The following is a 72,089-nucleotide window of genomic DNA, read 5'->3' as shown; positions in this document are numbered from 1 at the left end:
TTCATGCTAACTTTGCCACTTGGTAATTCCTAGGGTAGGATTCCGAATCCAATTCTCCAGTGATAAAGAATGTATGTCTCACTTATAGAGCCTTCAATCAATCAGTCAATCAATCAGGGGTTTATAAAGCGTGCAACTCACCCCTGAACAGACCCCCCAGGATATAACGGCATGGATTGGCAAATTTAGCGGCACAAAAATTAAAATTTAGTGGCACAAAAATGGAAATTTAGCAGCATTTAGCGGCATTTTATTTTTGTTATTTTTTTACAACAAACACAGATATCTTATTGTTTGAGTTATTTTAGAACATGGAGCTATGTACATTTTGTTTATTTACAATTCAGCCCATTTGTTTTGGTTAAAAGGCATGTTAATCTTGACCATGTACGTTCAGTTCTTCCGAGCACTCCAAATCTAGACCAGTATTGTGCTGCTGGTTATAATGTGAAAACAATAATGCCCGGATCGATTGCTCTGAAAGGGACCGTCGTCTGGATGAGAGAATAATTTTGTAGATGCTGTTGCTCCTTTCAGCATCTGCAGAACTGGTCACACAGTCCTTGTATACAGCTGCAAGTTGGGAAAGAGCTGGAATGCGGTCAGCCAGCCCACGCCAAAAGAGGTCAGTGTCAATCACTCCAGAAACAGATGCCTGCACTGCTTCTGGGCCTACATTTTCAAAGTAGAGGCGAAGCTCCTGATCGGGAACTTCGCTCAAACCAGGGATGGCTGAATAGGCACTCTTCTCATTAGGCAGGATGCAGAGTCGCGCAGGATTAAAAATGCCCACTTGTTTCAAGAATTGTATGCCTGGCTGGGCCTCCCCCATGTATTTGGCCACCTTTTCTAGTGAATGTTCAAAAGCGTCATTAAGCTGGGCGGTTATCCTTTTTTTCTGTGCCAGACTTAATTTTGCCCCTGCAGTGGTCTGTAGAAATGGCTGTAGTGACTCCACAGTGAGGACTGAATTGTTGGTTAGGTTCATGTGGAGGTCCTCCAAATAATCATATACCTTCATGGTCACTGGTGTCTGACTCTGGAATAACTCCATCAGGTTTAAAATGGTTTGGCATTTTTCTGCCACAATGTCCAATTGGACTTTGATGCACTCCCTTTAGTCGCTGTGAAAAATCTTCTGTTGATTTTCAAGGGAATCTGGGGGCGACTTGCTGAGTTGCATCTCAGACTCCACAAACCCAGCATAGGCCTCAAAGTGCTTGCAGTGGTACTGGACAGCTGCAAACCAAGAATTCCAGCGGGTACTGCAAGGGTCAGGTGCCACCCGTGCCTTCATCCCATGGTTCTCAGCAAGATGGTGCAGGTACCTTCTCTTTCTGCTACCGGCCATGTAAAAAATGCGGGAGAAGTACAGAAGGAAAGCATTTAGCTCCACAAAAGGCTTCCTAAATGCCTCTCCAACAAGATTCATGATGTGTGCCAAGCAGGTGATGTGTATGGAGTTTGTATACAGATTCCTCAACACCGTGTTGTAGGCCTTGAGCATGTATGCCGCGTTGTCAGTGTTAAAGGAAATAACGTTCTGGAAGTCTATGCTGTACTCTGTGAGCACCTTTACAACAGCTTGCGCTACAGTCCCATGGTTGCACTGTGATAGGAAGACTGTGTCCACCAGGTGGGTATGGATCTGACGGGCACCCTGCGGAGAGACTACTGCAACTAGCACATTCAAAACACACCGCCCTTCGACATCTGGTGTTTCATCAAAGATGACACTGAACTTCTGATCTTTCAATAGCTCTTTCAGCTCGTTCTTGGCACTTATATATCTCTCAGGGAGATAACGTTCTCGCAGCTGATGACTCGCTCGTGTAGGAACTTGCGCAACACAGGGCGATCGGTTTTGCTCAGCGGAATGTTCAAAGCGGTGCAGACGTTAACCCACTCACTTATCATTTCATGGTTTGCGGCACCGGCAGCAGTACTCTTTGTGAATAGCGAGTTCACGGTCATCTAGCGTGCACGTTTTGGCGAGGATTGAAGGTCAGGATCATCTGAACAGCGCTTCAAGTGTTTTTGGGACCACACATGCATATCCACAGTGTGTTTCCGGATGTGGTCCACCGCCACATTGCACACACTGCAAAACAGCACCCCACCGTCAGCGTGCATCACGGTGCTGTAGTCTCTGGCCCAATCTGCTGCTGTTATCTGGGTGGGCAGATGTGATCTGTGCTTCACACCCTTTGCAGCGTGCAGAAACTTCTCCATTCTGCTTTTCTTCTTGTGGCGCAGTCAGTTAACTCACCTACAAAGATAGTTGGTATTACTAATGCATCTCAAAGGGGGGAAAGGCAATTGTTGAATGGGAAGTTCAGAAAGCACCGGTGCTCAATGATAAGAAATGCATGCAACCGTGAAGCACAAGTAAAGTGACAAACTTGTTAGGCCATAACTGCAATGGTAAATGCCAGTCCCCGAACGGCGTTGAGCAAACAAACAGACATATTGGACCAAAACGTGCCCGGTCAGCCACGTCCAAAGAAAGTGAAAGAATTGCCCAGAACCAAAACAAACAATTATGAAATTCCCCACAGGTATTTATTTATTTAAGGTTTTTGTAGAGCGCGTAGTAACCCGTAAGCATCCCAGCGCTAGACCTAGTAAATCAAGAGGAAACGGAAGTCAAGGTTGTTCAAGAGATCAGGGGAAAAGAAGGGTTTTCAGAGATTTCCTGAAGTGGAGGAGGTTGGATTCTGTTCTCAATTTCCGAGGTAGTGAATTCCAATGCTTCGCCGTATTCACAGAAAAGCGTCGTCCCCCAGCACGGGCTTTTTTCATTCTGTGTACTACGATGAGATTCTCGTGGTCTGACCGGAGTGCTCTGGTAGGTTTATAGGGAGTGATACAGCTTATAAGGATGGGAGGGCCTTTATTATGGAGGAGTTTATGTGCCAGGCAGAGAGCCTTAAATACCACTCTTTCTCTGACTGGCAGCCAGTGAAGTTTCTTCAAGGCCGGCTTTGCTGATGTTCTGGCCGGGGTGTCAGTGAGCAGCCGGGCAGCGGCATTCTGGATTTTCTGTAGGGTGTTAAAAGTGGCTTCGGGGGCTCCTAGGTAAATAGCATTGCTGTAGTCCAACCTGGACATGATGAGGCCTTGGATCAACAGCTTCCGGGAGTTGAGAGGTAGCAAGGGGAGCACTTTCCTACATGACCTAAGGAGTCCAAAGCAGATACCCGCTGTTTTTTTTGCCTGGGTTCTGAAGGTTAGGTCTGTCTCCAGCCATATACCCAGGCTCTTGACCTCCGTCTTGGGGACCGGGGGTTCACCCAGACAGGCGGGCCAGATGTTGGGAGGCAGGGAGGGCCTTTTTTGTCCAAGAAGCAGAATTTCAGTCTTAGACCCATTAAGTTTGAGTCCTGAGTTGTTCATCCATCCATGTATTTTGGAGAGACAGCTGTGGAGGTTGGAGGGTTCTTGATTGGGGTGTGAGAGAGTTACCACCAGCTGGGTATCATCGGCGTAGCTGATGATCGTCACTCCAAACGGGGTGACCACCTCCTCCAGTGGGGACATGTACACGTTAAATAACGTGGGGCTTAGTGAAGAGCCCTGGGGCACGCCACACCGGACGGGGATAGCAGAGGAGCGGCTGTCATTCTCCCAGACTTGGAAGGAACGGTGGCTGAGAAATGATGAAAGCCATTTCAGAGCCTTGCCCTTCACTCCGATATTTCCCAGGCGCTGAATTAAAACCTGGTGATTGACAGTGTCGAAGGCCGCACTGAGATCTAGGAGGATCACTGACACTGATCCTCCTGTGTCTAGTATGTCTCTGGCCTTCTCCACTGCTGCCAGGAGGGCGGTGTCTGTGCCCTGACCTGGGCGGAAACCCGTCTGGGAGCTCCTGAGCAGGTTGTTGGATTCTAAAAATAGTGACAGCTTTTTGTTCACTAATTTCTCCGTAACTTTACTGTTCCCTGGGAGGAGGGAGATTGGCCTATAGTTTACTAGGTCCTTAGGGTCCAAGGAGGGTTTTTTAAGAAGCCCTTTAACGACAGCTGCTTTCCAGCTGGGGGGGACTTCTCCTTGGAGTAGAGAGGCGTTAATAAGAGCGGTAAGCGGAGGAACAATGGTGTGGGTGACTTTCTTGAGAAAGCGCATGGGGACCGGATCACTGGGGGAGCCCACAACCCCAAACTTACCAGTGCGCAGCGGCACCTGGCCCAATGGCAAGTAAAAATTCATGCCAAAGGGTCAAGATTCAGGACAAAAATTCAGTACAGTGACAGTAAAAATTCAGGCCAAAGGGTCAAGATTCAGGACAAAAATTCAGTACAGTGCAAGTAAAAATTCATGGCAAAGGGTCAAGATTCAGGACAAAAATTCAGTACAGTGCAGAGAACACAACAATTGCCCAGAACTAAAACAAACAATTATGAAATTCCCCACAGGTGCCCACAACCCCAAACTTACCAGTTCGCTGCGGCAGCTGGCCCAATTGGCTCTTGCAACAGCAGATTCTTCCCTGTGATGCTCTGCAAAAGAACGAAAATAAAGAGTTAGGAAACTCACCAGAGGGGCTCAGAACCCGAAACTTACCAGTGCGCAGCAGCACCTGGCCCAATGGCAAGTAAAAATTCATGCCAAAGGGTCAAGATTCAGGACAAAAATTCAGTACAGTGACAGTAAAAATTCAGGCCAAAGGGTCAAGATTCAGGACAATAATTCAGTACAGTGCAGAGAACACAATTGCCCAGAACCAAAACAAACAATTATGAAATTCCCCACAGGTGCCCACAACCCCAAACTTACCAGTGCGCTGCGGCAGCTGGCCCAATTGGCTCTTGCAACAGCAGATTCTTCCCTGTGATGCTCTGCAAAAGAACGAAAATAAAGAGTTAGGAAACTCACCAGAGGGGCTCAGAACCCCAAACTTACCAGTGCGCAGCGGCACCTGGCCCAATGGCAAGTAAAAATGCATGCCAAAGGGTCAAGATTCAGGACAAAAATTCAGTACAGTGACAGTAAAAATTCAGGCCAAAGGGTCAAGATTCAGGACAAAAATTCAGTACAGTGCAGAGAACACAATTGCCCAGGACCCAAACAAACAATTATGAAATTCCACACAGGTGCCCACAACCCCAAACTTACCAGTTCGCTGCGGCAGCTGGCCCAATTGGCTCTTGCAACAGCAGATTCTTCCCTGTGATGCTCTGCAAAAGAACGAAAATAAAGAGTTAGGAAACTCACCAGAGGGGCTCAGAACCCCAAACTTACCAGTGTGCAGCGGCACCTGGCCCAATGGCAAGTAAAAATTCATGCCAAAGGGTCAAGATTCAGGACAAAAATTCAGTACAGTGACAGTAAAAATTCAGGCCAGAGGGTCAAGATTCAGGACAAAAATTCAGTACAGTGCAGAGAACACAATTGCCCAGAACCAAAACAAACAATTATGAAATTCCCCACAGGTGCCCACAACCCCAAACTTACCAGTGTGCTGCAGCAGCTGGCCCAATTGGCTCTTGCAACAGCAGATTCTTCCCTGTCATGCTCTGCAAAAGAACGAAAATAAAGAGTTAGGAAACTCACCAGAGGGGCTCAGAACCCCAAACTTACCAGTGCGCAGCAGCACCTGGCCCAATGGCAAGTAAAAATTCATGCCAAAGGGTCAAGATTCAGGACAAAAATTCAGTACAGTGACAGTAAAAATTCAGGCCAAAGGGTCAAGATTCAGGACAAAAATTCAGTACAGTGCAAGTAAAAATTCATGGCAAAGGGTCAAGATTCAGGACAAAAATTCAGTACAGTGCAGAGAACACAACAATTGCCCAGAACTAAAACAAACAATTATGAAATACCCACAGGTGCCCACAACCCCAAACTTACCAGTTCGCTGCGGCAGCTGGCCCAATTGGCTCTTGCAACTGCAGATTCTTCCCTGTGATGCTCTGCAAAAGAACGAAAATAAAGAGTTAGGAAACTCACCAGAGGGGCCCAGAACCCCAAACTTACCAGTGCGCAGCAGCACCTGGCCCAATGGCAAGTAAAAATTCATGCCAAAGGGTCAACATTCAGGACAAAAATTCAGTACAGTGACAGTAAAAATTCAGGCCAAAGGGTCAAGATTCAGGACAAAAATTCAGTACAGTGCAGAGAACACAATTGCCCAGAACCAAAACAAACAATTATGAAATTCCCCACAGGTGCCCACAACCCCAAACTTACCAGTGCGCTGCGGCAGCTGGCCCAATTGGCTCTTGCAACAGCAGATTCTTCCCTGTGATGCTCTGCAAAAGAACGAAAATAAAGAGTTAGGAAACTCACCAGAGGGGCTCAGAACCCCAAACTTACCAGTGCGCAGCGGCACCTGGCCCAATGGAAAGTAAAAATTCATGCCAAAGGGTCAAGATTCAGGACAAAAATTCAGTACAGTGACAGTAAAAATTCAGGCCAAAGGGTCAAGATTCAGGACAAAAATTCAGTACAGTGCAGAGAACACAATTGCCCAGGACCCAAACAAACAATTATGAAATTCCCCACAGGTGCCCACAACCCCAAACTTACCAGTTCGCTGCGGCAGCTGGCCCAATTGGCTCTTGCAACAGCAGATTCTTCCCTGTGATGCTCTGCAAAAGAACGAAAATAAAGAGTTAGGAAACTCACCAGAGGGGCTCAGAACCCCAAACTTACCAGTGTGCCGCGGCACCTGGCCCAATGGCAAGTAAAAATTCATGCCAAAGGGTCAAGATTCAGGACAAAAATTCAGTACAGTGACAGTAAAAATTCAGGCCAAAGGGTCAAGATTCAGGACAAAAATTCAGTACAGTGCAGAGAACACAATTGCCCAGAACCAAAACAAACAATTATGAAATTCCCCACAGGTGCCCACAACCCCAAACTTACCAGTGTGCTGCGGCAGCTGGCCCAATTGGCTTTTGCAACAGCAGATTCTTCCCTGTCATGCTCTGCAAAAGAACGAAAATAAAGAGTTAGGAAACTCACCAGAGGGGCTCAGAACCCCAAACTTACCCGTGCGCAGCGGCACCTGGCCCAATGGCAAGTAAAAATTCATGCCAAAGGGTCAAGATTCCGGACAAAAATTCAGTACAGTGACAGTAAAAATTCAGGCCAAAGGGTCAAGATTCAGGACAAAAATTCAGTACAGTGCAGAGAACACAATTGCCAGAACCAAAACAAACAATTATGAAATTCCCCACAGGTGCCCACAACCCCAAACTTACCAGTGTGCTGCGGCAGCTGGCCCAATTGGCTCTTGCAACAGCAGATTCTTCCCTGTCATGCTCTGCAAAAGAACAAAAATAAAGAGTTAGGAAACTCACCAGAGGGGCTCAGAACCCCAAACTTACCAGTGCGCAGCGGCACCTGACCCAATGGCAAGTAAAAATTCATGCCAAAGGGTCAAGATTCAGGACAAAAATTCAGTACAGTGACAGTAAAAATTCAGGCCAAAGGGTCAAGATTCAGGACAATAATTCAGTACAGTGCAGAGAACACAATTGCCCAGAACCAAAACAAACAATTATGAAATTCCCCACAGGTGCCCACAACCCCAAAATTCATGCCAAAGGGTCAAGACTCATGACAAAAATTCAGTACAGTGACAGTAAAAAACTCAGGCCAAAGGGTCAAGATTCAGGACAAAAATTCAGTACAGTGACAGACAATAAAAATTCAGGCCAAAGGGTCAAGATTCAGGACAAAAATGTTGGCACAGCCTGCCCATCAGTTTACAATACAATTTCTTATGCAGGACCTAGAATATCAAGTCACATCTAATTTTGTCCGCCCGGGGCCCGCCGCGTGCCCCATGTGCGGCGGGCCCCCACAGAATGTGACCCCGGGCCCGCCGCACACAGGGCACACGGCGGGACCCGAGGCAAAACAATTTTTTTTTAATATGGCCCCCGGGGCCCGCCGCGTGCCCCATGTGCGGCGGGCCCCCACAGAATGTGGCCCCGGGCCCGCCGCACACAAGGCACGCAGCGGGACCCGAGGCAAATATATATATTTTTTTTAATATGGCCCCCGGGGCCCGCCGCGTGCCCCATGTGTGGCGGGCCCCCACAGAATGTGGCCCCGGGCCCGCCGCACACAAGGCACGCGGCGGGACCCGAGGCAAAGCAGTTTTTTTAAACAATATGGCCCCCGGGGCCCGCCGCGTGCCCCATGTGCGGCGGGCCCCCACAGAATGTGGCCCCGGGCCCGCCGCACACAAGGCACGCAGCGGGACCCGAGGCAAATATATATATTTTTTTTAATATGGCCCCCGGGGCCCGCCGCGTGCCCCATGTGTGGCGGGCCCCCACAGAATGTGGCCCCGGGCCCGCCGCACACAAGGCACGCGGCGGGACCCGAGGCAAAGCAGTTTTTTTAAACAATATGGCCCCCGGGGCCCGCCGCGTGCCCCATGTGCGGCGGGCCCCCACAGAATGTGGCCCCGGGCCCGCCGCACACAGGGCACGCGGCGGGACCCGAGGCAAAGATTTTTTTTTTTTAATATGGCCCCGGGCCCGCCGCGTGCCCCGTGTGCGGCGGGCCCTCACAGAATGTGGCCCCAGGCCCGCCGCACACAGGGCACGCGGCGGGACCCGAGGTAAAGCAGTTTTTTAAAAAGAAATATGGCCGCCGGGGCCCGCCGCGTGCCCCATGTGCGTCGGGCCCCCACAGAATGTGGCCCGGGCCTGCCGCACACAGGGCACGTGGCGGGACCCGAGGCAAAGCATTTTTTTTTTAATATGGCCCGGGGCCCGCCGCGTGCCCCATGTGCGGCGGGCCCCCACAGAATGTGGCCCCGGGCCCGCCGCACACAGGGCACGCAGCGGGACCCGAGGCAAAGCAGTTATTTTTTTTAAATATGGCCCCCAGGGCCCGCCGCGTGCCCCATGTGCGGCGGGCCCCCACAGAATGTGGCCCCGGCCCGCCGCACACTGGGCACGCTGCGGGACCCGAGGCAAAGCAGTTTTTTTTTTTTTAATATGGCCCCCGGGGCCCGCCGCGTGCCCCATGTGCGGCGGGCCCCCACAGAATGTGGCCCCGGGCCTGCCGCACACAAGGCACGCGGCGGGACCCGAGGCAAAGCAGTTTTTTAAAAAAAATATGGCCCCCGGGGCCCGCCGCGTGCCCCATGTGCGGCGGGCCCCCACAGAATGTGGCCCCGGGCCCGCCGCACACAGGGCACGCGGCGGGACCCGTGGCAAAGCATTTTTTTTTTTTAATATGGCCCCGGGGCCCGCCGCGTGCCCCATGTGCGGCGGGCCCCCACATCAAAACTTGCTTCACCCTGGCTTGATAATTCACCCACCCTGCTTACAGAGAGCCGAGCCGACGAGAGGAAGAGAGCCAGCCCCGCGATGCAAAATCCTGGAAGGGAGGCGAGGCAGCAGCCAGAGGAGCAGCAGGAGCAGCAGGTGAGAGGTGAGGGGGGGTAATGCAGACTGCAGGCGCACGGGATGAGACCCTTTGACCTGACCCCTGACCCTTTCTATTGGCTCCGTGGTGATGAGACCATGGAGCCAATAGAAAGTGCCGGATTTCGCAGGCAGTTTTGTCAAAATCGCGGCATTTTTACAAAACTGCCGATTTCGCGATTTTTTTTGCAAATCGCAAAATCGCGATATCCTGGAGGGTCTGCCTGAAGGTCTCAAGCCTTGCACTTCAATTCCTACCAAGTAAAACACAAACTGAAAGCGTCTAAAAACATAACCATAAGAAGTACTAGCTCACTTCTTAAACATTTACCATCATCAAAAGATGCTCGCTTGCGGTACTGGCCTTTCGGATCATTTCTCTGTGGACCCTTATACCTCTGTGGCTTTAGGTACTATCCAGCATCTCTTGTATAAAGCAGGACCCACCAGACTATGGAGCATATTTTCAAGTTAAGTGGTAAAGTGTGTTGTTAAGCCAAGAAGGCTAACGCTGCGCTCCATCACTTCAGAAACGCAGGGGTTAACCATATTTAAAAGAATTTGGTGCAGCCCTACATTTCCCCCTGCGCTGGCGCTAAATGTAACTATCTAGCACCAATGCAGGCAAACTTGAACCATAGTGCAAGGGTGTCTGCGTTGCAGGGGAAGATTGTTTATGTGCAGGAAGGTCACCCTTAACAATCTTTAAATGCTGTTTTGTAACTTCTATGGGAGATACTCACAAGAACATCTGATAAACATCGCAAATTTAGCTTAACGCGACTTTGCCTATCACATTCTATCACGACACAATAACACAGTCTTAATGTTCTACTCCTAACCCAGTGGCACCATGCGATAGTAGCAGGATAACGCGCCAAATGACCATGTAAAAATCAAGGCGATGCAAAAAAATCCGAATCACGAACACCACAAAAAATGCGATACCCCAAATCGCGATACAAAAATCAGCGACAAACAGCAACAGGCCTGCAATTCCCAATCGTCATGCAGGAAAATGCACTATAAAAGCAAAAAAAACACCCACCAAAACAAACTGCTTAGCACCATGGATGCACCCGGACCGAGTGCAGAGGACAACCCGAACACCACAAGCCCCACGGAGGACCAGCCAGGAACCCCATGTTCGGGGAAGGGCAAGGAGAAGAGGAAGACGGGGTTCTGTTCGTAGGAAGACCGGATCATCATCACAGAGGTGACAGAACACTACCAACAACTGTTCATCACCTCCACTGCATCATTGGCAACACAAACAGAAATATGGCAGTCCATCGTCAACAACCTTAATGCAGTCGGAGTGTCGAGGAGGTCAATGGAGGAAGTCAAGAGGCGCTGGCATGATGTGCAAAGCCAGACCAAACAGAAACTCACCGCCAACAGGAAGGCAGCAAAGGCGACTGGAGGTGGGAGTCCTGTGCCACAGGAGGAGCTGGATGAGCTGGAGGAAATGGTGGCCACAGTCATCATTGTAGAGACGGTGCAAGGAGTTGGGGGTCTGGACACAGTTCGATATGACCTGACCAAACAGCAACAGGGTGAGTAAAGACCGGGGACTGGGGGGACGGGGGGAGATGGGCACAATGGCACACATGCACAATCATTTGTAGCACACTGCACACACACAATGATAGTGGAACATGTCCCTGATACCGTTGGCACACTGCAGCACACATAGAAACACCAAGTAGGGCCCAATCCACAATGTGCACAAATGCCCCCCGCCATATCACCAATGCCACAACCTACCCATGCCCATGTGCAGAATCCAGAAAAGCAGCAGCTCTGTGAGCCACACTGACAATGCATGTGACACTGCATGACCGATAGCATGGCTGCAGTCAAAATAATTGACATGGTGCACGATTCAACATTGAGGTAGCCCAGTGTGGATCACATCCGTTAAGGAGCAGATCACACTCTGACACATCCATGTGCACCTACAACCCATGACGACAATAACACATCAGCAGACAAACAATGCACACGACCACAAAATCTGTCCAAGAGCACAGATGACCCAAGTTGCAAACATCCAAGCCCCTGAAAAGCACACATGTCAAAGGCACACCGCCTCAAAGGGATAAGGGTCTGCTAAATTAGAGCTGCAGAGGCGACTCTCCCACAATGCAGCACACACACACATAGTAATCACAGCACATCAACATTGACGGCAATGTGGTACAAACACCTACACTACAGGACAGAGGACACACAGGTTCCGCTTGTGCGTAGTAACTGGCCACTCACATCTGGCATTGCATGACACTGTGAGATGATAATGTACGAGTACAACCACACATCTGTCATGTAGTTGAAATTTCCACTGTCTGCCATCAAATAGCCAGCTAAACCAAAACAGTCACAATGTACATTGTCATGCAGTCTGTATGTAAACATCTACAAAGCGTCAACATACATGGGACACTCTGTTAACCTGCATCTCCCCATTACATTGCAGCAGGACAATCAATACCTTCCGCAGAGCACACCACAAATCTCATCAGAGATGATGAAGAGGATAACCTGCACATAACACAGACTCCCTCCAATGGCTAAAGGACAGCCTCCACACCCCACCCCCAGGAGCAGGGCAGCCCAGCTGCCTCAAGGTGACCCCACCCCCTGCGGAGACCACACAGCTGGAAACACACGCCAACACGGCAGTCTCCTAGGACCCCCCCGACCAACACATGGGTGGGGTTGCCAGGAGAAGATGGCTGATCAGCTGCGGGAGGCTTTTGAGCTTGTAGCTCAATGCCATACATGTGTGTCTGAGTCCCATCATGGCCCTCTTACAGTCCCTAACGGACACCCACTGTCCCCACCATGCTCTCCAACAATCCTTGGCTGACATCGCTGGGTCCATTACTCGGATGCAAGAACTGTTTAGTCAGACAGGCACCAGCGATGACAGCACAGAGTTGGCACAGATACACAGGACAATGGAGACCATGGAGCCGATGCAGGTCTGGAAGTAAGGCTGCCACGGCTGAACACCAGCGAGATGTAGCTGGGATCTTCGTTGCCTTGCAGTTCCTCGTCTTGCCATTGCTGCCCCTGAGCCTGTCCCAGATAACTGCAGCGGGAACTTAGACACACACATCTCCGACCCCTGATGTGTCAGTAGCTTACAGTGATGCAGCCCTATCACCTTCGCACCCTGATCCGTCAGTGGCACACTGTGATGCAGCCAAAACACCACCACACACACCGTACACCGAAGATGTATCAGAGGAGTAAGATGTGGATGGTAATGACTGTGTGAAGAAGGAGGTAGTAGCATCCATCCCTGCCATATGGCCTGTCCCTGCCTGGTTCCGCCCTATGCCTCATGTCCTGGGACAACACTTAGCACTGTCCCCCGGAACACTCTGCGACATTCACCTGGACCCCAACATGGACTGCCATATCTGCTCTGGTTACCAATGACACAGCAATCTGGCTGCAGACTTAACTCTCCCTCTTCCAATTCACTTTTCATTCCCCAAAGGACTCTGGTTGACCCACAACCAGGCTAACATGTAATGTGGGCTTGGCATGGCCATGTACAGCTCCAGCTCCACCATTCACCAGAATGTGAATAAAACATTTGAAATCCCACAGATGTTTCATGTCTATGTTCACTCAAGTATGAAAGGATGGATGCATGTAGGGACATTGATTGCACAAGAAGGTACATCCTGGTAAATGATATCAATGCACTTGTTTGACCGAATCACATGGCCAATTAGATGACTGTGAAGGTGTGAACTAGCTGTGGCCTCATTGCAAATGAACAACAATCTTGCAATCTCCCAATGTAGGCACACGTTCATGTATTAAATAGGGCTGTGTGTAGGAATGACAAAATTGGTAGCCGGCAGTGGTGTCCTCCATCACATGTGACAACAGAATGTCACTACGCATAACCACTCACACACATCTGTGTGGACACAGTCTGTTTTGATGTATAACAATGCTCTACATGGCCAGAAGTTGTACACCATACTCACATTGCTGAAGACACGTAAGTGCACAGGTCTGCCAGCAACTATCTCAAACACAATGTCTGGCTCACAGAGGCTGAGCTGTCAAAAGGGACCCGCCCCCATTGTACAGGTGTCAGTCAGTCCCTCCCTGTGTACGGACAATGCTCATTGAGGCTCACAAATTGTCATTCTAATCAACACTCATCACAGTTGAACACTAGTGAAGTTGCGTAGACTTTATTAGCATGTGCATGTCAGTACGGGCAAGGCAAGGGGCACAACATGCAGAGAAATGCTTAAGACACTCACAGGCAGCATGGGAACATGTTGAGGTGCAAGAAATGGGGAGGCAAAAATGAAACACAAATCATTACGGATGGCAATGCGATCAGCCAACTTTGCCTTGCTGGACGAGTCATGTGGTGTTTGGCGTCTGCTTATTTCCCTGTGTCAGGGAACACGACTCACAGTCCATGGGGTCTACATGGTGCTGTACCACCGGACTGCGCCGACTGTCTGCTCTGCTGACAGTGAGCAGGTGAAAGGGTCCTACAAGGTCACATGTCGTACTACATTGCCATGTGTGTACTCCCCCCAGCAGTATGCCCGAATTGGGAACGTTGCCAAACGACGCTGTGCAGCTCCGCCCATGGGACTGTATCGCCTTGAGAACAATCACACAAGAAGAGAAGACCAGGTCTGGAGTGGTGTGCTGTCCTAACTGGTGCAAATGGATCACACGGATATGTGTGTAGGAAAGTGTGTTTGCATTCCACAGGGCTAGAAAAGTCCCATCAGACCACCCTCGTGGCGGCATATCATCATGTGGGAGACGGGCAATTGCTCCATCTACTGCCCATGCCATCAAGAGGCAGTGCCTGTAGTCACAATTATGTGCGATCTACAGTTAGAAAGAGAGTGTGCAGTGCTTAAAGCAAAATGTGCATGATTAAAAATGACTACCTAAACTGGGAAATTTTCCTTAAAGCATTAGTGTAGGTGTCAAGATTAAAAACGCGCGCCTGGTATTCAAAAATGTAAGAGTACATTATGGCGCTGTGCAGTATGGTCGGTCGACTAGTTTCAGCTAGATAGAGAATTGCTCCAGCTTTCATCAGGACCTTGTCGATTGGTAAGCTACTGCAATACAGTGTGAAACATCATTCAAAAGTGGAAACACATTAGATTCACACAACAGCGTACAATATACTTAAAGAGGCAGAGACATTTGAACCTCATTATCCGATGTGGGCAGGAAGGAAATCTTCTTCCTGTGTAGAAAACAAAAGGGTATATACTATGTATCCAGTAACACACAACAATCAGCATAACCCAGATGAACACCATCAACACCAAACACACCTGCGAGAACAGTTGGCGTACCGCAATTTAAATAAGCATATTAGCTTAGTCACGAAGAGGCATTTCCTCTCTGTGATACTCACCCAGCTTTTTGTGGGTGAAGACCTCACCTCACCCGGCAACCGCTCGGGAAATGGAGGCCCCGCTCTGATGTGTAGAAAAAGAGGGACACAGTTAGTCCAAAGGTCAACCGTGTCCAGCCAAATCGCTCTACACCAAACGCCAATGTACGTGTGATAGACACCTCGCTGACTGACTTATCCTACGCCATTCCCGCCAGATCAGTACTGATTATGAGTTAGTAATACTCTATTTACATTCATTGTTATAAAAAGTAAGGGTAAAGAACCCTAGAACTTAGATGGTAAAGTAGACAGTAATGGCCATCTAATATCTCATCTCTGTTGCTGTGAATAATATTAAGAGTACTAAGATGAATGTCAGCACACTAGTGCTGTTGTTCAGAGAAATAGGGAATTGGAGCCCCGTTTTTACCCTAAATGACGCTACAATCCATAGGGTATGCTGCATGCTCAGCCAGGTAACATGCCCAAATCTGCTCAATTCAACAGCGGTGTGCGATGTCACAAAACATCATAGGACCCGCTACCTAGCAGCATTGCCTTTACTTATGCCAATGTTAAATGCTTGAAAATAGCCCTCGCGTGCTCCAAAGACCCACCTGTCCGTCGGTGCCCAACGCTCAGAGTCGAGCGGAAGGGGAGGCACCGACGGCTTTGGAGGATCGGTTTAAAAAGCGCGAGGAAGCGAAAACGTTTAGCCAATTGCGACACCCTTAGTGTCAATCCACCTATGGGTCTAGACCATCGCAGCCTGACCCACATGACAAGGAGAAATGGGCTCACCTGTATGTAACCGGGAACACGCCCGGTGGAGTTGGATCAGTTGCGCCTCACACTAGTCTCCTCGCGCATGCGTAGGGCTGTTAGAAGTTAAAAGCCACTATCCTATCGCGCATGCGTTGAGCTAGAGGGAAAATACCTGAGCACTCGCAACTAAAAACGGAGAAAGCGCATCCTCTCTCCTGCTCAGAAAAGCAAGGCTACACCTTTGTTCAGTATGGGGGCTAGATTGGACCTCTGTGCAGTGAACAATCACCGCAGATATATAAGACATGGAGGGGAAAACGCCCATGTCGTCATAGACCAAATAGGTCAATATATTGTGCATAAAGTGGATAGTAGAAGGCAAATACTGGAAATAGCAGTATCATAATGGTATGTGTACTGACCCAAGGTATACATGGAGAATTAGGCCATCCTAGTAAGAAACACCAGCGAAGGACAGTTCATCCAGATATTGGCCAAGAAATTTGTAAAATATAACCAAAGAGTGTTGAGGTAAGAAATGGTGGGGAGGGATGGCGAGGGGCCAGCCAGACATAAGGAGTCGCACTCAGTTACATTGGGTGAGCATATTGATGCAAACAACACCAATAAGTTTGCATCTATGAAAGACCCGCAACACAAAGTTGCTCTAGAGAATCAAAACACCCAAAAATTTTTGGAGGGTCAAAGGGGTAATAGTTTAACGACCTGTCTCCTCATGCCCCTGTACATGAGAACAATCACACAAGAAGAGAAGACCAGGTCTGGAGTGGTGTGCTGTCCTAACTGGTGCAAATGGATCACACGGATATGTGTGTAGGAAAGTGTGTTTGCATTACACAGTTAGAAAGAGAGTGTGCAGTGCTTAAAGCAAAATGTGCATGATTAAAAATGACTACCTAAACTGGGAAATTTTCCTTAAAGCATTAGTGTAGGTGTCAAGATTAAAAACGCGCGCCTGGTATTAAAAAATGTAAGAGTACATTATGGCGCTGTGCAGTATGGTCGGTCGACTAGTTTCAGCTAGATAGAGAATTGCTCCAGCTTTCATCAGGACCTTGTCGATTGGTAAGCTACTGCAATACAGTGTGAAACATCATTCAAAAGTGGAAACACATTAGATTCACACAACAGCGTACAATATACTTAAAGAGGCAGAGACATTTGAACCTCATTATCCGATGTGGGCAGGAAGGAAATCTTCTTCCTGTGTAGAAAACAAAAGGGTATATACTATGTATCCAGTAACACACAACAATCAGCATAACCCAGATGAACACCATCAACACCAAACTGTATCGCCTTGCACAGGTATGTGTACACACGCATAGTTCCACACACATGCATTCTGAGTCCAGGCGAAGGCAGACATGTCCAGTGTTGTGGTGGGAGTTGTGAGCATTACCCAAGATGCAACAAGGTGGGGGACCTGTGCTGTGGGTGACAATCAGATGTGGCTGCTGGAACGTAGTTACTCATCCATGAATGCGAGCGCAGCTTCATGGGCAATCTGTTCCAAGAGTACGTCATTGTCAAGTTCAAGGAACACCAGGGAAAGCCAATCCATTAACTGGTCCGGGCAGATGTGCTCAGTCCACGCCATTTCACCAATCCGCAACACAGACCAATAGAGGAGCACCTCGATGTGGTCACTGCACATGAGGAGTGGTGCAATATTCCATGCACAACTGCCAGCACATACGCCAAAGATCAAGGCATCCCATGTACAGGTGTCCTGGTGACACTCCTGTTTGTGGGCCAACAGGGGGTGCACTGTTAAGTCATAATCCAATTCAGCTACCGTTGTATTGGATAGGCAGACCTCCATGGGCCACTCGAATGTGCAAGATCGACAGTGGAACCAGAGCTGGACACAGGTGACGTAGGCAAGATGGAAACTCAGACGGAAACTGATTCGCTACACTGCCATTGGCAGTGATCCCAACAGATGCAGCATTTGTGCACGGCACAGTTGCACGTGACAGGGGTTGTGCATGTGCCCAGGATTGCGTATGTTGGTCTCATAGCACCGGCAATACTCAGACCGACGGCAGTTCGGTGGACGATACATCACAGCTCTGGGCAAGGAGTTGAATATGTGTGCAACGTTTAGATGTATGGGTTGTTTTTAACCAATGTGTCATGGGCATCCCTTGCAGGTGTAGCTTGAGCAGGGACAAGTGTGTGTGTGGGGTGTGGACACGTTGGTCTTTCATTAGCGCAGTTCGTGGTGTGGGAGTCATATGGGGCTGGTATGGTATCTCCTGCAGGGTGTGCCAGCCGCATTCATGACCAAGGTCAGAGGTTTGGTTGTACTTAATTTTAATCTGACTACTGCTTGCATTTCTTAAATGTGATGTGGCCTTTGCGCTGACTTTGATGCCAGGCCTTAGATTTGGGGTGCACCAATTGCAAAACACACGCAGCAGTTGGCATGTATGAATGAGCCATGGGCCCGATTGGCCTTGCGCTCCTTGTTCAGTCTCTCTCTTTCTCTCTCTTTCTTTCTCTCTCTCTCTCTTTGTCTCTCTCTGTCCTTTGATGAGTGCCTGACACACCTTCTTATCTTGGATATTGTCTTGCAGGCTGTGACTCACAGATTGTCCAGGGATGTCCCGCCATGACTCTTTAAAATAGTTGTTTGGAGACAAATTTGAATGTGATATTTTGTTTGGACTTTCAATGGTAAATGAATTAATCAGATTTTCTGTACTCACATGTATGTTGATTGTTGTAAAGGTGAGACATCAGGCGAATGCTTTTGTTCATGATTTTGTGACGTTGACGTGCAATATCTTGGTCCGGGGGAGGTGAGGGCTACCCGGGGTTTTTGCTTTTTTTTAATTTAAACTTTTTGTTTTTTACTCCCATGGGGGAGGGGTGGGAGTGGTCCTGGGGGTGGTGGTGGTGGGTGTTGTGGCCCTCTTGGGTGTCCGGCCTGCATGATCAGTGGCTCCATGGCATCTGTTGGCCTTCAGATGTGGCTCTGGCCAGGGCTCCCTTTTCTCTGCAGGCTGCCATCCGACTTTACACCAGGTCAGAGCAGGTGTTAATTTCCTGCTGCTAACGCGCCTTGGCGCATGTTTTGGGATCTTATCGCCAATCTGGGTGGTCGTTGAGAATGTTGCGGAGTGGTGTTGTCGCGGCTTTTGGCACGGGAATGCCTACTCTGCATCTCATTAGCGATAATTGCTGGGGTCATCTGTGGCGATGTTTTTGCGGCTGCTATCGCAGGTAAACTAGTGATATGGACTGTTAGAACCAGCTTGTGAATAGGGAGATAAATTTATCGCGACTTTTGCTGCGAAAAAGTGCTGATAACTCGGCGATAGTTCCTTGAGAATATGCCCCTATGTGTGCTGTTCAATGCATAACACAGAGAAATTTCAAAATGTTTAAAATGATTGCTTATGTGCAGGAAGGGACACCTTCCTACACATAAACAATAATTGGTGTTTTACTGTTTCCATGTGTGCTGCAGAATGGGGCAAATATGGAAACAGCAAAAACAAGGAGAAAATAAAAATGAATCCTCATTTCGCCAGGGTAACACCAGGTTTTCCCTGGTCTTAATTTTACCATTGCCCCATATTCACGCTGCACCTGTAAATATGGGGCAGCGTCAAATTCAATGGGTGCTACGATGGATCGCCCACAGCAACACCCATTGCTCTCGCCTTTCAGGCTAAGTCTAGCATAAAAGGTTGCCTTATTTAAAAGGCAGCGTTAACCCACATTAAGTGGCTTAACGCTGCTTTGTAAATAAGGGAAAGCCCCTATCGCCACCACAACGTCCTGAGAAGTGACACTGTGGTGGCGATAAGTCTTGTAAATATGCCCCTGTCTTCCTTGCTTCCAGTCAAAGTGCTATATGCTACCCAAGACAGATCAAAAAATGAGGGTTGGGGCCTTTGTGCTTCAATGCCGTCGAAAGGCAGAATAGAGCTTCAATAGGGGAGGGTGAAGAGAGTATTGAATCTTCGTCACAATAACACAATCCTCAGTGTTCGTTATGTTAGAGACCAGAGTTAGGGCTAAATATTCATCACAGCATTTAATCCTTTAGTCGTGGTAGGTTTTTTGGAAGAGTACAGAAGTTCAGTTGGCCAAAATGTTATTTGACTTATTCTTGGAGATTGATTGAAAACCTGTGTTTGAAGGTATTATTGGACATTCCATAGAAATATTGTGCTATTGGCTGTTTCTACTGCTTTTTATGTCAGGCATCTGATAAACAATAAAGTTGATTTACATTAGACTCCAGTATTTGGAGAATTTTCGGGCATTATTTGACTGAATCATCATCATGTGTTGATACTTGTTTTTGTTGCCCCTCCATGATTGAAAGTATCGTTTTAGGTGATTGGGTATTGGGCAACTTATCCATGTGAGCAGAAAAGGAGAAGAACTATTTGGTTAGATTGGATAAGAACTTAGGGGCATATCAACAAGGCGCCGCAATAAAATTATCGCCACTAAAGCATCTGTTTTCGGGCGAAAAGCGGCGATAATTTTATCGCATGATCAGCAAGGTCACGCTATTGCATGATTCCTTGCCTCAGTGCCTGTTTCCACAATACCCAGCATCTCACCGCTAATGAGATGCATAGTAGGCGTTCCGCAATAAAATAACCTTAGGAATGTCGCTAACACGAGCTACTCTTTTCAGCAAGCAGGGCGCAATCTCACCAGCTAGATTGGTAGTCATATTTCTGTTATGTATTTGAAATGTACTTTCCAGTGGACACTCTATGGGATATTGGTTCTTACTGATAAGATCACTTCTTACACTATTACCACAGGGCACAAGGGACCCTCCGCATTGCAGTATCACACCTTGTCCATTTGCTATTTGCATTGTAGCACAGAACATCAAAAAAGAGGGGCATGACAACAAAAATATTATGACCTATCTGAAAACAACTGATCATTACATGGGGAGCTGACAAGGTTTGCACTATTTTTTTATGGTAGGATAGGCCTTAATTGCTTGTTAATTGCATGGTGCCACTCGCATCATTGCTGCATCTGCACAGTGGAGCTACCTTCACCATTTCCCACAAAACCAAAAACATTTTGGAGACTTTAGGGCATATTTACAAGCCCCTATCACCACATGGACGTCACTTTTAGTGATGTTCTTGTGGCGATATGGGCTTCACCTTATTTTCAAGGCTGCGTTAGGCCACTTAACATGGTTTAACGCTGCCTTGTACATAAGGCTCCCTTTCACCAGGGTAAAACAGTTCTTAAACAGGCGCAATGAGGGGAAATGTTTAATTTCTCCTAGTTTTTGCTGTTTCCATGTGTGCTACGTTGTGCAGCACAGATAGAAACAGCAAATGGCCATTGATTGTTTATGTGCAGGAAGATGGCTCTTCTGGCACATTAACCATCAATTAAAAAAAGGACAATTTGCAACCTCTATATGTGCTGTGTTAAGCAGCAGACATTCAGAATGCCATTTCAGAATGTTTATGTGCAGGAAGTGGCACCTTCCTGCACGTTAACAATCCCCTACAACGCAGGCACCTTTGCACTATGTTGAAAGGGTGTGTGCCTTGGTGCTAGGCAGCTACAATTAGCGCTAGCTTAGGGTTAAACGCAGGGCTTCACTGTATCCTTGGAAATACGGTGCATCCTCGCGTTATGGAAGTGGCGGAGCACGGCGTTAAAACAAGGTGGCTAACGCCGTGCTCTGCAACTTCCTAGTAAATATGCCCCATAGTTTCTAGCATGGCTAGTTGAAAACATCATATGTTTGTGCTTTGTAGCTAAAATGCAAAAACTTCACACAAAGTGCAAACGTGGCAGATTTTATATTTTGAAACAATCATATACAGGCAACATTGGAAAACTCTGCTTTCTCAAAGCATTTTCAGAAATACATGGAATAACACCAAGGTCATCAGCATGCCTCTTCACGAAAACTGCTGGAGTTAACGCCTGCCAGTTAAATATGTCCATCTGCTTTAAATATACATCATTTCATCAAATAAAATATTGTATCCGAGTGGTTCAGCTCACTGTATCTAGGACAGCTGGAATTAATCGTCTTTATTTTATCTGAATGAAATTAGCACCAAAACCACTTATGTGCATGTTCCAGAGATTCCCTGTTAGATCATGTGAGCACGAACACAGCACCAATAAGAGACGGAATTTGAAAATGATTCAGTGACGTAAGTATTTACAAACATATCATGCAAAACAGCATTGCTACGTAGACAAAATGAATCCTTTCATGCTAAACAGTTGTGTAAATTCAGAATATCTACAAAGCTATAGTGAGTTGGATAGTCTTTTTCACAGGACTCCTGGATTTATGGTGACTTAATAAGAAAGTCTGGCAGACATTTTAGTTTCTGCCTTTTTTCTATCGGCCCTTTCCTGCTGTAATTAACCCATTCAGATCTACAGGTGTTTTATGTAATTCTTAAATAATGTACTTGTTTTTACCCACCTTTTTTTAAAAAAAAGAGAATTGAATGATATTCAGTCGAGAGAGGCTGGAGGCCCTTTGAGCCACCTTTGGGACTAGGACTGTCCGTTTCTCACTGGACAAGTGAAACTGAAATGTTCTCACTGACTGGGCTGTTTTCTCTTTCCATACTGTGATCTATTACAGCACACCAAGGTGGCAAATGCGGAGCCCATACTGAAAGACGATCCGGTGGAATGTATACTATAAAGTGTTTGTCAGATAGTATGGCTTGAAAGTTGTGCATTTTACTCACTCAGGCCCAGAATTATCAAGGGCTTGGGTTGCCCTTTTGTCAACCCAAGCCCTTAAGTCAAATTTACAATGCCATGCACAGAGAAACACATTGGGGCTTATTTACAAGCCTCTTGCGACACTTTTGCGTAATTTTTAACATGGGAGAAGTGACGTACGGGTGGCGCAAGGGGCTTGTAAATCTGCCCCATTATGTGGCTGTGCATGGCAGAGTATGACTGGAGTAACGCATTCTGAGTGATTAAGGCGTAATTCTTAATGGAAAATGTATCAGCTAAATAGCAAAGGCAAATATTTGGAATAAAGTGTATCACTGGTGTAATGAAAGTTGACGGGCCCCTCTGCAAGGTACATTGAAGGCCCCTGTTCTGGATTGAGTCCGGAGCTCTCAGGCCTGACTTCTGTGAAGATCGAGCCCCTGCACCGCAGGGGATGCTGGGGCCTGTGTTACGCCACTGAAGCATATGCAGATCAATGGCACAATGCTTTCACTACCGCAGTCAAGCAAGAAATATCTTATTGATTGCTTCAACTTTGTGACCTGGAATCTATGCCAAGGAGGAGTGGTGGGTGTGTTATCTTTGGTATTCAGTAGAACCTTGGATGCTGCTCAGTACAGACGATTCTTGGACAAGTTAAGTATTCTCTGGGAGATTAGGGCTTCATTTAAGAAACGTGCTGCTTCGTTGCTGTAAACCATTGATGCAACACTTTCAGTGCACCCTCCTTGTGACACCATGGATGCGCCGTATTTACTGTACGGTGCTCCATGTTGCAAGGATTTACAGATGCGCCAGGAATCCTGACATATCTGTTGGTGTAAAAATGGCTCATTCCTGTAGTTTGTCCGGAAACAGCTGCAACTCCAGCAATTTGTCATTTCCCATTGACAAGCCCCATGTGAAAAGGCCTGTGTTACCCCTTACGCCTGCTTCAGGCAGGCATAAGAGTTGGTGTTTAGAAGTGAACACAATGGGGCATATTACCAAGCAATAGCGATAATTATCGCTATTGCTTGGTTAGAGACAAAGGGGCATATTACCAACAACTCGCGATAATTTTTGTCTCTAACTTGTTTAGAGACAAAAATTATCGCCGCAAATCGGCGATTTTTATCGCAGATAAACCTTGCTATTAGCAAGGTTTATCGCAAATGCGATAAAAAACGGCCGCAATGCATGAATATCGCTGAAAAGTCAGCGATATTCATGCATTATCGAGCAAATGCTCTTAGCCATGTTATCCACCTCCCATTGGATAACATGGCTAAGAACTGCTCAGGGCAGGTGTTAGCTTTTGGAGATATTCGCGCTTAGCGCGAATATCTCCAAAAGTTGGTAATAGGAGATAGCGATGTTAGCGACTGTTTCCAGTCGCTAACATTTTGGCACGCCCACTTTGCATATCATTAGTGATAACTATCACTGACATGCAAAGTGGGGCCCATAATGGTCGCTATCTCCTATTAGCTGTCGCTAACTGGTGTTAGCGACAGCTTGGTAATAGGGAGATAATTTTATCTCCGCTTTCTTGGCTTTTAAAGCCAAAAAAGCGGAGATAAAACCCCTTAATAATATGCCCCAAAATTTTACCGCTGAGCTGCGGCGATTTGTATCGCAGTTAAACCTTGGTATTACCAAGGTTTATCGCAAATGCGATAAAAAACGGCCGCAATGCATGAATATCGCTGAAAAGTCAGCGATATTCATGCATTACCGAGCTAATGCTCTTAGCCATGTTATCCACCTCCCATTGGATAACATGGCTAAGAACTGCTCAGGGCAGGTGTTAGCTTTCCAAAAGTTGGTAATAGGAGATAGCGATATTAGCGACTGTTTCCAGTCGCTAACATCTTGGCACGCCCACTTTGCATATCATTAGTGATAAATATCACTGACATGCAAAGTGGGGCCCAAGATGGTCGCTATCTCCTACTAGCTGTCGCTAACTGGTGTTAGCGACAGCTAGGTAATAGGGAGATAATTTTATCTCAGCTTTCTTGGCTTTTAAAGCCAAAACAGCGGAGATAAACCCCCTTGATAATATGCCCCAATATTTCCAAGAATGTATTTCGATTTCACAGCCACCTTTAAATTAGTAATGTGAGTTCAGCCAGATACTAGAGATCCTTATTTGGAAAACTGTAAAAAATACAAAAATATATGGTCCATTTAGTTTTTTTCCATTGTTGTAATCCTTTGCAATCTCAAATTCCCCACTTTGAAGTACTTTAGGAGACATGCAGAATCTATAGGTAGGATCGCCTTTGTATATGGCCCTGTATTCTCATTGGTGGTTTAGGAGCCCCAACGCGTGCATTCCCGTCTTTTATAATTCCAAACTCATGAAGAGGAGCAGTGTTTGTTGCAGAGAAAATGAACAGGCTTTTATGGAGAGCACGAAGCATTCAAAAGCAATACCTTCTAGGGCCTGATCTTCAGGGCTTTCTGGGTGCAACCCCAACAAACATTGTAAGCATTTAATACAAATTTCAGTTTTGAAAGACATTTGACATGGTTTGAAAAAAATCCGACTCTTTGACATACAAGAAACTTCGAGTGCTTGACAGAGACATTGCCACAGCGATATGTCAACTCTTTCACGGCTTTCCTACACTGTATCCAACTTTTCAACTGCCAGCACATGCTGGTTGTCTCTTCGTTCAATAGAAAATCTGTTTTGGTACTTGAAGCACGTCAAAGTCTTCCTTGGCATCCCTGTGAGGATTGCATGCAGGTACATGCATAGAGGAGAAGGAAGGTCTGCTGGTTCTGTCAAAGAATATTCAGCATTAGAGAAGAAACAGCCCTGCGACCTAAACTACCAGGGTGGGATGTGTGAAAGGGAGTGCGATGCCAAAGCCTTGCCCGCTCACTCGTGGCACTGCTCAGGGCACGGGCTGGTACACACCAGTGGAGTAGACGCCCTCCCATTGTAGGCTGCCATCACAGAATCCAGGCACCTGCAAAAGACGGGTCAAGTGCACTTTTTAGCTTCTCTGAGAGCTGCCTGTGGCTGGCAAGTAACACTGACTGTCCCTTTAGATTACAGGCCTTATTGTGAGCTTTGCTGAGGAGATGATCAGAGAAAATGTGCATAGGAAGATCAGGCACTTAATCAAGAACTCTGGCAGAAGAGTGTGGTGCACAGACACTCAGACAGTGGGGTATGCTCCTTCTGCCCTTGGTCGTCACAGTGGAGAGAGTTTCAGTTACATCTAACTCCATACCACACCATTGTTTATAAGTTAACTACCCCATCCACGAGAGAACAAAATATTTTAGATTGTTTTAATGTTTTCTTGAAAAAACCTTTTGTAAAATGGACTCGAAAGGGTGTTTTTGTTCAATGTATTAATTACAGCGCAATTAATTGACGCCCCCTAAAGCGGTGGTGTGGATCCTTCAGATAGCACATGTTCTTTAGCAGCATTCCCTTTCATTGTCCTCCTCTGAGAATGACCCTTCACATTTACTGACACATGGCCTGTAACCAGTCTTACACTTCACTTTGCCATACCATTTGGCATCTAGCCTGAGTCCACCCTTACATACTAGGCATTCCTGCTTACACGTTAGGGTCATTGCTGAATTCAGTGTGGGGAATTTACCTTTGCTCATCCCCCTTGTGAATCACCAGTGTTATATGCTCCTTTATACTGATTATGTGGACTCTCCCCACCAGTGTGCCCTCCCAACGTCTTCCTGTGCTGCCCTCTTTGACCTGCCTTCCTTTGTTCTTAACTCTGTACACGTCTATCTGTCAGCTTTGTGGCTCACAGAGCCACAACTGTTTCTAAGTCAATACCCATGGCCTACTTCCTTATCCCATGTCGAAATATATATTCCTGCACTCCACCCATTGCTTCTTTTTTCTGTCTGAGGAGTGCCCTTGTTTTCTGTGGCTGGTATGTTGTCCTATCAGTTGCGGGTCTTCTCTCCTTTCTTACCTTTCACCCCTTTCTTCCCTTTTCCCTCATACTTTCTCTTTGCCTCTAGCACTGCAACCTCTGCCTTTTTATCATCTGCAAAGTAACTCAATTTAAGGGGTACCTTGCCGAGTACATGGAGTGGGATCCCCCATGATACGGACGCAGTTAGGAGCTCTCAGGCCAGGGGCCTACTGCCCATGCACTGGGCTGTAAGGGGCACCCTGGAGCTTGGAGCCTCCTCACTGCGGCGTGGCTGCGGGGGGGGGGGGGGGTATTGTTACACCACTGTGGTATTCCCCTGTGCGGAATCGCTGTGACATATTGGCCACATATAAGACTTTAGACCACTAACATGCTGCTTTTGTTGATATGCCAGTGATGATAGGCATAAGTGGCTCCTCTTACTGAAAAACAGATGTAGACTGCTAGGGGCATATTATCAAGAAACGACGTTCACATTATCGCCGCTTTAGCGGCAGGAATTGCCACTAAAGCGGCGATAATGGGCTTGATAATATGGCCTTATGAATTCCCATAGAAGCCCATGTTTTGGTGTGAACATGGGCTTCTATTGGAATTCTTAAGGGCATATTATCAAGCCCTTTATAGCCGCTTTAGTGGCAGTTTCCTGCCGCTAAAGCGGCGATAATTTTAACGCTCTTCTTGATAATATGCCCACTAGAGATTCAAGGGGCAAATACACTGCATGCCTCACTTTTCATTTGCATGTTGTACTTTGGTTTTTTTCATGCGCTGCAGCCTCCCAATTCCCATGTGTGTACTTTGAAAATCCCACCTGGGAGAGTCAAGAGACTCAAAGTACATTGAATTGGTTTATTCGACTCAGACTTTGGTGACAGTTGAATAGGCGTAGATAAGGGTAATAGCGTCAGGTCTCCAGAATTAACCCTTACACTGAAGCTGCAGCATCATTTTTATGCAGAGAGGAGGTGCTAACAAATCTTGTCCAGTGACCCTCCAGGAAAATGCGTCCTCTCTTGAGCAGACCGCGCGGCATTGCAGGATGTTGTGCAGTCCTTGTCTATGAACAGTAAGAGGTACCCCATCAGCACTGGCAGGGATCATGCAGTCTGTAAAAGATTTCTGAAAACCTATCCTTTTACATTTTCAATCACCAGCCTCTCTCTGAAGTCTAGTGCCAGGGTACCTATTCAGGTAACAGTGCTCCAAATAGGCTCAATATGGAAAAAAGGTACACTGTAGAGATTACTTCTGTCCACACAGGTCTAGCAGAGGGGGACACAGACACCATAACATTGATGCTGTGAGATAAACTGGAGAGAGCTTTTAGGTTTCAGATAATATACAAGCTTATTTTTCAGAAAAAAATATCTTGATTTTTGGCTATTGGGTCAACGTTAAAGATGTCTCTACATACACTTAACATTGGATTCCTTCTTTTCCCTAATGGAAATAGCTCCCTGGAATGTTATAAAAATGTGACAAAGTATATGTACTAGCAATTCAACACAAATTTCCCAACAGAAAAAGGTCTTAAAACTCTACCGATTGCAAGAGGTGTCTCAAACCAGACTGTTCAGTCCAAAACAGGATAAGGCCCTGTATCCAAAGATGGCTACTAAGAATGCCGCCATCTTGCCTGCAATATGACCATTGACTCAGCGGCAGAGCTGTTTGAAAGAGCTTCCATGATTTCCTCTAGGCAACATCTGCAGAAAAGTAGGTCCTTTTGGTTAATAAATACTCAGTACACTGCCTCATTAATGAAGGTGGAGAGGCACAAACTTGAGTTGGACATATGTGCCATTAGAAACAAGCTCTTGAGAAAGATCAGTGTTTATGAGACCTGAGGTATTATTTTCAAGCTGCTGCACCAAAATGTAGTCCAGAAAATGTGAACTCATTCGCTACTCACCCCCGTGACGAACACAGGGCACAATTTCTTGGCCTGACCTGTGAAGTTGGCCTTACTGGGCAATATCTCATTTACTTTTTCAGGGCATTGCTATATTCCAATTTTGCAGCTGTTCAACCACCCGAAGTAAGGTATCTCATATACTTGCTTCACAGATCACAGAGAGAAAAAGCACCATCACATGTTATCTGACAGTTTACAGTGTATGGTTGGTGAAATATTCTGCAGTTTCACAGCTTCATACTGCGAGGTGGAACAGACACATGGTGCATCATGTTACAGAGCCTGAGAAACGCAAACATAGACACTGAAAGCCAAAACTAGTCTTAACACGATTTTCAAGCAAACATGAGAAATAATGTTTCCTGAACTGAACGGTCTCTGAGTCGTATTCACTTTTGACACAGGTCGCTTTTTGGATGTCAAGTGAATCTGCTGAAAACCCATGTCTCAGGGAGCTTGCAAACAAGAGGGTGCATTTCCATTTTAAAACATCTTTGCAGTATTGCATGGCAGAGGGTGAGCATCCGTCTTAGATCCAAAACTTTGGACTTGACTCTGGATGCGACAATGTTTTGTGTTTGGTTGTAGTCAACCAATAGTGCAATCAGCGTTGTTGCCATGTATCCAGAGGCATATCTGTGCATACTTTAGTGGGGTGATCCTCACTGCCACGTTGTAATCCTGCTGCACACCATTCACATCCACCCATTGGTGGCCAGAGTATATGGCCACAATCTTGCGCTTCCATTTCTTCTTGTTGATCGGATCCTTGAGGCGTATGTAGATGCCGGAGCCACTGGACCCAGGCTCGGCATCGCAGTACTGGTAGAAAAGATCGCTGGATTCATCCGACACACTGCAGAAGCGATAGACCAACTGCCCAGGTCGATCATCATCGAAACCAGAAAAATGAACTCTGCTCCCTGGCATCTTCTGTATTGGTATACTGATCCCCAAATCCATGTACTTCTTTTTATGAGGACGCTTGAGTTCTAAAACAGCATAGTCATAATCCAAAGCAACATCCTCTGATGTTTCTTTAAACCAGCCTTTCGGGACATGGGTGCTTTTCACCCTAGTCCACTGAAAAGAAGGCTTTCCATCACCACTGCCTTTGTTCCTCTTTGTCCCTTTGTTTCTCTTCCCACCTTCTGCAGATCTCTTCTCAATGGTTCTCGCTCTCAGTTTACTGGTATCATCAATGTGTTGCTTATCATTGGTTGAGACCTTTGAGTTCCTTTTCCCTCCTTTGCGTTTCTTGCCGCTACCCCCCTTGGATCTCATCTTCAATAACCCCACCCTCAGCTTTTTTCCCATTTTAACGTAATCCTTGCCATCATGAACGCAGTGGGCAGCGGTCAGGACGTGCTTAGGGGATATGAGGATCCCGCTGCAGCCCGACGAGATCTTGACTGCCGTACTGAATGGAAAGTTGGTCATGAATTGCTTGTCAGCGATGTTGAATCTGCTGTCCGAGCCATACACTTGCCTCTTCCTTCTTGATCTGCCTGTGGCGGTGCCCTCCTCAGTTTGACTCTCCGGTAACAAGCCTTGGACGTTTACTTTGGTCATGGTACGAGTGCCATTCTCAAATACAGTTTCGTATGACAAATACTGCTCTAGCTCAGACAGGCTGGGTGGTGGCAGCCTCTTCTGGCACTCAATGCCACACGTTCCATTAAGCTCCAGCCTGGTTTCTGCCTCGAACCTTGGACTTTCGAGGTGGACAGTTCTCTGGTTTAAAATTAGGGGTAGCTTTCTTAAATGCCAGGTGAAGTCCTGTTCCGCTCCTCTGACGAGACTTACTGCGAGCAGAGAAACCACGTAGATATGCAGCGCATGGGCCATTTTGGTATGTCTCTTGTTCTGGAAACAAAAAGTAAAACCATGATTAGACTCAGCAAATGGCTCATTCTCCTAGGTGAATTTGTCTTTGAAAAGCAACATTGGGTTTGACTCATACCTGATGCGCTATTCCCTACATCACTTGTTTTCCCTACAGAGACCACCGTGTGAAACATGGTAGAAAATTGTACAATATGCACTATGTACATGGAGAAAGAACCCTGAACATCAGGGTCAATGTTATCTTGTTCAGAAGAGCAAACACCTACTTTAGGACTCAGGAGCATATTATCAACAACTAGCGATATTTATCGCTAAATGAGCTTAGCGATATTTTTTTATCGCCGCGCATCGCCGGATTTTAGCGCAGAGATAACGTGCTATTAGCAATGTTTATCTCAAATGAGATAAAATATCCGGCGATAGCGGCTCAATGCGCGAATATCGGTGGAAATCCAGCGATATTCAGGCATTAACGGCAATAAGGTCTTAACCTGAATATCCAACTCCCATTGGATATACAGGTTAAGAAGTGGTCTGAGCAGGCGTTAGTTTTTGGCGATATTCCCGCTCGCTGTGCCTGCGTTGATAATAGGCGATAGCGATGTTAGCAACTGCTTTCAGTCACTAACAGGTTGGGTACACCCACTTTGCATGTCATTAGCGATAAATATCGCTGACATGCAAAGTGGGCCCCAAACTGCTCGCTATCGCCTACAAATTGTCGCTAACTGCTGTTAGCAACAGCTTGCTAATAGGGCGATTAAATTATCGCCGCTTTAGCGGGAAAAAGTCCAGCTAAAGCGGCGATAAGGCCCTTGGTAATATGCCCCTCAGTATCTTCAATGCAGCCGCCGCAGATATGGTTCGTTCCACTGAAGGCACAGAGATCCCGTCAGTGTGCCACTGTCTCCATACTGCAAGGACCATTACTCACTTTTGAAAAGAAGCTTCTTCATAGCTCTAATAAACATACTATAATGTCATCAGCTTCATTTATACACAGTTTGTACCCCCAGTCTTAATCGGTAAGGCTGCATAAACTCTGAGGCCATCCAGGATCATAGAGAGCATAATTCCATTTGTTTTCACTTCACAAAAAATAAAACAGAACATGTAACATAACACAACATGCACAGCCTAATAATCACAGCATAACGTACCGCGAGATTAAAATTGCCTACACGCATTCATCCTAGCTGCAACCCATCTCTCATTTACACGTCTATAGCCCATATACTGCCGCCTCATGTTCCTTCTTCCACCATCGCTTGAAAATCTTAGGTCCAATTTATAAAAGTTTCTGTGCATAAAACCATATGTGATTTTAAATTCCACAAACTAATTCACAAAATCAGAATTTGTGGAATTTTACAATCTACAAGTGCACTCACGACAGAGGGAAATCTGCAAAGTACGGTGGAATTTCGACTGTTGTCTGTCTAAGCGTAGGGGTTGGCACCCCCAAGTCAACATCCACAAACTCTTTCCAAACACTTTGCAAAAAGTTTAATACCCTGGAAGTGGAAATAACACTTCTCCTGTTAAAGGTAGGGCTAAGGGAGTTTAGTGGAAGGGGTTTCTCAAAAAGTAATAAAGAAACCTATTTCCTTCTGCAGAAAAAGGAAAGGTATTTGTGTCAAAGCACCACTCAACCAGAATTACTCATGCACATTTTATACAAAGTAAAGGATGCACATCAGTACATTTTGGAAAGTGGGGTGGGGGCTCACGGAAACCTGCTTACTCCTGGGGTTGTTTATGAGTTTATAAGAAAGCAGTAATCTAATACAAACTTGCTGGCATTTACATTTACATTTAATACAAACTTAGGGCCATATTTATCATTTTTTCATCCAACGCAACACAGCAAAAACAACTTGAAAAAGAAATGGCCTTCCTGATCTCTCATTGTGATGGTGCACTTTTGACTGCCTAGCACCAATGTAGGTGCCTATGTTGCAGGCAGGATTGTTTTTGTGCAGCATGGGACACCTTCCTGCACACAAAAAATCCTTTGAGGTGTTTTCCTCTTTTTAAGCATGCTGCAGAATACAGCCCACGTAGAAAGAGGGAAAAGATCTGGAAATGCCCCAAAGTCCATAGGTGGATGCGTGGGAACATCCACGCTTCACCCATGGAACGCTTCCCTGGGTCAGAGTAACGCAAGGCTGTGACCTACGCTGCCTTGCGTTACTCCACGTTTACCATGCACCGCAGGACCATACAAGGTGGCCTTGCATGCCTTGGTTAATCTCATCTAGGTTTTGCATGGCCCTTGCGCCACCTGGCATGCTACAAGGGTGGCACAAAACTTTGATAAATATACCCTACAGGTAGAAAGTGCCTGGAGTAGATTTCTTCCTTTGACAATCAATGCTTTATGAATTTGTGCCTTTGTTCTTTTCTTATCCTTAAAATAAACTTTGCACGGCTTCTCCTTTAAAAAGAACATTCAAATGACTGAATGCTCTATTCTTGTATGACGATGATCTTTGAAATACAAACAGTAATAATGTCATTATTCATCTCTTAGTTCATTAATGTTTTAAAGTTATTGAATATTGTACCATAACAGTGCACTATGAGGATAATAATCGCCACCGAGGCGCTACTTGATGCTTTCTGTTCTTACAGAGCTCAAAGGTACTTATGAGATCCTAGTGATGTATTTGATGTGGGGTCATCATTTTATATAGTACCAAAGTAAAGTGAAATGTGTATTTATCCCTGATGCCTGAGAAAATGTTTAAGCTTGTCCGAGCTGATCACTTTCAGTCTGCGTAGTGGAGAGGAGGATCTCATTGCCATTGATTTTGAAGTTATCAATCTTATCTTCTCATTATGTTGAGTTAATAATCTTCATAAAAGCATTTAAAATGAATGTAGCTGGTTTCCAGCAATACACATGTATTCAGTGTGCTGGCTACCGTGATAGAGATGCTCTGGTGGTGAGCATGGTATACTTTCAAGTCACTTTGTTACATTTCAGAATATATTATTTGCGGTATAATGTTTCTAAACTATAGCACTATCGAACAATGAATGGAAACTCTAACTTCTACTATAAACAAATCCACTCTGAGCTTTGTAGTGCGGAAATATCAGCTCCTCACTCTTAAATATGAGGGGGCATAATATCAAGGACAGCGTTAAAACTTATCGCCGGTTTAGCGGCAGAAAATTGCAGCTAAAGCGGCGATAATGGGCTTGATAATATGCCCTTGAGAATTCCAATAGAAGTCCATGTTCTAGTGTGAACATGGGCTTCTATTGGAATTCTCCAGGGCATATTATCTAGCCCATTATGGCCGGTTTAGCTGCAGTTTTCTGCCGCTAGACCGGCAATAATTTTAACACCGTCCTTGATAATATGCCCCTCGGATCGGTATTTGACTATTTAACACACTTATTGGGTGTCACTACCCTGGTGGTCTTTTAGGAATGGGCCTAACAAGAAAAAGAGGACAGAGACATGTAGCAGATCGAATAACTAAGGGCCATATTATCAAGGAAGCTGCGGTAGTTTATCGCCGCTTTACCGGCAGGAAACTGCCGATAAAGCGGCGATAATGGGCTTGATAATATGCGATTCGAATTTCAATCGAAGCCCAGGTTAGATGTTCACACATCTAACCTGGGCATCAATTGAAATTCGAATGTGTGAACATCTAACCTGGGCTTCGATTGAAATTCGAATCGCATATTATCAAGCCCATTATCGCCGCTTTATCGGCAGTTTCCTGCCGGTAAAACGGCGATAAACTACCGCAGCTTCCTTGATAATATGGCCCCAAGATTGTTGTACCGTGTTGGAATATGGTCTGGAACATTCCAGATCCAGAAAAGGAAGAGGTTCCACAGTATGGAATTTAGGACAATAAAAAGTGAAACTGACTCTTCTTGATCTGTTTAAGAGTAGGATGAAGATGAGAACATCAAAGGATAAACAAAATTTCCTGATTGGCTGTAGAGTTAAACGTTTTTTTCGATGAATGGTGGCCCTTGATAATTAAAAGCTCAGTGAAGCATGTACAGAGATTCTAACTGAATTTATTTGGCTAACTGTGAGAAGGCAGGTTGTGTTATTTTGGTCATAAAAGGGATCTAGAAGCAAAATGTTGTACTTCCTCGAGGCTTTGGATCACGAAAGATGGAATTCTGAGACAGATGAATTTACCTTATTAATGTCTGGAAGAGATACGAGCATTCCCCACAGTTACTACGCATGGAAGATGAAGCAGGATTGGAGTCATATCAGGTAGGGAAACAGATGCTAACAATGGAGCTGACTTGAGGAGTCAGGTTGAGATTGAAAAGTTCACAAATGTCCACCTTTTTCATGGTTAGGGGTAGAGTAGACCATGAGCCTCAAGTCAACAGCCAGCAAGAGAAAAACCAATGCTACTGGCTAACATTTGTGAGGAGGAGCCACATGTTATCATTGAGTCTCCGCCAAGTACTGTGTAACCAAGAGCTTTTGAGCCTTGAGCGATTGGTGAAGGTTGGTCATAAATTTCATCTACATAGATAACAATGTTGAAGTTGTCTCTCTAGGAATCAAAGACGTTTTCTGGAGTGAAGACAGATGATGAAAAAGAGAGAGAGGGAGAGAGAGAGAGCCAGAGACAGAGAGAAAGAGAGAGAGAAAGAGAGAGAGAGAGAGCGCAAAAAAGAGAGAGAGAGTATGCTCATTACAATTACTTGTTCATGATATTAGCTGTCTAAGTAGACACTATTTTTCTTTCTTTTATGAGCTTATTTGGTGCACTCTTAACTTTGTGCCAGAGGATCTTGTTCAATATAGCACACTACGAAAACAAGCTATAAATGTGATGCAGTGAAGAATGGACCTAGATAGAAATGACTCCATTATCTCTGCACTGATCTATTAGTTATATAAAGAAGATGACGATCACTTGACCTACCTATATTAAACCTATATTTATAGGGTCTAGATCACATCAGTCTAGTGATTCTAAAGCACGGAGGGACTTATTTATGAAAGCCCTGTGTCACTTTTGCACCACGTAAAGTGGCTCTCATTTCAATTTTTGAAGCCAGACAAAGCCACTCTGTGTGGCTTTGAGTGGTCTCATAAATCATGAGTAAGGCGACGCTGAGCAAATTGATGCGTCGCCTTACTCTGCGCCTTAAGGCATTCCATGGGCATTGCTGTGGGTTTTCCCACACAACACCCATGGAATTTGATGCTGCCCCAGATTTATTAAGTGGTGTAAACCTTGGGAAGTCCCAAATCTGTATGCCTCCCGAGGTGAGGCGTAATGAGGAGAAATATTTTTGTCTGCTCGTTTTTTCCCAATTTCTGTGTGTGCCGCATTCTGCAGCACACATAGAAAGAGGTAAACACCTCTTAGGATTGTTTTTGTGCAGGAAGGTGCCCCTTCCTGCACAAAAACAATCCTGCCTGTAGCAAAAACACCCTTGCAGCATGTTGCAAGGGTGTCTACACTGGCGTTAGGCTGCTGAAACTGCACCAGCGCATGGAGAAAGGACAGGAATGTACTTTACTGCTTAAATACGGTGCACTCCAGTTCTTTCACTTTGGCGTAGGGCAGCACATCAAGGTACCTTGTTGCTCTGCCCTATGTCAAAATCATTTTAATGGGGGCCGTGTATTTTGTCAACACCACCCCCATGGGTAAGATGTTTATGGTTTTCAAATATTCGATACGGAGGAGTCAGGGGAAGACGTTCACATGAGAATACATCAGTGAGAGAGGGAGCAGGTAGCGAGAGGTTCCCCAGACTATTTACCAGTAATGAGCTATTGAGATAGAGAGATCATTCAGAGGAGAAAGAGAGGTCACACAAAGGAGCAAGCAGTAGGATAAGGAGATGGCTTCGTAATGGTAGCTAAGCACATGGGAACCAAGTTCACCATATTAGTGATGGGGCAAAACCCCATCTCACATAAACAGCTATTTTAGGTGTCCCTTCCTGCATATAAACAATAATTTAAACAAAATTATGGTTTGCAACTTTTATGTGTGTCACATTAAGCAGCACACCTAGAAATTTCAAAATGCCCTTTAAAGATTGTTTATGTGTAGGAAGGCAACCCCCTGCAACACAGACACCCTTGCACAATGTTGCAAGGGTGCCTGGGTTGGTGCTAAGCAGCTAAACTTAGTGCCAACACAGGGGGAAATGCAGGGTTGCACCATATTGTTATAAATATGGTACTGCCCTGCGCTTCAGAAGTGGCGGAGCGCAGCACTAAGCCAAGAAAGTTAATGCCGTGCTCCGTCACTTCTATTGTAAATACGCCCCTGTATCTTTTAATGTGTTAATGGAAATTGGTCTGTTTTGCGGTCATAAGTGAGGTCGGACTGTTTTCTATGTACATAGGGACAGATTTACAAGCCCCTGCTTCTGTGATACAGCTGCAGCGTAAACCATGTGCCATGTTGTGCCCTATTTACAACGTGACGCATCTAGGGTGATACGTCACGTTGTAAAGCCCTGCGCCTCATGAAACCTGCGTCAGGTTTCATGTGGGTGTTCCAGCATAGGGGGGTGTGTTCCGGTGCAGTAAAGCCTTGGTAAAGTGCCTGAGTGAAATCTACAAGATTCCACTCAGTCACTTTTCTGACGCTGCTGCGTCAAAACCTTACGCCTGCTTGAAGCAGGCGTAAGGCGTGACGCACCACATTATGTATGGGCAGGCCACAAGCATTGCTGGAGTTGCGTCACTCTTGCGACATGACTCCAGCAATGCGCCACCCTTCCGAAGGGAGATGCGTCACGCATCTGTTTATCCTTGCGCCACAATGCCCCGCATAGTGAATGAGGCGCATCTGTGGTGGCGCAAGAGTAAACTTGCGTGACCCATCTTACCTCGCGCATCACTGCTGGTTTGCAGGGATGCGCCAGTCGTCATAAATTTGCCCCATAATACTTACATACATAACTATGATATATATAATGTGTGTTTTCAAATATACCTATACATTCATGGTTATCCACTTATTTGCCACTACTGTTACTGTGTGAAACTGTGACTATTTGAGGCACTATATGGGCCTACATTTAAAAAACGAATAGAAGCATGTACAAGTATTCAGTCATATCTGCCACACAATTTTCACGCAGTAAAGAGGCCAAACATTACATGGAGAGAAAATCCCTTTTATGCAGTTCTACTAATTTTAAATCAGATGCATCTTTCCCCAATGTAAGGGCTGGATTAGCCTATAGATGACTCAAAGTGGCAACTGGGCCAGGTGGGCTCCACTGTAAAGAAGGTCTATGCTGGAGAGTCATGATGTGTGCTGCTATAATAGGTGTATTTCTTGGGTTTGCAAGTGGGATGATGTGCACAAGAGCTTTGTCAATGGTGTTGTCTAAGTCAGATTCTGATTAGGGGTACTGGGATATGCTTAAATGTCACTGCTTAATGGCCCTTTGTAAAGGGGTGTCAACAAGCACTTGGGTTGATTTTAGATGGCGAGGCAAGTATTTGCCACCTCTTTAAAGTTAAAATGTCTCTAGAAGGAAGTCGTGTACCAGGACACAAAGCCTCATTCATTTACAGTGCAATTTAAAATGTGTTTCTTTCTATAAGTTTATATCCACAGACTGTATGCTGTGCAGAGATATCCTTGCTATATTCCAAAAACCCTGCATGAAAATAATAACCTTGATTAAAAACTTTACATTTTTTCCTCCCATATTTATTTTGACTGTCATCTCCTTCCCGTCTACCTTCTGCATGCCTCCTGTATATAGAGACTATATTAAATTGCATGCAGATCTTAATTTCTCTTTCCTTGAAACCATATCCTTGCAACCTAACAGTATCTATTCATTTAATCAACCTTCTCACATAATCCCCTCTAATGATCACACTTGAGTTATTAATGTACAACAAAGAAACTGGAGTAAATTCATGGAATATTTCCTTTGAGAGCACAAGTTTATGTCCAATAATCAATGGATTGAATACTAGCTGTGGGCTCCCCAGTAGCTTGCTACTCACTGTAAAGTGCTTCAATGCCTCATCAGGGCTAATAAGCACTATGCAACTGCAAATTCATTTTCAATTCAAACTATGAAACAAATGAATGTTGTGCTTGGTTGATATATCATTATATATGTTTTCAGTGACTATAACTAAGTGTCCTGAAGGGCATATTTACAAGCCCCTATTGCCATCAGAGGGATCACTTTTTTAGACACTCCGGTGATATAGCGCCATTTTCAAGATTTACAAGGTGTCAATAAGCCACTTAGCATGGCTTACCGCCACCTTGTAAATATGCCCCTTTCTACCGCTGTCCTCTGGGGCAAAGGGGCGTGCAATGGGTGGTGCTGTGGGCGTTCCATCGCAATACCCATTGCTTTTTGATGCTGCCCCAAATTTACAAGGATCTGTAAATCTGCGGCAGCACCAAAAACTAACACCATTCAAGAACAGGTGTTAGAATGGCGTAACAGGAGTAAAGCTTTTATTTCACCTCATTTTTGCTTTTTCTATGCTTGCTGCATTCTGCAGGACTCATAGAAAGAGCAAAAAGCCATTAATAATTGTTTATATGCAGGAAGGTGTCCCTTCCTGCGCATGAACAATCATTAAATAATAACTATTTGATATTTCTATGTGTGTGGCAGAATACAGCACACATAGAAGTAACAAGTAGCCATTATGATTCCCTGCAACACAGTCACCCTTGCACTCTGGTGAAAGGGTGCTTGCGATGGCACTAGGCAGCTAATTTTAGAGCCAGAGCTAGAGAAAACACAGGGGTGCGCCATATAAGTAGTAAATATTGTGCATCCCTGCATTTTGAAAATGTCAGAGTGTGGCGCTGCCAAATTATGCACAGCTGTGCCCTCCAACATTATCTTGTAAATATGATCCTAGTGTAAAGTGATATGGGCTTATTTATGAGCCCCTACATCACTTTTGCACCGCTGTTGCATCACTTTTGGTGACGCGGTGGTGGCATAAAACATGCTCCCTGTTGGCCCTATTTACAAAGTGATGCAGCTAGGCAGATGTGTCACTTTGTAAACCCCTGTACTACATTATACCTGTGTCAGGTATAATGTATGCAGGGTGGGTGTTCCCTGCATCAAATTCTCAGAGAAGTGGCGCAGTGAAATCTATAAGATTTCAGTGCATCACTTCTAGGACATCATTTCGTGAAAACCGTACGCCTGCCTCATTGCAGGCATAAGACTGACGCAGGCCCTTTCACATGTGGCTTGCCCATGTGAAAGGAACATTGCTGGAGTTGCGTCACGCTTCTGACACAACTCCAGCAATGCGTCAGTTTTGCACCGACAGATACGTCAGTAATACTGACATATCTGTAATTCCTTGCGACATGATGCATCATACAATAAATATGACGCATCAATCATGTCGCAAGGAGGGCACAGTGAAAACTGTTGCATCTCTGTTTTAATGCAGCGATGCCCAGTTTTCATAAGAGAGGCCCACAGTCTTTTGGTGCAAACACGGGTAAGAGTGAGAGCAAGTTGGCAACTGCAGCCATATGCATGTCCTTGACTCCTCTAGCAGGCGCCAGCTATTCTCCTCACTCTATTTAAGGATCAAGAAAGCAGTGCTTAAGGAGAAAGATGAGGGGATTACTCCTTGGAAATCCCTTAATCCAAGAGAAGGAAGTGCCAAATAGCTTGCTTTAGTATTTGAAGACACACTAATGAGTTAACCAAGTGTTCGAGCTGACTACTTTGTTTGAAGGAAACTCTAGAACGAAGGAATCGTCATGAAAGGAATGAAGACAACTTTCATGCTTTTTAAAAAAAAATTCCTCTTGATTTCATTAACAGAACTCTTGTTTATTTTCATTAAAAAGAATTGTATGCATGCGAATAAAAGTGTAATGGCAGCCACTAGATGGCAGTCTTTCACTCACCAGCACACCAGCAAGGCAGCAATACTTTGCAAATTGAAACCCCCCTATTTAGAGAAATAATTCCACACTGTTCGTTGCTGAGAAGCTACTGGCCACACACAACCATACTAGTCCGACCAAGAAATGTACAGGTTGGCTTTACTTAAGGGGGAAATCCATATGTCTGTCCATGAACCTAGCTGTGTGCTCCGAATAGTATTTTGTGTAAACATCATGTGCTTGCTGTTTTGCTGTAATTCTTTTTTCAGCAATGCTGTTTCTGAAGCCTAAAAGGTCAGTGTTTTTATTTTGTCTGCTTTTTATAACCTAGCCCTCTAACCATGTGGGAAGGGGAGTAATACAGGCCTCTATGGTACCAGGGTGCCTGCATTGGCGCTAGGCAGCTAAATTAGTGCCAGCGCAGTGGGACCGTATTCTTTTAAATACGGTGCAGCCCAGTGTTTCAGAAGTGGCGGAGCGAGGCGAGAATCCAAGGAGGCTAACACCGTGCTCCATCACTTCCTTGTGAATATGCGCCCTAGAGGCTGCATAAATATGTGTTTGGGCAAGTAGTGACTTCACCTGGCCTGTGTCCCTTGTTTTTGACAAATAGAGCGTCAAAATCTGTAGTCGGACCACTGTGATTGTCACCTGCAAGCCAGAAAGAACTTAACCATTCTTCTTCTTGCGCTCCAGGGGCCTCATTTATGAGGCCTTGCGTGAGTTTTGCGCCTCCGATGCGTCACTTTTTGTGACGCATCGGCGGCGTAAAACATGCCTCCTGATGCGCACTATTAACAAAGTGACGCATCTAAGCAGATGCGTCACTTTGTAAACCCCTGCGCTACATTATACCTGCGTCAGGTATAATGTATGCAGAGGGGGCGTTCACCCGCAAAAAGCCTCGTTATAGTGACGCAGTGAAATCTATGAGATTTCACTGCATCACTTTTAGGATGCTGTTGCGTCAAAATCTTGCGCCTGAGACTGACGCAAGCCCTTTCACATGGGGCTTTCCCCATGTGAAAGGAAGCATTGCTGGAGTTGCGTCACTTTTGTGACACACTCCAGCAATGCGTCACTTTTGCGCCTACAGATACGTCAGAAATACTGACGTATCTGTAACTCCTTGCGACATGATGCGTCATATTATAAATATGACGCATCAATCATGTCGCAGGGAGAGCACAGTGAAAAGTGACACATCGCTGTTTTCACGCAGCGATGCGTCACTTTTCATAAATGAGGCCACATGTTTCCAGACAGTAGAGAAGGTATGAGCTGCTACAAGACTGATGGAAAGGTGGGTTTACGTATAGGATTATGCCTGTGTGGTATTGACTGTTATGGAAAGAGGCCATGAGCCGCTAGTGGGCATAATAGAAGTTCACGGTGAACCAATACTCGGCTAAAGAGATTCTGACTTTGAACACTTACCAGCATTATTCAACTTCGCCGTGAGATTTGCTGGTCATCCCGGAAACTGTAAATGGTCCATTAGTAGTTATATTCACGACTGGCCTTGGTCCATTATTAGGCATAATAATACTGGCCATTGTGGTAGTGACATACATGTATGTCTGCCTTCTAGTAATATTTTGTCCACTGTGTTTTCTCTGAGTCTCATCTTCCAGAGTCCTATCACAACGCTTAAACCGTTTTCTTCCTCAGCCCGATACTTACTTCCCCTCTTTGCTCCCTTGCCATACAATGTCTTGCTCTCTTTCTTCCAAAGGCCTACATTGCTCCTCCCCTTCCAAACCTGAATTGGCTTCCCCTTTTTTTTTCTTAGGCCTACAGTGTCTTCTGCACACAGTTCCATCGCTCTATATTGGGATCCATACTAATGTCTCCACTAGTCTCCACTCTCACTGTACCTTTTTTGGCACCCTTTTCTTACCCAACTGTCTTCTTTATCCCCTTATACTGACCTGCAGACTCTTTTCCCTAGCCCCATACTGGCTTCCCGAGTTCCTTCCCTGGATTCAACTATGGATTCCCCTCTTGCTCCTCTAAACCCCTAAACTGGCTTCCTCTCTCGAATATGCCCTTGCACTGGTTTCTCCTATATCTATTCAATTCGCTTTTTCTTAGTCTGCATTTTTGTGTAGGCATATCTATGTCTTACGTGTCATGCAAGCTGCTTCTTGGTTTTACCATGTAACCATGATGGCATTACACACTGTGGCGTTTCTTTCTGTACAGACTAGTTGCCACCACGACTTCCACTTTAGTCCTAAATCCCGAATCTATGGCACAATCATATCCTCACTTAATCCAAACCAGTGTTTTATCATAGGGATGTGCCATATATTTTCACTCATTGTATTCACTAGGCAACTCATCTGGTAATGTATTCATGTTAGTATCTGATACGTATAATGCACAAGGACAGAGTTACTTTGTGTTGGGTGTGAATGACAAGCAGCACATGAATTTAGTCAAAATCCACAAAGAGGCAGGTTTGAAACCGGAACAAAAATTGTACTTTACAGCAGTGTTCCACAGACTGTGGGTCTCAGGTAGATTTTTTGGTGGACCCTGAAAGTCCAAGCAATAAATAAAGATGCCTTCAAATAATTCTGGATTTATGTTGCCATATTTTCTGCCCTCCAAAGACAGAGGTCAAATGTCAGGTTGTCTCTTCTGACAAATTAGTGCTTACGTTTTCAACATAAGCATTGGTGTTTACAAACTCCTCGCAATTGGCAGCCAGAGAAAGAAACGTACACTGAATTATGTGTCAATCTTGCTGGGGAACAGAGAGTGTGAAAGAAAAGGATGTTGATTTTGTTTAAAAAATGTAAATACCTGTAAGTGAACTGTACATTCAGCTCTTAGGAATGCAAAAGTGAAGCACATTTTTTTGTAATTCTAAAGGGCGATAAAAACAAAGTTTTTAATGGGATCAAAACAAATCAAAACACTTTACTTGGTAATGTACATGATAGATATTCAATGAAAACGGATCCCCTCACATTATTATTTGTGTGCAATTTACTTTTAGCATTAAACTGTATGTCTGTGCAACCTTATTGGACGTTTCAGTGGAAAATATGCTGGGGCATATTAACAAGCGGCAGCGATAATTATCGCTGACCGCTGTTAGCGTGAGTAAATCTATCGCCGGCTATCGCTGGCGATAATCTCCATGTTAGCGTTGTATTAACAATGCTTAACGCCATGGAGATAAAAATCCCAGCGATAGCGGGGATTATCGCCGTTTTCAATAGCATATCGCTGGTTTTCCAGCGATATTCCTTATAAACTTGTTGATAGGGCAGGGTAATCTTAGACAGGTAATCCACCTCCCATTGGATTACATGGCTAAATCAGGTCACAAGCAGGCGTTAGGAAAGTAGTGTTAACTGTGGTTAGCGCTACTTTTCCTTACGCTCTGCTTGTTAGCGTGCAGCTTGATAATAGGAGAAATGTTGCTATTATTTTGCCCTGGAATGCCCACTTTGCATCACATTAGAGATGCAAAGCTGGGCGTTGTTGAAAGGCTCGCTAAATCAGCAAAACACGCGATAGCTTGTCTTTGCTGACAAGGCGATGAAATTATCGCTGCTTTTCGGCCGAAAACGTCTGCAAAAGCAGCGATAATTTCATATCGCCCCCTTGGTAATATGCCTCGTTGTCTGTAAACGACAGTACGCTGCCACACAATTCTATCATTACATTAAAAAAAATCACCTGCCTCACGTCCATTAAAGTCAGATCACTCGCAAAAGTTTGCCGTTCTAATAAGTGGGCAGTGGTTCTAAAAAGTTTGGGAAGCACTGCTCTAAAGGCAGTTAACCCAGTGACGCATTCACTTGTGGTTCTGTGACTGCATCCAATGCTTTTACCCCAGCAACCAGAAGATACAGCCTCTGTCCTAAGGCGTCACCACCTGCATGCCTCTGACCCTACAACCTGGGGGCAGATAAGGCACTACCTGCTCAGCATCTCTCTGGTGGTCTAGATCTAGTGGTCTCAGCCCCTGATCTCAAATTGAAGGTAGTATGTTAAAGCCCACTCTGAAAAGCAAAAAGTACCTCTGGTTCTGACATTACCTGCAGAAATCTGCAGATATCTAGCGCGTTATCTGCACTGGTGTCTCACACATTTTCACTTCCCTATTGCTTCTATCGAGGGCTACCAGCCCTTGAGTCTCACAGGTTGCACGCTTCTGCCACTCTTCTTAGTTTACACTGTCTCCAGTACCACCAATGTGTTATTTAAACTCGCCCTATAAAAAGGTACATCATAAACAAACACACAAACCAATTCCTTCTCCATCAAATTTAGCAAGTATTGTCATATTTAAAAAGGCATTTTCCACACTGTTTCATAGCCATCACTTGACTCAAACACTTGGGGGCAGATCTACAAGAAAGTGCCGCAGCGCGGCACCGCAAGCCCTTTGGCTGCGCCACGCTGCAGCACTTTCAGAGCACAGGAATGCAACATATCTACAATGATATGTCGCATTCCTGTGCTCTCCCCTGCACTGGCGCAGAAACAGCTGCCATGCCCCGAATCTGTATTTTAAGATGCCCTACATCTCAGTATCCAAATACCGGTCGGTAACGGCCAAAAATCGGTTATTTTCGGCTGTTACCGACTGGTATTTGGATAACTACATCTGGCACTAGATGTTTTGCACCTTCCTGCACATAAACAATAATTTCCCACAAAGCAAGCACCCTTTCACTATTCACTATGTTGCAAGAATTGCTGCCTTGGCACTAGGTGCCTTTAGCACCAGCACAGAGAGAAACGCAGAGCCGCACCGTATTGTTGTAAATACGGTGCATTTCTAAAGTTACGGAGAGCGGTGCCAGCCTTCTTGGATTAATGTTGGGCTCTGCCACTTTAGTTGTTAATATGCCCCTAAGTGTCTCAGCGGCACAATGGGCATGTGCACCAGCTTTCTGTGCCCCAAGCACTTTAGTATTACAGAAGAAGCCACTGTTGTTTGCGTGGCCCCTTCTGTAGTACAGTTTGCGTTGTTGCACATGTAGAACAGACAGGATCTCAAAGAGGCAATCCCTCATTTCCTTGAGGCCTTGGCCCCATACAAATGAGTAAAAACTTTGCATGTAGGGCAGCACTATGTTACAGATGTAGCTCAGAGGCAAATAAGCTGTCAGAGGATGCACTGAAAATGTGCAAGAAAGCAGTGGACTGCAGTTATTGCCCTCCCTGAGGGCGACCCGTGAAGAAGACCAGGACACAACATGGACTCTCCAGATATCTCTCTGCAGGCGAGTGCAGTTAGTTGCTGCACCCGCCTACCACAGGATCTCTGCCCTCCCCCATTCAAAAGCAGGACAGTTTACTCCTACACTTACCGGCTACTTCAAACAGCGAGTCCACCCTCAGGCCCGGACTGGCCATAGCGGGCACCTGGCAATCCCCCGGTGCGCCGCACGGGTGGGTCCGGTTTTAGGCCCCCAAAAACCGGGTGGGGGGGGGGGGGGGGGGTCGGCCGAGCACTTTGCCAGGGCCGGTTGTGGTTCCCAAACAGACCCTGTCCACCTTCCATTAATGCACTGACCCCAGGGCAGATGTGAGTGCGCGGCTGTGCTGGGGCAGTCTGTTTACTGTAATGAGGTTCGCTGTCATAGTCTCCGCCCCGCGAACTGATTTAAAGGTGTGATACAACACAAACAGGGACAGTGCACTTATTTATAATGTGGGTATGGGAGTGCACAGGGTGCTCAAAAGTCTAAGAAAAACACAGAGGTTAGGGAAGACTATTTAGCATAACTTCAGAGCTCTGTATTTAGGGCCTCAGAAATTAAATGCATGGGATGACCACATGACAATATGAGTTAACCTGTAAGTTCTCATGACTTCCTTGTTGATCTTCCTAAGGAGAAAGCAGTGGTACAGTTCTGTTTCCAGTAGAGCGAGAAGCCGCAGAGAGAGCTGACTCCTTGCAGATGCTGAGAGATGCCCGTTTCCAGCACCCGCTCCTGCGGCGGCTTGAGTGCCACGGAGCTGCAGAGCCCAGTGGTAGAGCTCGACCAGGACCCGGCTTACATCCCCTCGGGCGGGGACCAAGGATTTTCTGCTCTGCCATCACAGCCACTAGGGCGGGTGAGGCGGTAAGTTGCCCTGGCTGCGTCAGCAGCGATAGCAAAGAAACCCCTAAATGGACGAGCAGTGGTGAGTGCTGGAAGCAGAATGCTTGGAGGGCCAGGAGTAAAGGGGAACTCATGGCCAAAAAGGGGGCTGAATAGTGTGGTACATAGGGTTGCGACAATTAGTATTGTCGCACTTGGTCAAGCTCCAGCAGTGGCAGACATGGCCAATTAGGTTTGGGTGTGGCTTGTGGCCATGGGAGAGCTTCTTCCCCCAAGCCCCCCATGTCTTCTCCCTCCCCCAGGAGACCGTCTTATCACATCCTTGCCTGGCAACCACCATATAGGTCTAATTCAAGTGCAATTTAAGTGAACCGCAGAAAGTCTGAGAAGGGACAGAACAAGAAAATTATACATCACCTAAGGCCCGAGGAGGGACCTGCAGAAGGAGTAGAAAGAGAATCCCAGCAAGGGGCGTGGCAGTAAAACAAGCAGAAGAGGGTGTGTGGCACAGGCTCCAGACTACTTGTAGCTTTTATTGTACCAGTGGCACAGAAGTGGCCAGTGTCGAGCCGGTTAGTCGTGTGACTCTGGAACATATTTACAGGCCCTTATCGCCACAGGAACGTCACCTTATTTAAAAGGCAGCGTTAAGTCACTTAGCGTGGCTTAACACTGCCTTGTAAATAAGGCCCCCTATCACACTGTATTGGGCGTACCACCGCAACACACATTGATTTTGGTGCTGCCCCATATTTACAAGGGCAGCGTAAATATGGGGCAGCGCCACAATTAAGACTAGGGAAAACCTGGTATTAAACAGGCGCAACGAGGAGAAATGTTTCATTTCTCCACGTTTTTGCTGCTTCTATGTGTGCTTCGTTGTGCAGCACAAATAGAACCACCAAAAGGCCTTTGATTGTTTATCTGCAATCCATTTAAAACAATGACGTTTTGCAACTTCTATTTGTGCTGCATTGAGCAAATAAATGTAGGTTACAAATGGAATAAAATAATCATTCCAAAGAAAGACTTTTTATTCACAATGTTTGAATTATATGGGAGTATTTAAGTTTTTCCTTTCTTGCTACAGACAGTGCCCTTTCTTCTCTGGTGCATCGTTGCACCCAGTATGCAGTAATTTAAATAACGTTTGATTAGTTTGCGGTGAGAGCATATTTATTAAGTCTCTAAATTATTAATTAGATGATGGAATATATGGTGAGTTTGGTAAATCAGATTTATGTGGAAAATGGCAACACCATATAATTGCATTTTTCAGTTTAGCACACCCTAATGTCTTATACCAAGGGCCTATACAAAATGTTATTTATTTATTGGTGGTTTTATAAAGTATTGTGCACCCTCCTTGGTCACATAAAGCACTCTACATGTGGGCAGTGCTTTAGATGTAAGATTGAGAAAAGTGGAGTCCAGACCATTGTATCTGGGACCCATGTTTCATGTTCTGCAATCTCTTCTCTGTTTTGTATGAGATCAGTAGAAGGTGAGCCAGAATAGGTAGGTGTTTTGTGTTTATTGAAGCACACGCAGGGCCAGTTTTACTAACATTTTAGGCTAGTTTTGCGTCACTAAAGTGATGCAAACCAGCACAAAATGTTTTTTAGTAATTTAAGTTCCAGTGTTAAATGTGTTTTTCGCTGGAAAGTAGTCTGAAAGTAAGGCAATCCCGTATGAAGCACTACTTTGCATTACTTATCATTAAGGAAGTGTTCCATGGGTGGTACATGGACGTTCCCATGCAACTACCCATGGTTGCTGATGCAACACATTATTTACCAATCATTTGAGACGGGTTTGTGTAAAAAATGTACGCATCTTGAAATCAGGCATTAAAAGGAGAGATCTTTTAAATTCTCCTTTATTTATAGCACACATACAAAGTAGGAAACGTTTTTAAAGTTGTCCAGACATAGTGTTTTGTACTGGAAGGGAACCCATCCAGTAGAAAACCTACACGAGACTCACGTACACAGCCTTGCACTAAGGCACAAAGGTATGGTGGTACTCGGCAGCAAAATTCTGTGCAGGCTCTAGGGAGCGGGGAGAGGGCCATATCTCTGTAGATTGGCTCTCTTGTGCTCTCTGCCTGTCATGCAGTGCAGCACAGTGCAGCATTTTTGGCTGCTGTGCTGCATTGGGTGACAATTTGGTAAATTTAGCCCGTAGTTTAGTTCTTCTGTTCAACCTGGATGCAGTGCACTTTGCAATCACGTGACATGGACTCCTAAGGATTTACCTCTGTGTTTCAGTGACTTGAAGGTTCATTTAGTGATCACATGTCATGTGTTGAAGTCCAGGTTCCAGTTCGGCATATACTGGTTTGCCAATTTATGGAGGTATTCTGGCTGTTTGCTCGAGTGCACCTTGCAAATGGTACAAAAAGCTTTGAATTTGATCTTTGAGTCCGTGCTGTCCTTTGAGGGATAGTTTTATGTGGTTGATTTTCAGAGATGCAGGAATATTTTGTCTGTGTAGGTCTACAGTATTTGAAGGGATTCTCCAGTGACAATCAGAAAAACAGATTTAATTGGATTCAGGGCCAGATTTATCAAGGTTTTTCATTGCGCTTGTGCCACGCAAGGGGGTGCAAGGGTGACAAAAAACCTAGGTGAGATTTATCACACCATGCAAGCCCACTGTAAATCACTGCCTTGTGTTACTCTGCAGCACGGAGGCATTCCATGCGTGGAGCGCAGGTGTTCCCATGCATCTACCTATGGTTTTTGTGCATTCCCAGATTTACCATTAGTGGTAGACCTGGGAATGTGTCAAAATGCTATGCCTCCACAGGTGAGGCATAGCAAGGAGAATTATCTTTATTTCTCCCAGGTTGTTTCCTCTTTCTATACTCTTTCTACTTGTGTTGCCTTTTGCAACACATACAAAGAGAAAAATGTCTCTCTGGATTATTTTTGTGCTGGAAGGTGTCCCTACCTGCTCAAAAACAATCCTGCCTGCAATGAAGGCTCCCTTGCACCATGACACAAGGGTGCCTGCGTTGGCGCTAGGCAGACACATGTGTGCCAGCTCTAGGAAAGGCCAGGAATGTGCCACATAATGGTAAATACGGTGCATTCCTGCCCTTTCACATAGCGCAGCAAGCTGGCTTGCTGCATGAAAGAATGATAAATCTGCCCGTAGTTTCTTCCAATGTTTCCATATTCTTGTCTGGGAATCGCATTGTTTAAACATCTTAACCCACAATTACTACACAGTTTAGTTAGAAATAGGGTGCATGCAGTAAAGAAAAAAGTAACAGAGCAGATCCCACATGATTACCGATGACAAATGCAGTAATGGCTTCTATTTCAATCCTGTTAGTTAGAAAACGCTTCGATTCATTTGACGACAGACCAGTCTATTCCACTTCACTGACGTGACATCACAGCCCTTATGGTGCTCCAAAGCCATCTTGGTATCCTGTTCAGAGTATAGTTTGTTAGGTGCTCTGTTATGAGGTCAGAGTCCGCTTCTGGATTAGACTGCGACTGTGATGATGTCCCGGGCGAGGTTTGTTGGCAGTGACTGATGTGGTGGGTGTCGGTTATGGTGGTGGAGGAAAGGTCGATGGGCCCATAAGTAGCTTGGGCTTCTCCTCTAGTGTTAGTCACCCTAACTGTTATCACCTCAAAGTGATTGCCTTCATGTGTATGATTCCAGCTCCTCCTAGCATTTATGTAGACGTGGATGCGATGCTTTTGGTTTAAGGCTGCCTTAGTTGGGGCCTGGCCCCTAGGCTTTTTAAAGACCAGGATTGCTGCTTCTGCTCAGACCTTGATGTGTTGTCAAGATGGCAAAAAGTGTTCCAGTTCTATGAAGATAATTCTATGGCAAACCCACATGCATTAAGGCTCTCCATTTCTTTGTTGGCTGCAGCGAAAATGTCAATTTGCACAGAAAAATCCTTTGAACTTACAGGGAATCCAGTTATTTTGCTAGTCATAGCAGTTTATGACCTACAGAAACTTTGATGACAAAACCAACCGGTAGAAAACGAAGTGTAGTCCATAATAAAGGAAGACTCCACACCCTCTGCATGGAACATGAGACGCACTATGTCTGTGGAAGCTTGGAAAGATGCCTGGACCTTCAAAGCAGCCTGTTCTGGGGCTAATTTGACTTCTGTGGCGTTGGCTTCAGGATGCCAAGTGGAAAAGTGCATAAATAGAAGGCCTGATCCTAACAGAGTGGTCCCAGCTTGAGGTCCAGCCCTGTTAGTATTGGGTTCTGTGATCGACGGTGCTGTTTTTAAATTGACCAACAAATAAAGAAAAAACATATACTGTAATCCTTTTCATGTAAATTCACCTCACACACATTCATTCTGCCTATCATAAACCTCCTTGGATTTTACTATTCATTTGCTCAAGATTCCGCAAGTTTCATGGAACGGAAACAGCGCTCATTAAAGCGGCGGATGATATCCGACTAATCAGAGACCATGGTGGCACAGCACTATTGGTGCTTCTAGATTTATCGGCCGCCTTCGACACGGTTGACCATAAGATCTTAGTCAACCGTGTCGAAAAAATGGGCGTGCAAGGCCTAGCAAAAAATCTACTGGCGTCTTTTCTGGCAGAGAGATCCCAGGCCGTTACACTGGGTCAGTTTGCATCTGCAGAGTTATCACTGCCATGTGGGGTACCTCAAGGTTCATCCCTTAGTCCGACACTATTTAATATATATGTGTCGGACCTCGCAAAAACCATCAAAGCGCATGGGATGAACCTTACCTCATATGCAGATGATACACAACTGATACTGGCTGTTAGAAACAATGGGGAAACAGTGGCGGAGAGTTTCAAAACAGGCATGCTGGCCATTGGACAATGGATGTCAGCAAACTGTTTGAAATTAAATTCCGAGAAAACCGAGGTGGTCACTTTTGGCCATCTCAGTCCTAGCTGGTCCTCAATTTGGTGGCCATCTTCCTTTGGAGCTGTGCCCAAACCAGCCACGAAGGTGAGAAATTTGGGTGTCATCTTTGATGACAATCTAAATTTCATGGCACATGCCAATCAGATGGCCTCCACAGCCTTCTATAAATTACGACTGGTTAGGAAGATTCTTCCTTTTCTTCCCAAAAATGTCGGCAAGACACTGGTTAGCGCTCTTGTCCTATCAGCATTGGATTACTGCAATGGCTTGCTCGCAAATGCTCAAGTCAGGATCATCAAGAAAATGCAGACAATCCAAAATGCAGCAGCTAGACTTCTTCTCAACATCCCTAAATTCAAGCCAATAGCTGAGACCTTAAGAAGTCTTCATTGGCTCCCTGTCAGGAACAGAATTAAATTTAAAACACTGTGCATCGTTTACAAGTCATTACATCAGCAAGCGCCTCAATTTTTGAGTGACCATCTCGTCCCATACATTCCTACTCGGACACTACGATCAGCAAGACAGAATGACTTGGTAGTGCCACGGACTAGGCTGGTCAACTGGGGAGACAGACGTTTCCTAGTTGCCGCCCCAAAACTATGGAACACACTCCCGCAAACCATAAGATCCAGCCCAAATCTCATGTCCTTTAGGAAGAAACTGAAGACATGGTTATTTGACCTCTGAAAAGTATAAGATCACACAGGAGAGTAATAAAAGTATAGCGCCGAGACGCCTGCGGGCAATTGTTCGCGCTTAATAAATGTTAAAAATAAATAAATAAATAAATAGAACAGCCCTATTTACAGTGACCAGCCACAGCAGACCACCTGTGGCTTGTTAGCCATCTCCTTCTATGTTCCCTCTGTGCAATATTTGATATTTGATCTCCGCGCACCTCCACTTGCCACAGAAAGCCTTTGTGAGGAGACAATGGAATGTATGGCGGCCATGCAGTGTTCCAGTTTATGATCTTTGCTAGGTTATGGGTATCTCCCTAAAACAATGCCTCAGAGTGCATTAAACTTTATTTATTTAGCATTCTTGTATAACGCACCTCAGGCCACATTACAGCTAGGATTCACTGTCCCATTCTGCGCTGAGGCACAACCTTGACTGAGTGTGGCAGACAGGGACAGTGATCCCTACTACTCTGAAGGTGCTGTTCAGGTTCAGAGTGAAGGTGCAAACTCACGCCTGCGTTATTAACAGATGATTCGCGAAAGGTGGTCTGGCTGCCTAAGGCCAACAGCCCACCATTCACTGTGGCTGGCAACCCAGTCTGCGTATGAAAGTGGGGCAGAGATTCCCCCCACTGCAAGCGGGTGCAGAGACCCACTGCACCTGTCTGCAGGAGGATTTATAGGGGGTCCCTCAAATTCATTTGCCCCCTTCCAAAAGGCACATTAACTGTTCACCATCTCAATGTGAGATAGGGTCACTGTACCTCCTGAAGGCATGTTTGCCTCTGCACCCATATCGGTCATATAGTACATGCTAAAATGCAAAGGTTTACCTCATATGCATGGGGCTAGGCCCTCAGGTAAATGAAGGCATAGCACCTTATGATCGCACCAACTCATATTTAACTCTGCATAATCCATGTTGCAGAAAGGGCTGTACAAGCATCTGCAGCTCCTTCTGTAATTCCAAAGTGCCCTAGGGGTGCAAAAAGCCCATGCATGCGGTTGCACCACCAGAGGCTCCTTGTCAATTTGGTTTTAAGGTGCTTTACATATAACCAGTCGCGGCCGGCATGACTCGAGGGTAAGGGGCGGGGGTCGCGCGGGGAGGAGGGCCCCACGTGGGGGTAATTTAACAATTAAAAAACATTCACTTACCGTCCCGCTGGCCGAGTCGCGCTTCGTCTCTGCTCCTCTTCTGCTCTCCTGCATCCGGCAGGAACGGGAAGCAGGCAGCTAAGCTCTCATCCCTAAGCCAATCACAGCGCTGCAAGCAGCATTGTGATTGGTCGGGATACCACTCAGCCAGGGGCTAATGGCACAGCCATGTTCTCCATGTATGATTCAGAAAAGGGGGTGGTGATGAACAGAGTGTCTGAATTAAGCAGACCACTCTTACCCAGTCCAAAGATCAGGGCTTGATCCATCACCGTTATTTAGCTCACTGCCCCATCCCAGCTCAGAACCTGGCTATATGCAAATTAGTCTGTCCCTGGCCCAGTGCATCATGGGAACAGGGCAGACCAAACTACCAAGCCAATTCTTCACCAGAAAGGAGACAAGCTTCCGGGGACCGGTTTCTGCCATTTCAGGCGTCGTCGGCCCGGCTTGCTTGAATCAGGATTCAAGCAAGCCGGGCCGACGACGCCTGAAAAGCTTGTCTCCTTTCTGGCAGAAGAGGCGGCTTGGGTGATGTTTTCTGATGGTAAGAAGGGTGGGTTTCTCCATTATATTGAGTAGAGACTTGTGGTCATAGCAGCCCTAGAGAATGATTGCTTTAGGCTGGATGTTGTTCTGCATTAAGAGACTTCAGATGAAGGGTATTTCAGCTTCTAAGACCTTTCAGATCACCAGCAATGGAAAACAATTATGCTGGGGAAGGGGGGTGGTTGTGGCCAATGGTTTTGAATGCAAGCATTCCTCCTATCACCTTTTGTGTGTGTCATGTACCACTCTAAGTGGCATGGGTATGCCCAGAGGTGGGTCCCATGCTCACTGTGTCGCTGGATTCAACCTTGCCTGGCTGTTGAGAGGTGATACCCCGAAATCAGTCCCAGGTTTCTTGGGCCCGGTTAAGAGAGGACCTGGCCTGGCAGTTCAGGCTGGACTGTTGCCATGAAGAGCAGGATCAAGACTAATTTCCATACGGCTGGGTCTAAACTGAGGTGGCATGATGAGCAAAACAGCGATGGGTTGGGATGCTACCTCGAGCGATCGCCAATGGTTAGACAAATTGCAAGCATTCCTCCCATCAACTTTTGTGTGTTTTTTGTATGTAAGGCACAACATTTGAAATTAATCCAGCATTAATTCTGGGTAGCCAGTGGGGTTCATGCAAGAGGGGATGAAGTGACCCAACGTTATGTTAATGAATTCTTTTATATAGCACTTCATGCTAAACTCTCACCATTTCCAAGATCTGTGGATAATGGGTGTTATTGTTCAGTACATGTGTACTCCTTTAGAGACCTCCGAAAGATGGAAGGCTTAATAGTCATGTTGGTATTCAAACTTGTCCCCACAGTTAAGAGCTAGTCTGCAATTAGTGTATAAGTCACCGAGCCTATGTGGGGACCACACATGCACTGTAATGAACTGTATACTTTATCAGTCTTCTGTAGTTATTCATATTTTGGTTATGTCTGAACTTTTGGAGGTGCTGATGCTTGTCTGGTCCAGCCTTCTTGTATAATCACTTCCTGCTTGTTGGCAGGTTTAGTTCTGACTAGGGGCATATTTAAAAGCCCCTATCGCCATGGGAAAGTCACTTTTAGTGATATTCTTGTGGCAATAGGGGCTTTGCCTTATTCACAAGGCAGCATTATGCCACTTAGCGCAGCTTAACGTTGCCTTGTAATTAAGGCCCCTTTTCACGCTACGCTTAGCGTGAAAGGGGAGAGGAATGGGTGTTGCAGTGGGCGCTCCACCCCAACACCCATTGATTCTGATGCTGCCCCCTATTTACAAGGGAGGCGTAAATAGGAGGCAGCGCCACAATTAGGACCAGGAAAAACCTGGTCTTACCCTCGTGCAACCAGGAGAAATGTTTCATCTCTCCTCATTTTTGATGTTTTCATGTGTGCTGCGGATTGTTTATGTACAGAAAGGTCACCCTTCCTGTACATAAACAATCATTATTTTAAGATGCCGTTTTGTGGCCTTTATGTGTGCTGCATTAAGCAGCTCACATAGAAGATACAAAACGCCATTTCAAGATTGTTGATGTACAGGAAGGAGGACCTTCCTGTACATGTTATATTTAATTTATACAGCGCATGGCTACTCAAGAGTGTTCTGGCGCTTGCTCCAGAAAGAGAGATGCACACAAATCAAAAGCTAAAGAGCAACGTTTTAGGGGTATATTACCAACAACTAGCGATAATTATTGCTGTGTTGGCTTAGCGGGAATATTTATATCGCCGCCCTTCACCTGTTTTTATCGCTGACATACCTTGCTATTAGCAAGGTTTATCTCAGGAGCGATAAAAAACAGGCGAAATGCGTGAATATCGCTGTCAACACAGCGATATTCAGGCATTACCGCGACAATGATCTTAGCCATGTTATCCACCTCTCATTGGATAACATGGCTAAGAACTGGTCAGGGCAGGCGTTAGCTTTTGGAGATATTCGCGCTTAGCGTGAATATTTCCAAAACTACGCCTGTGTTGATCATAGGCGATAGCGATTGCAGCGACTGTTTTCAGTCGCTGACATTTTGGCATGCCCACTTTGCATGTCATTAGCGATAATTATCGCTGACATGCAAAGTGGGCCCCAAAATGCCCGCTATCGCCTATAAGCTGTCGCTAACTGGTGTTAGCGACAGCTTGGTAATAGGGCGATTAAATTATCGCGGCTTCAGCAGGAAAAAGTACCGCTAAAGCGGCGATAATGGCCTAGTTTTTTCTTGAAGAGCAATGGATCCTGGGTGCCCCAGAGTGCCAAGGGCAGCATATTCCAGGCCAGACCTGCTTTCCAAACAAAGAAGCTCCCACCGAGCCTTTGGCGATTGAACCTGGGGGTCTGTATCAGTAACTGAGCAGAGAAACGCAACTGTCTCCCAGGTTTATAAAAAGGAAATCTCTTCTGAAGATAAATGGTGCCTAAGCCATAAAGGGCCCGATGTGCGATGGACAGCATTTTGAATTTTAGACGAGATTCAACTGGGAGCCAGTGCAAGTTACGAAAGTGGGTGTGAACACTATGTCTCGATGACAAGCCCAAAAGCAGTCTGGCTGCTGAGTTTTGGACTACTTGCAATATCTTTGCAAGAAAGCACGGACTACCAACCAAAAGAGCGTTGGCATAGTCCAAACGAGACAAGATCAGAGCGCGGACCACAGTTTCCTTGGCACTTCCAGGCAGAAGGGGAGAAACTTCCTCAAGCTTTTCAAAGTTCCAAAGCAGGTCGCTGCCAATTTCTTCACTTCTGTTGAGAAGTTCAGATTTTCATCGAACCAGACGCCGAGATTTTTTGCGGCACTCTTTCCCGCAGTGGGCCGGGGGAAGGCAGGTGGCCACAGCCTTTCTCTGAAGTCCGCAGAGAAACAACCATACAAGAGCACCTAAGATTTTCCTTCATTACACTTTAGCTGTGCATTCGCAAGCCGGTGAAAAACAGAAGACAGACAGTGTTGGGTAGCCACAACAGAGTCGTCCCCCTTCCTCCAGGAAAACAGAAGATGAGTATCAACCGTGTAGGCCATCACTTTAGCCCCTTGTGACTCCGCGAGATAAAGCAGCGGAGTCACAGATGTTGAAAAGAAGGGGGCTTTACATAGTTGGTTAGCTGAGACGTAACCACCTTCTCGCAGACCTTAGCCAAACTTGGCAGGAGTGAGAGAGGGTGGTAGTTCTCAGGTAACAGAGGGTCTAGTGACGGCTTTTTGAGGAGGGGAAGACTCAGCGCCTGCTTCCACGACATTGGAACAGACGCCTCGCATAGCGACATGTTGACCATTAGTTTACCGCTGGATTGATGGTATCTGCCACTTCAGACAGAAGCCTAGCCGCACATGGGTCATTAGGTCATCCCGACTTTAGTGCCTTGAGAATTCTGAGAAAGCTAGGCAGATCAACAGGTCTAAATAGGGACAAGATGGAGGCAAACAAGCTTCCCTCCGATGCAGACACCCTTGATCTATGGTGCAAGGGTGCCTGCATTGGCGCTAGGCTGCTAAGCGTCACTCCAGCGCAGTGCAGCCCTGCGTTTCTGAAGTAGCGACGTGAGGTGTTAAGCCAGGAAGGTTAACGCCTCACTTCGCCACTTCCCTTGTAAATATACCAGTAGGTTTACTCCCTTTAGCGGTCACTGTCCTCAGGTCCTGGACTTACTCCCACCACAGAGTCTGTCTGCTACCATTGCGACCAGGGCCTAGCCAGTGTGCCATGGGCCCTAGTGCAAGGAAGGACATGTGCACCTAGCACCTTCCAGTTGTCTGCACTGCAAAATACATGAATATTCGGGGTTCAGGGGGGCCCTCAATGTTCGATGTCCCGGTGCCACTGCACCTACTGCACCACTTGAAGCTACGACCCCGATTACGAATTCACCTGTCGTGCCTGACGTAAACCCCGTGCCCCACCACCGAATGATGCGTTGCCATGGTAACGCCGTCTCTTGCTCTGCACGGGACCCTTGAGGTCATGACGTCTTATGTCTCACCCGTGAAGACCGAGACTCACGTCTGAGAGGGGATCTCTCGGGCCAGATTGAGATTGCACAAAGTACATTACTGCTAATGTCATTTTCGAACGACTATTATAAAATGGATGGACTGAACTGATGTTGATGCAATTATACACCGACATGTTGATTAACTAGTGCAAAATGTATTCACACTGCTCGGGTGCCAAGGATATCATGTTTTGCACTTGCTGAGTTGCATACATTTAAGTGCAAATGTGCACCACTGCTGCTTACTACAGACCACGTTGGGATTGTGTTCTTCTTTCAATTCAATCTACCTCTCGCGGAACCCGCTTCGCGGGTCCCGCTTTGTGGGGGGTACCTTGTTGATTGCCAACGGACTTTGCCGGTATCCTTGGAGGCGTGTGTGTCAACCAGGGCTGCAAGCGAGTGTAACCGCTGCACTGGGACTACATTTCCCAGGAGCGCTGCCAGCCCGGAGTACCAGCACCTGGGCCGCTCTCCCTGACTGCCCCTCCCCACCTTCGATCATTTTAAAAGCCACAACCCCTTGGATTCCAGTAGGACGCTCTGCTGCTTACTACAGACCACGTTGGGATTGTGTTCTTCTTTCAATTCAATCTACCTCTCGCGGAACCCGCTTCGTGGGGGGTACCTTGTTGATTGCTAACGGACTTTGCCGGTATCCTTGGAGGCGTGTGTGTCAACCAGGGCTGCGAGCGAGTGTAACCGCTGCACTGGGACTACTTTCCCAGGAGCGCTGCCAGCCCGGAGTACCAGCACCTGGGCCGCTCTCCCTGACTGCCCCTCCCCTCTATCCACAGTCCCTATAACTGTCTCACGTAGTCCCCCTGCGTGGGAGCGCGCGGGAGCAACCGGGAGAAGCCCGGGACAAGGGCGGGACAGTCTGCGACAGTCCGCGACTGGCCGGTACTGGACTGGGCCAGGGACTCTGCCTAACTCTTCATCTGTGAGTTTCCTCCTTCATTAAGTACTTTGTAACATCGGTTCGTCTTCGGACAAGAGTTTCTCCTACTGCGACATTTAAGGATGGTAACTGTGGTAATTCAGTGAAATACCTATTGAAAATGTCAAAACCCAAAACACCCCAAATTGTTAATACACTTGACAATTATCTCGTTCAAGTTGTCGCCTAGATAAATAACGAGAGAAGATCTTCCCTGGGCTTGAGTTTATCCCCCCAAATACCATTATTAGAAACTTTGCCTCTTGACACATCTGATGTTAACACTAATAGTGAGGTACTCCAGCAGCCATCCCAGGAGAATAACTCCTTAACGCAGCTAGTAGCGGTCCTAGCTGAGGCAATGCCAGATGAAGAAATTATACTACTAGAAGATGAGCCCCCAGCACCTGTTCCAGCCCCTAGAGGTATTAAGGGGGGAGATAAAAATCTGCCAAAAAGGGACGGGCTCCGCTCAGGCAAAAAACGTCCTGACAAATCCCCAGGTAAAAAGAGTAGAGAGGATGAAAGGGATATTACTGAAGGGAAGGTAACGCTGGACGCTGACCAATTCAAGAGGCTGGTAAGCGCCCTAGAAGTTAAAATTAAGAACATAACCAAACCCCTCCTGACCAAAATTGACTATCTAACCGAAGAGGTGATTAGACTAGGGGAGCTCCTGGATAAAGTAACCCAGGAAAAGGAAAATCCTCCTAGACAGGAGCTCCTGAGAGTTGAGACGAAAGAAACCCAGACACCCTACAGGTTAGAACCCCTGGTTAATATCCCCCTTATTTCCACATTGGATAATGCTTTAGGAGGGGGGGATCTGGGAGGACAGGGTGTAAGTGGGGCTTCTGAAGGGCTGGGGAGAGGGGATAGATTTGAAGAGTGTAACATAGAAAAGGGCCCAGTAGAATTGATCGTCGAGGCCTCGCCTCTAGTATTGGTCCTTGCCAATGTCCCTCATCTGGAATCTGGGCATATAGAAAATTCATCCTCTTTGATAAACAAATCTCTGTACTGGCTCTCGCAAAATATGGCCTTTTCCCCGGGGGGTATGGACCAACTGGCCCAAGAGGTGGTAAAGGCTAGAAGAGTAGAGTGGATCGGGGGAAGTAACAAAAAATACAGAGGGGACTGTGTGGTGTTACATTTCTCCGATCCTGAGGTGTTACCAAACGTCTTGGCTAATATATATCCTCCACAGCGTAGATCCACAGAGATAGTACCCCTAACTTTGGACTTTTTTTATGCAAGGCGAGGTAATAAGCTTAATCCCTCTGTGCTAAGAACAAAATGGAATACGGTGGTACGGAGAGGAAAGCCTCCTGACGCCAAAAGTAGCTGGGGTATGCCTTTGGAGAATAGATTTTCAGCCCTATCAGGCCTAAACGAGTGTGATTGACTGTATGAGAGAGAGAGTGACTGGATGGTTCGCACAGCCGACATTCCATCTGGAGAGGCTGTCATTGTAGAGAGGAGAGTACCTAAATTCATCCCTCGAGTTGCCTCCAAATCAGTAGAAGGAAGTAAATACTCTCGGGGTAAGGTGGAGCAAGGTCTAGCTGGGCACTTAGACTCTGTTGCTAGATGTTCCAATGATCCTAGGGCGTATAGCCCTCCACCTAATCTACAACATCCTATTAGTAGCCAAAATCTGTTGCTATCAAAAGAGATGGTTGGCTTAGCCGAAGAGGGCCTCCAACTTTTATCATGGAACCTGGCAGGAATTTTGAGCAAATTAGAGTCCCCAGAATGGGGGGAGTTTATCCAGCTCCATGATATAATTATGTTACAGGAAACCTGGGCAGTCCTCCCTGTCCATCGGCAAGGGTTTCTAAACTTTTTTATTCTTGCAAAAAAGAACCCCAAGGGGCGTCCATCAGGGGGGTTAATTATATGGGTAAGACAATCTCTACAATGCACTGTAAGAGCAAGGCCCGTGAACAATTGCGACATACTATCAGTTGTGATTACTTGGAGGGACGGTTCCGAGTTGGCCCTTTTTAACATTTATGCCAGGGGAGTTCCTGGGGGTAGAGGTTCAGATGTGGTAACTGCACTAGATAACAACATGGAAGCCCTGCCACAGCACATTACAATCGTGGTGGGGGGTGATGTGAATACCACATTTGAACCCTTGGGTCCTGAAGATAGTGCACTCTCCCAAGATGAGGATGCCAAATGGGGAATACCGCAGCTAGACTTACCCCCGATAAAGAAGTGGTCTGAGGCAGCCGTTCAACTGAAGAGTATGTGCTTAGCCAGGGGGTTGAGGGCTGCAAATGGTCGCACCCTCTCAGACCTACATGGTGCTCCCACTTTTGACAACCTCAGGGCAAGTAGCAGGATTGATTACATCCTTGTAGATGTTAGAGTCTGGCACAGGGTTAGGGACATGAGGGTCACCCCTAGAGTGGAGAGTGACCATATTCCGCTGTGTCTGCTCTTTCAATTAAATCATGGGGTGACAGTGCCAGGCTTGGGTATGGGGCTCCTGCCCCTGGATTTAATCTCCACTAACAATCTACGTCATATAAAGTGGGCTGCACTGTTAGATAGACCCGAAAAACTACAAGATCTAAAAGTGGTGGTGGCCAATGAAGTGAGTAGTTTGCAGGACCGATACAATGACACTGATTTTTATAAACTAATTGAAGAGGCACATCCCAAATTCTTTCTAAAGATTCAGGGGTTCTTTTTAAAGGAAGTCAAGCAGAAAAAGGGTGTGTTTCCTTTGAAAATGGCAGGATGGTATGATCATGCCTGCAGAAGGGCGATGCAACATCTAAGCGTGGTATTGAGAAGTAAAAATAGAGGAGAAGTCCTGAAGGCTAGGGACGAGTACAGAAAAGCCCAGATCAGGGCAAAACGATCGTGGGATGAAAGCCAGTGGCAGGAACTAAAGAATGCTTGCGCAGCTAAACAACAAAAAGAATTTTGGGCAATTATAAAATGGGATAGGGGTGGAATAGCTGAATGCCCAAAAAACCATGTGGCAAAAGAATGCTGGATTGATTACTTCAAGCCCCAATATTCCTGTACAAGGCCTCTTGAGTATCAACCTACCCCGCCCATAGTGTTCTACAAAGAGGAAGTATTTACAAAAAATGATGTAAGTGTAGCACTAGATGGGGTGACAAGAGGGAGGGAACCAGGCATCGACGGCATACCGGCCGACGTATTTTTATCGGACCGGGAGAATTGGTGCCTGTACTTTGCCTGGCTTGCAAATTCCATAGCACAAGGAGCAGTAATACCCGCCTCGTGGAAAGGCGCAGAGATTATACCAGTCTTTAAAAAAGGAGATAAGGCCTTACCATCAAATTATAGACCCATCAGCCTTATCGACTCGGCGCAAAAATTGATGGGTAGAATGATTCAAAATAAAATACAAGACTGGATAGATGAAAATGGAGTCCTCTCGCCATATCAAGCTGGATTTCGCCCCCTAACCAGCTCCATTGATCAGGTGTTCCATTTTCTAACCTTGTATTGGAAAAATGTCACCCTAGCAGATGGCCCATTGTTTGCCGTTTTTGTAAACCTAAAACAGGCTTTTGATTTAGTTCCGCAGCAAAAATTATGGAATGTGTTAGGAGAACTTGGGATTAGCCCTGAACTATTGTCATTACTAGTGCGTATGCATGAGGGCAACTACGCCAAAATTAGATGGGGGACTCAGGGCGAAGTCACTGACTCTTTCCCCGTAGAGCGTGGGGTGAGACAGGGATGTGTCCTGGCCCCCACCTTATTTTCCCTTTATATCAATGGAGTAGTGGACCATCTTAGGAAATCACCAACCGATGCACCCATTCTGGATGGGGTGCGGGTCCCGGTACTCATGTTCGCGGATGACACTCTGCTAATATCGCGAACGCCTAGTGGGTTACAAAAGACAATTAACGCCTTTGGGGACTTTTGTAGGTCTCGGGGCTTGGAATTAAATACTGCTAAAACCAAGTTCATGAACATGAACCCTGCTAAGACGTTTAAGGGGGCAATGTATTTTAATGGGGCTGTTCTAGAAGAGGTGGATGCCTTCACATACTTGGGCATAAATTTGCAGGGGAATATGCAGTGGAAATCGCACATTGATCTTGCGGTTTTAAAGTTCCACCGGCTGTCGGGGGCCATAGCTCTGAAGCATAAATCTTCATTGACAAAACCTATTCAACCAGTTATGGAGATTTATAGCATGAAAGTTCTTGGTGCATGTCTTTATGGAGCAGAACTATGGGGGTTCGCTAACATCAATGGGTTGACAGTGGCAGAGAATAAATTTTTACGTAGGCTGATAGGCGCCCCGCAGAGTACCCCATCTATTCCTCTCCTCTATGATCTAGGGAGGAAAAAGATTGAGGACCAGGCTCGGCTTCGCCCACTATTATTTTGGAGGCGCATAAAGACTACGCCTGAACTGGCCCACTACGCTGCTGCTCTCATGGACATTGTCAACTCTGATCGGTTCCATAAAATCAAGTGGTTAAAAGAAATCAGGAACCTATTAAATAAGCTCCATCTTGACCATCTATGGACTATTACTGATCCTGCAGCTTTTCCTTCCAAGGATTTGTTAAAGAAAATGTACTGGGACATGACACTCAGCTTGGTTTTGTCATCCAACCAATCTTCAGTGTTAACTTCCCAGTTTTTGGAACATAAATTAGTCCCAACCTGTGAACATTATTGGGACTTGATCACAAAACCAATGGATAGAAATCTGTATTTTCAGTTTAGGGTGGGTTGCCTACCGCTTAATGCATTTACATTAAAATGGTCCCCTGGTAACGTCAACACGTGCCCGCTGCAAGGATCTTGTTGAGGACATTCCACACTTTCTGTTCGCCTGCCCCATTTACGCGGCTCCAACGCAAAGATGGTTAAAACCTGCATGTAGAAATTTAGGGACTAGAATACATGAAGAAGCGCTTAGAATTTTAAGAACAAATTGCTCCCCTTGTCTTACCATTGCACTAGCCAAATACTTGGGCTGGGCATGGATTATACGCACCCGCACTTTATCTCATGAATTGTCTCAAAATTAGTAGAACGTTTTTGATGATTTTTTATTTACTTGATGTATCAGGTTTCTATTTTTCAACGGTTGTACATTTGAAATATGTTTTCGACAGTACTCTATGTTTAATGTGTATTTTAATTGTTGTAATGTAGAATAGTATTTATTATGTATAGAATAGGGTGAAAATGCTTTTATGACAATACTGTTGAATAAAGCTTTGAAACTTGACTTGACTTGAATATAATGCGGACGTGTTGGTGCATAACTGCAGCAGTGCTGTCCCCCAGCCTCTGTTCGTGTGTCTTACCTAGGAGCATCTAAGCACAGCACCGGGTCTGTGACCCTCTCTACTGCATTCACCCAGAGAGAGGCTTTCATTCCAGGGTATGATGTGCTCAGTTTCTCCTCATACAGGAATTCTCAAACTTCCACAGAGAGCGATGTGTTTTGTGGTAAGCTCTGTTTTTTAAATCAGCAATATCGCTTTCTTTCGCACTAAGGAGAAATGGGACGGCTGTCAAAATATTTCTGGCAGAGTGAGACAAATATGCAGGGAGAGAGCGAAAGAGGAGGAGGAAAGTGGAGAGATAATGGGGTTCAAACAGGGTGGGAGAGAGGAGGGGAGGGAGAGAGAGACGGGGTGAGGTGTGGTACAGAGGGATCAGATATTCGAAGAAAGTGAGAGAAGTGCCAAATAAACTACCGCATGACGGGAGACAGGCAGAGAGAAAGCAGGAACGAGCCAAAGGAGGCAGAGAATGTTGCGTGAGTAAACGAGAAGAAAGAAAGAGCCATAAAAAGAAGAAATGGCAGAACGAAGGAGGGCTTGTTAAAGTGGGTGGGAGAAGACTGTGATGGAGGGAGGAGGCAGGGCAGGGAACGGACTGCACAAAAGAGGACGTGGCAGAGGTGATTGAGAGAATAAAGAATGAGCCGTGTGGGCTGGAGGGCGATGCAAAGGGAGGGTTTATTGGGAGGCAGATTATATAGACAGGGGCGTGACGACTCGAGATACAACAGCAGGTAAGACAAGCGGTGAGGAGAAAAGAGAGGTCCGTTCTCTAGAGTACGGGGAGCAAGACTGCACTCGAGTGAGACCCAGTCCTGGGCGGTAGAGGGAGATGTGTGTGTGGAAAGGTCTGGCCTCATTTTCCATCAAACTCACGAAACAGTGGTGGGCGCAGCTGGACCGGTCCCAGGTGGCACCGTCCGCTGGCTCCTGGCTCCCTGCAACCACACCCTCGCACTCCTTAAAGGGGGTGGCTGGTCTCCGGCCCCTCCCTCTATCGCCCTTCCCTTGCAGCTTGTGACCAGAGCGCTGAGCACCGGAGCTGCGGACAGAGACCCTCTCCTGCGGCCAGGCCTGTCATTTGTGGGTAAATAAACAGGTGCCAAGCAGGGACTGAAAGCTCTGAAAGCACCCGAAGAGCGAGCGATGCACACATTAAAAAGAATGACTATCTGGAAACCAAGAGTGGGGATAAATACACAGGTCGAATTGGGAGGGAACTAAGAACTACGGCGTTCCGCTACGTTTTTAAGAGGATACTTTCTTTAGTTGAATCCCGTTCCAGAATGGTCAAGTGCCCAGTAAAAGTGCGTTATCATATACCTTCTCATCCAAGCAGAACAGGGCAGACACTTGTGACAGTTCATGGATACCACGCGGGATGCGCGCTCCAATCACAAGATCTTTCGGACAGATACATCGTATTTTTAAGCACATTTAAAATCCTTCAGCAAGACATGATTAAAAAGCGACCACAAAAATAGCAGCAGGGGCGTGTCGTTGGGTTAAGTAGGCGTTTCATGTGTTTGTAATTGTAATTAATATAGTACTACCTCTGACGAGGCGTGGAAGCGCTTTTTGACGAGTATCAATCAAATATACACAATACACGTGGCATGGATGCGCATGTACACGTATAGGCGATATCGATGATGAGCTACATTAGGTACAAAATGTGTCCTCTATATAGAACGGTGTTCATTCTGAAAGTCCCTGTCTCGAATCCCCAAGAAGGTTGGCTCAGCGTTTCATCCTTACAGAGACTATCAAGGAGTTTCAATAGTAATAAACGAGTGGCGGATATTAGTGATAACAACAGCACTTTGGAGGAAGAGGGGAGCAGGGTACCACTGGCGTTAAAAACACTGCGAAGAGAGGATAGACTGGTGGTGCACGGGGTGGCATTCTGCCTATGCTGTGGAGGAGATAACCCCTGTCCAAATGCTGGTGAGAGGGTGCTGTGCGTGGGTGAAACTTTGTGCGCGTGCTGGGCAGGGAACTGGAGCGCACGCCCTCCCGATCACCCGGGCCCTCACACTCCCCAATAACCTCTCACGCACACCTGGGCTGCATCACTCTGTCCTTTCCCAGAGCATCCCCCCACCTCCCCCCAGCTCAACAGAACCTCTTTCATGTCAGCACAGTGCCCTGGACAGGCCGCCCGCCCCCTCCCTGTCACCGCAGGCTGCCTCCTCGGTCATTAAAATCAGTGTTTTCTGCGATGTACAAAGAAGGACCTTCTGCAGAGGATGGTAATTGCAGGCTGCGCTTCCCAGCCTCTCTCATTTGTGAGCGGTTTTTCGGCAGGTCGGTTCTTAGCGCCGCTCCAACATGTGTTTTTCTGCTCTCGTCTGAGACGGCGTTACTAAACTTAAAGCTGGCCGCGAGGTAGCCTCGGGGCTCGGAGTGACTGACTCCGGCCCGGCTGCAGCGGAGCTCGCCTCGGCGCCTGCCGCCCTGTGGCTAGGTATCACATACGTACATCACGCCTATACATAGATACTTCACGTCAGCTGAAAGCTTCCCTCAGCATCCCGGCAGAGCAGCGCGGGGCATCAGGTGCAGCGCCCGGCCAGTGAGCCCTGCACACCTCCACTCACACAAGACACAGCTCAGGGGGCCATACATCATCCCGGCCACCAGACGGGACCCCCCCCCCCCCCCCTTAAGGAGGGACAGTCTTCATTATCGACAACTATGTTAATAATATCTTTCAAATATTGAAAAGAAGTTTCTTTCCCAAAACGTTCTTCGTTCGAAAGCAATTCGGCTGAGCAAATGCAAAGCACTTGTCTGGCAAGCCCCCGTGCTTAGTTGAGCCTATGCACAGGTTGTCATGCAGGCAGCAGCGCACAGGCACCCTTCTTACCTGCGGCTAGTGCAGGAGGTCAGCCCTACAGGAATGTGGCTTCAGGAGGGATGCGCCCCCTCGGGATGAAATGCTGCTATCCAGGAGCAGCGCCCCCCTCCGAGGCTTTTTGTGAGGTCCTTGAAAGCGAGGGAGCCCCGGACACCTCCCCGCCAGCACAGCAGCCCGGAGCACTGACCGAGGGAGCGGCTCCTCCTGCAGGACACCGAGCAGTGCCCCCTCCTTCAATGGCTGCATGGAAACCGGGCTTTAGGAGGGGAGCGTGTGGGATGGGGGGTATAGGAGGAGGTACTTTACGAATATAGCAATGAGGCGGATAGAGAGAAGGGGGAGGGGCGGCGAGGAGAGGAACAGGGAGGAACAGCATACCGCACACGGTAGATTGTGGGGGAAGGGGGGGGGGGGGGGGGAGTGGCACCGCCTTCGGGCTGTGGCACAGTGTGAGAGAAGGGCAGGGACCAGTTTGCCTCTTTTATTAATGTACAGCTCTCTAAGGAGAACAGGGGGCGTTCCGGCAACACAAGACTAGAAGAGGCATCCTTAAGTTAAACAAACACAAGGGACAGGTGTGCATTTAAGGACAGTGAGATTTGAGGAAAAAACCGAACCCCCAAGAGTCAAGGTTGGTGACTGAAGGGCATTTAATCAAGAACAGCATTATATTTTGTCGTGTCATCACACCGATGCGGTTGCAGATGCGACTGAAGATGCGCAGACCTGCACCACAGAGCCTGTTAATGTCTGCCGGTGGGGGCCGTTGTGGAGCCCGGCGGAAACTTCCGCAAACAAGAGCCGAAAGGACTCCCAGAATGCCAGACGTGGAGAGGCTGCGGGCCTCCGGGCCGAGGTCCTGGAGGCCAAGGGTGGAGGGAGGTGAGAGGGCGGATTCATGACGGCATCCGCGAGACTGACTGGGTGGCAAAGACGACTGGTCTGTACATAGAAAGCTAGAAGGAACTCCGTAGAGAGGTCAGAGGGCGCACTGGGAATGCTGCAAAGGTCCAAGTATGCGCACTGAAGAGAGGGCGGCTGAGAGATATCCATACACCAGCCTCCAGGTGTGTGCGTGGTCGGTGATGTGTTTCAGTTTGTCGATAAATAAAGGAGTCCCATAGGAATCATTCAATGTAATTCACACCAAGGTATAGCTGCCAGGATACTTGTTTCCGGTCCAGGGAAGACCTGGCTTGGCAGTTCGGGCTGGACTGTTCCAATGAGGCACAGGGTCAGACTGATTTGCATATGGCCATGTCTGAACTGGGGTGGCGGAGTGAGCTAAAGAATGATGATGGATTAAACCCAGATCAGTTGACTGGGGGAGAGTGCTTGCAATGTTCAACACTCCGTCCATCATCCCTTTGGTCCATCATCCCCTTTGGTTTTGCTCGGTGCGCTGCTTGTCTGTGGTTAAAGAATGGTAATGAAGCCCTGGAGTACATTTACGATCCCCTATATATGTTTTAATTTAGTTTGGGTGAAAACATATACCTAGGGCATGATTTAGATCTTGGTGGACGTGTTACTCCATCACAACGGTGACGGATATCCTGTCCAACGAACTGTAAATCCCATTATATCCTATGGGATTTAGATTTCGGCGGGCGGGATATAACACATCCGCCAAGATTTAAATAAGGGAGAGGATGTAGACTTGCGGCTAGAGGGGTCAACCTCGGACTTGGGGAACTGGGTTCGAGTCTCAGCAACCACGCTCAACATTCTGTGATTCTGGGCAAATCACTTAATCTCCCTGTGCTTAACAGAAAATTAATGTGTTCATCTGTAACAAAACTGGTGCTCATGTAAATTCTCTGTTACCCGATGTCTTCTTGGGTCTAGTTCGCGCTATATAAAACTAAAAAAAAAAAGGCCCTTAGTCACATAAAATATATATAATTATAAACGAGCACACAGAGATGTGAAACATGGATTTCAGACACAAACACATTAAAAGGTGACTGCAAAAAAATACAAAGTAAGCAATATTCATATTCACAAGTTCACAATGCGTCATACCCATGATCACAAGATTATTCAATGGAAGAGAAAAGTAGGGTATTGTCTTACTAGATATCATCACATTTCATAATGCGGATGTTTTGGCTCCATAGTCTGAATATTGCACAGTGGCCTTCTTCAGGATAAGGGGGTACATATGGTCAGTTTTTTTAAATCTCTTTACATTAGACCTTGTAACAAATACACTCATTTGCTATAAGCATTATATCCCCATATATGCTCTGGAAAATTTAGGGGCATATTTACAAGTGACATTGTGATGGCGTAGGGGCCTTGCCTTATTTACAAGGCAGCGTTAAGCCACTTAAAAATAAGGCACCCTTTCACGCTGTATTTAGCATGAAAGGGGCGGGCAATGGGTGTTGCTGTAGGCGTTCCACCGCAACACCCATTGATTTTGACACTGCCCCCTATTTACAAGGACAGCATAAATAGGATTAAGGATAGGGAAAACCTGGTCTTAAACAGGCGAAACGAGGAAAAATGCTTTATTTCTCCTTGTTTTTGCTGTTTCCTTGTGTGCTGCATTGGGCAGCACACATAGATATAGCAAATTGCCTCTGATTGATTATGCGCAGGAAGGTCTCCTGTCCTACACATAAAAAATCATTAAAAAAATGATGTTTTCCAACTTCTATGTGTGCTGCATTAAGCAGCATACATAGATGTTAAAAAACTGTGTTTAAAGATTGTTTATGTGCAGGAAGGGAGACCCTCCTGCACATAAAAATCTTCCCCCCAGCGCAGACACCCTTGCACTATGGTGAAAAGGTGCCTGCGTTGGTGCTAGGCAGCTGAACTCAGCACCATCGCTAGGGGAAACACAAGGGTGTCCCGCATTCCTGTGAATACGGCACATCCCTGCGTTTTCAGAATGGAGAAGCGCGGCGTTAGCAATGTTTGCTTAACGCCATGCATCTCCATTCTGCTGTAAATATGCCCCATGACCTTAGTGTCCTTGAAACAGCTCTAATCAAATATGGATCCCTCTCAACTGGACCAAGTGCCCCTTCCACACTTAATTCTCAGTGGCAGACGCGGTTGAGCAGTCAAGGCTCCCTCAGGGGGGGATGTACATACAGGTCAGTGAACACAACTCATAACTCAAAATGCAAATAGTACAAACAATACAACTATTTCCAGTAAAATTCTTGCTTTTATAAGAAAAAAATGCATTCCATTTCTAATTGAACATATGCAAAGGGATACAACATATGCAAAGGGTTACAGCATTCAGAAGCAACAACACAATCCCTCTTGAGGTCGCGGCTCTAGCAGTTGTCAGGCAAATTCCTTTGTCACCCTCTTTCGTGTAACATGTCCAGGGTTATTCCCCTTCACAAGTGGCCACATCTGGGAACAAAACTATTAGGCTGTGCTCAAGAGTTCTCCCTTCTGACATTATAGGAACATAGTGGAGCACAATTACGAGCAAGTCCCCCGGAGCCCAAATGGTACGCTTAGAGTCTTACTCTCTCTGGCGGTATAGCAGAGTTCAGCGGTGTAGTAAGTGCCCTCTCCTCGAGCGCTCCCTAATCTAGATCCTCTACGATGTTCAGACCACTCGCGATGGATGTGGCAGCACCTGGTGGCGCAGGCTTTTCCTGTTGACCAGCGCTGCTGGTCGGTTTCCAGTTATTGGAGCTGCTCCCGCTTGGCAAACACAAAAGGTAAGTTGCTCCTCCCCCTAATAGAGTGGGTGGCTACTGGTGCGATCCTCCGGCTCCTGACTGGAGCTCCAAGGAGAGTGAAACATCCTTGCCGGCGTCTCAGTGAACCTCAGGGTCCTCATCAGGTGCAGATCTTGCCATGTAGCCCGGACCTGGTGGTCACAGCAGTTCTCCTTCAGTCTAAATTCTAGGCCAAAGTGGGACCAGTAGCCCCTCCTGGCATACAGGGTTGGCATGGTGCTCACAAATAAGGCACAGACTCTCCTTAGGTGGCCACCCTCACTACGGCTGCCCCTCTTGGTATACAGGTTCGACAATCTCGGCGGTCACAGGTCCTACACACTTAGCCCAAACTCAGTTTACCGGTGACCCCCTTTGGCATACAGGGTCACCGTGGCAAGGTGATGTGGTGGGTTGCTTCCCGCCAAGCACTTCTGATATGGCTCCGAACAACGCAGCCCTCTCCTGGAATATGAGGATCAAGGAGTCGATACTGCACATGGGCAATGGCCCGATCGGTGCACAGTCTCACACCTCACTCAGAGAATCTTTGTGCAGGGCTTCCCACTGAAACACGCTCCCTTCCAATGCTCTCCACTACCTCACAGGGCACACTGGTCTTGGCAAGCAGACAGGCAATGGTGCTGCAGACTCCAAGGCAGGGGATCTTGGTGTCCTGGGCGATGTCCCCTCACCGAGCAGAGTAGCTAGCAGGCCATTGCTCCCAGTGATGGTCACAGACAGAAGTCTTGCAGAGCTTTCCCTTCTCACACACCACATCTGGCTGCTTGGAAGATGACCGGTTTTTGGGAATTCAACCTCCCCAACTTATAATCCTTATCCAGACACCAAATGTAATTTAGGGTATGAGTCTTTGACGTTTTATGTTGGGGTTCTGCTTCTTTTGAAGTGGGCACTTCTTTTGATCTTCCTGCATGAAAGAGGTCTGTCCCAGCAGGCAATACCCCAAAGCTGATTGTTCACAACATGATTCACAGAAATGACAAGAGTTGACACCTGGATGTAAGCCACAGTGATATGTGGATCAAAAAGCTGATCCCAGCCCCTAGAACTGCTCTTTATGATTTCTTTTATCAGCCTCTTCTATCAGGAAGGGTGGTCCAGGCCTCTTCCCGGTGATATATCACTGAACCAAAGAGCAGTCTTTTGAGGTGCAAAGGGAGTTTCTTCCTTCCCTCCAGTGTGTGTTCCCTTCCAACTCATTGAAATGCAGCAATCCACGAATCTGTCTGGGGTGATTCCTCTCCTCCTCATGTCTTCAACAAGCAGGCCCAGGCTTATCAAAATGGACCCCTGGGTCCTCCTTACCATGCACAGTCACAAGCACATTCACTCAGTGTACACTCTCAGCACACTTAGAGGTACTATTTTCCAAGATTTTGAGCTGTGGTTGTATCACAAAATTGACACAAATCAGCACAAAATCTTTTTTAACCACTTTCACTTGGAAGTAATGCAAAGCAGCACATAGGGCAGCTTTCCTTAACTTAGTGCCAAGGGGCATTTCAGGGTGGTGCATGGTGTATTCCCATGCAACCACCTAAGGTTTTTAATGCAAAACCATGGGCCTTATTTATGAGGCCCCTTGCGCCGCTGGAATGTCACTTTTTGTGAAGCTCCGTGGCACAAGAGCCTACTCAATATTTACGAGGCAGCACTAAGCAACTTTTTTGGCCTAATGCTGCCTTGTAAATATCGTTCCCTTTAATACAGTGTTCTGCGTTAAAGGAGTGAGCAATGGGTGTTGTTGGGAGCATTCCAGCAACGTCCATGGCTTTGTGACACTGCCCCAGATTTATGAGATATCATAAATTTGAGGTAGTGGCAAACACGTACGCCTTCCCCGAGGCGCCGTAAGGGAGTCACAAGGATGAGAAATATCTTTATTTCTCCTAATTTTTCATTTTTCTATGTGTGCTGCACTCTGCATTTGCGGCTGCTGCGCTGTGCTGCTTGAAATTTAGTAAATCTGGGCCTTATTGTTCAACACCTAGACCTCTATGCATTGTACCCTTACATGTAC

General features: G+C 46.4%; 1 protein-coding gene across 1 annotated transcript; it reads right to left on the bottom strand.

Moving 5' to 3' along the window:
- Window positions 1-26,923: 26,923 nt before the first annotated feature.
- On the bottom strand, window positions 26,924-66,568 carry PRSS35 (serine protease 35). Its single transcript, XM_078648141.1, has 2 exons — window positions 66,357-66,568; window positions 26,924-30,027 (listed from the first exon to the last, which is right to left on the bottom strand). Exon 2 carries the CDS (start codon window positions 30,007-30,009, stop codon window positions 28,750-28,752), a length of 1,260 nt encoding a protein of 419 aa, XP_078504267.1. The 5' UTR covers window positions 30,010-30,027; window positions 66,357-66,568; the 3' UTR covers window positions 26,924-28,749.
- Between the last annotated feature and the right edge of the window lie 5,521 nt (window positions 66,569-72,089).

Source organism: Lissotriton helveticus, chromosome 6 (genome assembly GCF_964261635.1).
Source record: "Lissotriton helveticus chromosome 6, aLisHel1.1, whole genome shotgun sequence".
NCBI classification, from domain to species: Eukaryota; Metazoa; Chordata; class Amphibia; order Caudata; family Salamandridae; genus Lissotriton; species Lissotriton helveticus.
The sequence above is the reverse complement of the archived record's forward strand: the minus strand, read 5'-3'. Positions and strand labels throughout refer to the sequence as shown.

Coding starts and splice junctions, on each gene's coding strand:
- PRSS35 (XM_078648141.1), bottom strand. CDS start 30,009: ATGGCCCATGCGCTGCATATCTACGTGGTTTCTCTGCTCGCAGTAAGT.